Below are 72,089 nucleotides of genomic sequence, written 5' to 3'. Positions count from 1 at the left end.
CATCTTTTATCTCATGCAGCCCTTTACTGAACTTCTTGAGTGTTACTAGCGGACAAATGTTAAGACTGGAACCTCCATCGATCATGGTTCTGGTGATGAAATAATCTTCGCATTACACTGTGATGTGCAGTGCTTTGTTGTGCCCCAGCCCTTCAGGTGGCAGCTCGTCCTCATGAAAGGTGATCTTACGACTTTCCAGCACTTGTCCTACCATATTAGCCACTTCCCCACTAGTGATGTTACTTGGTACGTATGCTTTATTTAGCACCTTTAACAGAGCATTCTTGTGCATCTCAGAATTTTGCAGCAAAGACAGAATGGATATTTGTGCTGGCGTCTTGTTTAACTAGTCGATGACTGAATATTCCTTGCCTTATATTTTCCTCCAAAGGTCGTACGGACCTATCTCAATAAGGGACGGTCGGTTGGAGGCCTACTAGCTTGATTCAGCCAGATGTTCATGGGTATTGACTCTATCAGTTCTTGCCATACCCTATGCTGTGACAGCTTCTTCAATCCTGACCCTGCCCTTCCTTCTTACCTCGGCTGTATAGTCCCAGGGTACAACATTTGTATAGAATGGTGGCATGGTAGACATCACCACTGGGACCGGCGCGGCTATCCTTACTTTGAACAGAACATGTGCCTTGTGTGGCAAGACTGCAACCTCAAATGGTGCGGGTGCATTTGCCGGAGACTCGAATTCAACGTCAATTGGTACCGGTGTCTTTGCGGATGGCGCTGATTCAAACTCAAGAGGTACACACATATTCACCTCAACGTCCTTAGACGGTTGGATCTGGATTATGATTGGATTGAGAGTAATTGCCAGTTTCTTTGGGTCATCGCGTTCTGTGATCAACCTGATTGATCCCTCAGGATCCCAGTCATCTTCTACTTCAATCATGTGGATACCTCCACCCTTATGGTCTGGCAAAGGGTTGTTGCAGATGTTTGGAGCAGGTTCTTTTGCCACAATGATCTTGTTATCAATCAAGGATTGTATCTTGTCTTTCAAGGAGTGGCACTCATCGATGGTGTGCCCTTTCATGCTGGAGTGGTATGCACAGGACTTGTTCGAAACCCACTGAGAAGGATTCTTAGGGGTTGCAGCAGGGATGGGAGTGACATAACCAGCAGCTTTGAGTCTCTCATACAGCTGGTCGATGGGTTCAACGATGGCTGTATATTGTTTTGGAGGTCTGCAATCAAAAGTAGGTCGGGGTCTAGGGAAATTTTGGCGTGCAGGGGTGATTGATAATGGGATGGTTGAGCATTATAAGTTTGGTAGACATGAGCAGGTTGGGAGTATCTGGGTAAGGTAAGTTGATATGTAGGAGATGGAGATGACTGATAAGTTGGTGGCGGAGCTTGGTACGAGGGTGCTTGGTAATTTGGGGTCGGCTGGTATGTGAGAGGAGGTGTTGGGTAAGCTTGGTATTTAAGGGGAGACTTGGTCCTTTGTGAAACTATCATGGCCTCTACGTCCTTTTTCTTGGACACACCATCGGACTGTGGAGCCTTATTTGTAGCTTGCAAGGCTTCAAAATTTGTAACCATACCACTTTTAATACCTTCTTCAATTCTTTCACCTAATTTGATAATGTTGGAGAACTTGTGGTTCTCAATCATCATCAGTCATTCATAGTAGTGCGGGTCCTAAGCCCGGACAAAGAACTTGTTCATTTGCTCCTCTTTTAAGGCGGGTCTGACTTAGCAGCTATGGACCTCTAGCGAGTAGCATATTCGTGAAATGTCTCTGTGGTCTTCTTCTTCAAATTCTAGATATAGAACACGTCTGGCGCGTTCTTTGTATTAAACCTAAATCTATCCATGAAGTCAGACGACATGCCTACCCAGCTTGACCACTTCTTAGGATTTTGGCTGATGTACCAAGATAATGTGTCTCTTTTCAAACTCCTCATGAACAGCTTCATGTGGATTCTTTCATCCTTCCCTACTCTAACCAGCTTGTCACAATATGTCCTCAGATGGACCCTTGGATCACCCGTACCATCAAACATTTCAAACTTAGGAGGTTTGTACCCCTCAGGCAGTTCGACATCAGGCTGTATGCAAAGGTCTTCGTAGTTCAGCCCCTCGATTCCTTTGCTTCCCTCAATGCCTTGAATCCGGCTGGTCAATTTCTTAAGTTCCTCGGCCAAGTTCCTGATAAGAAGATCCTTTTCATCAAACTCAGGTGTGCATGAGATAGGTTGGGTGGAGTGTGGCATGGTCTCCACGTAGATAGGATTGTTATGGTGTCCTGGTGTATGGGTGTGGAAATGGTCGTTTGTGGAGTTCTGAGGTTCTGGGATGAGTAGTGCGGTGTTGTTTGGGGTATGGCAGGCATTACATTGGTTCTTTGGTGGAGTAGTGTGACGATGAGGTACGGGGTGATTCTGCTATTTTGGGATATTTTGAGGAGGGGTAGGGTTTTGAGCGTTGGGGAATTTGATATCTGGGGTGTTGAGGGAAAATGACAGGTTTGCTAGATTCCGAACCTGATTGAGCTCTTCCAAGAATTTCAACAGTTTCTGTTCAAGTTGTGACACATTCTCGTTAGGAACCCGAATACCTTGGTCATCAGTGGCCTCTACTCGTTCAGTTGTGTTCTCCTTCCTAATGTTGTTTAAATATTTAATTTTGCCTTTGTTCTTGCCTTTAATGAGACTAAGAGGGGGAGCGGGTGGAGGGCCCCTGGATCTTGTGAAATAAGATGATGATGCCAGAGTGCACGAACTAACCTTTGGGGAGGGCAATAATAAAAAAAATAAAACAAAAGGTAATCAAGTCAGTGAGGATTATAAAAAGTATTGCAATATTTAAACACATAGTGCGGGAATGTAAAGTGTGTCCTGATTTGGGAACCTCTTTGTGCCCGAGGTAGTCCTAGCGACAAATAGATTTGTAGAACTTCAAATGTTAAATGCCTCATTTTATTGATAAATATAGGCAAATCCCAAAACGGTACTAAATAAGCAATAAAAGTCACTAATGGCCATTGGCCTTATTACATTCATAAAGCGAAAAAGTAAATTCCTATCTATTTGGTCCCAGAAGGACCTACCCCAGATTCGACATCCTTGGCTCCGTCGAACAGCTTCCCCAATTCGCGAACTCCCAGCAACATGTATGCTCTGGCTAGATGTCCACCTTTGGTCCCTTCAGCCTTTTGACAGTCTTCAACCCTTTTGAGAAATTTTCCCTCTAGTTCTACTATGCCTTGCTCCAAGTATCCTTGCCTTTTGTTGGCACTGATAGCCATGTCTTTCCATTCCTAAATCAGCTTCTTGTTGGACTCTTGTATCTCGCGTTGTTCGCTCTCGCATTTACGGATCCTTTTGCGCAGCTGGTTGTACTTGACTTGCACCTCGGCCTTTTCATCTATAATTCAGTGACCTCAAATGAACCCTGGTTGGCCCATACCATCCCAATTGTCTTCCAACCAACCCAAATAGAAAGGGGTATAACCGATATGATATATGTCTCGCTCAATGGTGTCTTTCCCCATTATGATCTTGCAGTGCCACATGTGCTGGGCTTGGCACTTGTGGGGACTATCATCATTTCGGAAGTCAGCTCGAAGATGGCTCATCTTGTTGACCCTGGGTATGACTTGCTTCCTACCTGCTTGCCTCACAACTCGAAGAGGGATGTAAAGGTATGTTCCTTTTAGACCAATCAGTATCAGGAAAGGTGCATCTCTGGATCGGGCAATGAACTCTTCTGTCGGAAACCACTCGAAAATCCATTGAACCTATTCTTCAGTCAGATTATCAAAGAGCTCAACTCATTCTTTGGCATTCTCAAGCTGAGCGAACATGTCGGGGATGTAATTCATTCACTTTGGGTGATGGAAAGAGATATGATCATCCCAGGCCCTTCGCTGAATTTCTTGTCGGTATTTGCCCTTTTGGAGATGTTCCATGAGCCAAAGCTGAAGTAGTAGATTGCATCCTTCGAAGTGTCTCACTCCTCGTTGACACTTCCTTAAGGCTCGGTATATGTCTGTGATGATCATGGGTACAATGCTGAATGTATGCCCACCAATCCCCTCTATTAGTGTCTTGGTTACGACAGCCAGCCTGGTATGGATTCTCTCTTTCTTTGGAAACACGATCAAACCCAAGAAGAAAAACATAAAAACGAAAACTCTACGATGGATATGTCCCTAGGACGTGATGGAAAACTCGTCATGGTATGTATGGTATGATTTACTGTGACCGGACCTTTCATACAGGTAGTCAAAAGGGATGTATGTTTCCTTCAGGCATACCAATTATGCATTCTTCTTCAAACCCATCATTTTTAGGAAACCCTTGCATGTGCGGTTCTCAGGCATTAGCAAACTTGGAGTTTCCCACACTAGACCAGTCAGTCCTCCTATCTACTCTAGCAAAGGTGGCATTTCGATGTCCCCAAAGCGGAACACGGTCCTTTCACAATCCCAAAATAAGGTAGCAGCTTTTATTATCATGTTGTTTGGCTGGATCTCCAGGAGGAATGGTAGATTACCCAGATATTTTCTGACGAGGGTTTTGTCACTAGAATGTAAATCTTCCCACCAACTTAGCAATCTTTGGTGGATATTGGTGACCATGCCGAATCAAGGGGCTTCGTGCCTCATATTTCTGCAAGACAAACAAGGTTAGGCCCTTACCCCTACCAGACTCAACTATTTAATATCAACAATTACCATGAAGCATTTAGTCCTCCAAATAAATGCACAGAACGTGATGATATTCGTTTGGGTTTAGAGAAACCCAGTGGACTTTGGACAAGGCTATCTTAAAAGATCATTATGTGGAAAACATAACTGCTCCAACTAGGTTTGACCATGATGCATGCACAATTTAAACAGAGTAAGGTTTCTAGGGGGTTTTAGACTGGTACCCTTGAGCGGACAACTCAAGGGGGAAGTCACGGAACTGTCAACTGCACCACTGATAGACTATTTTTACCGCAAATAAGTCTTTCCGAATATAAGGGTAATGATATAGGAAGTGCAATACAAATAGAGACATACTATTTTGGGTGTTGTAAGTTAAACCGAAAATATACTAGTAAAAATGAGAGAATAAGTGCAAAGTGAGGAGTGAAAAATTAGTATAATGAAAGGAAGTAGAGCAGTAGTGTGTAGAGCAGTAGAGCGGTAGAACAATATAATCACTCAGTTTTGGCTTACAGCCGACTAAGTATCAAGTCAACAGCAAGAGAAATAAGAGAGTATGTATGTGTGTAAGAGAGAGTTCAAAACAGTGTAATTGTTCATGTCCTATGCTAAAGAGAGGGTAGAGCATTTATAGTATGAGAATAGGCAGGAAAATAAGGTAATAAGTACTGACTTACCACAATTATAGAAATAATACAAATCAGAATCAATTAAAGACCCGGACTCCCTTGAATTAGGGAGTCATAGTTCAAACGGGTACAAGTTGTATCAAATAGGGAAAAGAATTGCTTATAAGACTGATTTTACCAAAGTAGGAGTAGTAAAAGTTTGTAGCATGTAATAAGGACTAAGTACGGAATATTTTCAAGTAAGGAAAGTACACGTTAAATAACTAACAGCATATTTGTGCACATAAATAAGGTAGAGTACAATTTTAATTCTGAAAGTTAGTTCAAAGAATCACGCATGAGATTGAAAATCACAGGGAATCAGCACTAACTAAGGAAAGTATCACAAAAGTAAGGAAGCAATTCAAAAAATCAGAACAAAATTACAAGGAAAATATACAAAATCACAGATTCAGGGAAGATATCGCAGGTCTAAGGAGATTACACAAAATGAATATAAATTATGTGAACAATCAATAAAATAAATAGTCGGACCTATTAAACGATAAATAACACGTGTTGAACAAAAATCAGAGAAACCCTAAGAACAAATTAGAGCAGGAAGCACAAGAGCATATAGAACATACATGAAACCTAGAATGTTCATGAGAGACATGCAAACACATCGCAAACAGACTCAAACTTCAAATCGAACCCAGAAGTATTAAGGTTTCTTAACAAAAATGAATCTAGCAAAAGGAAAGACTCAAGTGATGTTTGAACATGCTAAAAATCACAAAGTAATTTCTAAAAATCATAAAGAGATTGTTTTTGCAAAAGGATTTTGAAACCCTAGTCTGGAAAATGAGGAATCGTTTGAAATCAGAGAAATCTTTTGAGGAAAAAAAGTGAGAACCTTAAAAGACACATAGATCCATCACAGATCTAAAAAGATCGGAGGATTTAAAGCTAGGGTTTCCAGAAAAGTAGTAGAGATGATAGAATAGGTCAAGAACCCATAGATCCGTAATAAAACAAGAAGAAGTTCTTACTCACAAACGGAAAATGGCCTAAGATAGGCTGATAAACAAAGTTTCAAACCAGAACCAGTTGGGGTTCCCTTGAGAAAATCTCAAGGAACCAAGAAATCGAAGAGCCCTGGCGTGTGGAAGACCAGGTCCGGTCGGAGAAGACATAGAAACAACGTAGGAGGGATTCATGCCGGTGACGATGTTTTAGGGTTAGGGTTATGTCTTAGAGAGAATTTGGAGAGGAAGAGATTCAAGGGCGGTGCAAATGAGAGAATGGGGTAGGGTTTTGGGGGGGTCGTTGGATTAAAAAAGGAAAGAAATAACGTGGCCCGTTGATCTGGGAGACCAAAGGTCGAGATTAAATGGGGTAGGTGGGTTCCAGGTTTGGGTATGGATTAATAGGGTATGGGTTGGGTGTTGTAATTGTAAAATTGGGCTAGGAATTGGGGTCCGATTTGGCTATAATTGAAAGCCAATTTGGCTATAATTTAAATAGCCAGTTTTTCCCTATTTAATTTAAAAAATATAGTAGATAATTTCTGAAAAAATAATTTGAAATGCTAAAATGATTTATAATACATAATTAGCAATTTAAAAATACAGTATCTAATTTTATTCATATAAAACATAATTAAATCTTAAAAGGGCTAATATTGCAATTATATGCAATTTAGCATTAAAAATACTAAATATAATTATAAAAATATGTAAAATTTATCTTAGCTATATTTTTGTATAAATATAGAAATCCAATAGATAAATTATCAAAACAATAATTTTTGAAATAATTATTGGGGATTTTATGGATAAAAAGGGAGAAAATAAATCAATTTAAAACCTTAAATTTATAAAAAAAAAATAATAAAAACCTTGGACTTGCTTATATATCCATATATATGCTATTTTGAAGGAATTTTTCATATTGAAAATATATAGGAAAAAATTGGGTATCAACACTAAGGTGAACAAGAATCATAAGTCTAATTCTGAAAATTCAAGGAAAAGAAAATGAGGTGACGATGTCTGTTGGTACTGTTAGAATGGTGTGAGAACTCACGAAAGATTGTACTGAAGGTAAAAAAAGGGTAATGCCTTAAATAGGAATGTAAAAAATTTATATCAAGGTATTGAAACATACATTTGCTATGACGATCACCATTTACAAAAAAATGTACAAAAAGGAAACATGATGGTTACAAGATAAATGGGAAGGTAATACCTCAATTTACCGTGATGTGGTGTCGAGGAATGACAATAATCGAATTAGTAAAAGAATGTGAATCAATCAAGTTTGTACCGAGCACCTTGTAATTCATAAGGATGAGGATCTATCTGGGATAACACCAACAGTGACCAAAAGTATCCTTTAGGAAAGAGGATGTAAGGAAACCTTCATGATTTTTAGAAAGGTGAACAAGGAAAAAAGTAAGAGATGACCCTTAGGCTCACAAGAGATTGGGAAACTCTCGACTTGGTAAGGTCTTCTCATAGCAGTGGCTTATGTGATGATGTAACTTATAAGAAATAAAGTGCCATGTGGGGGCACAAGTTGAGGGTATTTGAAGCATGTCATATGCAAAAAGAAAAAGGGGGTAGATGAACTCTGAATACCTCCCAGATGTCAAATGTGATACAAATGAAAGTCAGTCTTCAATGATGCACGTTGAGGTATGTCAACTTAGTAAGTTTAAAAAGAAATGTTGATGCATGATATGCACAAAAGATGTAATCTTAGAAGATTTCAAAAATCAAATAGGTTGCCAAAGAAGGTAAAGTGATGTGGAATGAGAACTTTGAGTTGTCTAATCGGGATAGATCTTATCTTGTCCTTTTGAATGGTGGGAATTAAGAATTTCCAAAGGTAAGCTCCAAAGCACATCTACATGTTCAAGGGGAGCTGTTAACTTGTTATTTTGATGGAACATCAATAGTTAAGAGGAATGAACATTTGAAATGATTTATTGGGATAAATTGGAACTTTGGGTGGAATATAAATATTACATATGTAGTTTAAAACTCAAGAGCTTGCAAGCGATAATGGTACACGAGTAAAGTTGATGAGTTACAAGTGATCCAAGGCTATATAGTGATGTCACACGAATCCTAGCATGTTATCTACTGTAACGGGATTAAAGACACCTCGAGATATGAAGGTGATTATCATATGAATGATTGAGTACCCACGAGTAGAATCCATTGAATAATGGAAAAACAATGAGATAATATTAATTGCATGAGTCATGATGACGTCTAGGTGTGATATTAATTGTAGTCACAAAAAATTATGTTATGATGAGGACGTGAAGATAGATTGCACGTTTCTTACATCTAGCATTGTGAAAACAATGTATGTTACATAAAGTTATATGAAAGTTATACGGGTATAGCCTGAGGCAGTTGTATTTACTATAAATGTATTTGAGCATGGACTGAAGGGCAAGATGCTAGAAAATGATTTCAAAAAATAAAATGGGCACGAAAAGGGATATGCTAACGTTATGGTTTTTGTTAGGACATGAAGAGATACTACTTGGCAACATGAGTTGCGATCAGAAATGCCATGATACTTGCGTACGATAAGGGGTAAATAAATCTTTGATGAGCATAACCATTTTTCTTTTATTGTGAGGATAGTAGGTGCTACTAAGTGTAATTGCAAAAATAGAAGTCAAGGCTTCATAGAAATTTGAAATGGTGAATTATGGTTTCAAGTTGGGGAATAAATAATTTGTAGTAGTATATGGGTGTATGTATAATCAGATGGAACGAGGTGCAAATTTATTAAAATCTTCGAGCATCAAGTTTGAGCTTTAGATTTGGAGTTTTACGCCTAAGTGGGGGAGCATAAGAGCAAGTAAAAGTCACCTTAAGGGTGATGGTTGGAAAAAATAAAAAGGAAAAAAATTTATTCATAAAAGAAAGATTAAGGAAACATTTTTAATGTTTTATACTTCAATACCACACAAGAGGGGGTGATTTGTGTGGTACCCAATTTTTGCTTAACTGTATTATAGAAGGACCTTGTTCTTCTATGTGTTCCAAGTACTACTGTTTGCGGAATAATAAGTAAAGAAAATAAACAACACGGAGATTTTTACGTAAAAACACCTGGCTGAAAAGGTGAAAAAATCACGACCTACTACTCAGTAAGATTTTCCCAAACTTCCACTGAAATCACTGAGCCAAAAACTGCATTTACAAAAACTCTTTGTAAACCTAGGATTAACTCTAATCCCGTTGTGGCACATAGCCTCAACTGTTGCATCAACTTCAAGTTAACTCTAACTTGAACATTCTAGGTACCTAATACAATTGCTTCTATAAAAGATGAAAGGTACAATGTAAAATCACCTACTACAATTGAACTAGAATAAAAGATAGACACTTGGAACTGGTTCTTCTATCTCGTTCAAGTAGCTTCAGGATTGCACACTTGAATCACACATAAATTGCTTGCAAAATCGCCTTGCTCTTTTGCTCTCAATTTAAGTTTAACTTCTGCTTATGTACATTACCTGTAAAAGAGAACACTGATATTTAATGGGTTAGTAATTAGAGATTGACTGGGATTTAGATATTACTCTTTTATCGTAGAAGAGTTCTAGTTGATCTCATACTTTAACACTATCTTCTTCCTAAATTGTGTTCTCTTCATGTAAGGAGTCTTTCTCTCCTTATGCAATATGCAACATGTTCGATCAAATCAAGAGATATTACTTCTGATAAGTTATATTTATCCCCTTCATGTGTACCTCACATGTTTGGGTTGAGCATGACTGTGCTTCACAAGATGGACCTGGTCCATGTCTGAGTTCTTTTGTCAGTCTTCAAAACTTCACCTGTTCTTGGGCCAACAAATTCCCTTTTTGATGATGACAAACTCTATGCTTTTTACTTACTTGGATCCTGTAAGAACTCATATTAACCATCAATACAAAGTTATGAAAATTCACTTATCATCAAGGACCAGGTTAATTAGGTTATAAATATCACTTATTCAGAATATGTAAAGCACAATATCTCTTCCCCCTTTTGGCATCATCAAAAAGTTTCATACAAAGTGTGAGTCCCAGATTTTAATAAGTACTCATGGCCACTGGGGCAACTGCAAATGCAACCATGGATTAATCATCAGTAATCAAGCAAACATATTTAAACTATCAAGGAAAGATTAACATTGAATAAGAGAAAAAATAGTAGATATCACTAATAGAAGATATGTTGCTACCACAATCCACGACCAAAAAGCAAAAACATTCAAAATATGAGCAAAAAGAAAGAAAAATCCCTAATCCGGATCACTGAAGGTACTAGATAGGTTCAGGAGATAAAGGCTAGAATTCCTAAGAATTGGGAGAGTTAGAGGGTTGGTTTTAGGCTTGGAGAAGATTCAGCATATTGTAAAGAATTCCATCATTCTTCACCTTTTCCTTGGTGAGCCCAGTTCTGAGAGCATCCCTCTCAGATTCCACCTCTACCACACGAGCCTTTAGCCTAGCTATCTCAGCATCCTTGGCTTCACTTTCCTAAACAAGATCCCTGACTTTACTGTTGATAGGAGTCTTCTTGGATGAACCAAGTTTATTTGGGATGGCCTCAACTAAGTAGTCACAAGCAAGCAAAGTATTAATGCCAAAGTAGTCCTTGCTAAGGCCATTTCCCATTTCTTTAGAGGCACATTGCACCTATCCAGAACCGTAGTCAGAATAAAGCCATAGGGGGTAGCATGAGCCTTGGAGCCATTGTTAACCCTGTCTAGTAGCTTGATGATGAATGCAGGCCAATTAATTTGCCTTCCACTTTCAAGGCACTCCATCAGAACTAAGTCCATATAATTTGTAATATGCCTTCTCTCCTGCCTGGGCAGTAGGCACTTGTTGACAAACTCAAAAGTGACTTTGTGTTGTGGCTTCATTTCACTCTTGTGCACAAACTTGGCCTCATTCACTTGTTCATCACAAAATCTGCTAGTGATTGTAAGTGCAGATGGAAGGGAATCCAGACTTGGCCATCTCTGTCTAGTGTAATCATCATATCCCTCAGCAGGGATGTCTAGTATCTCTCCTAGTTTCTCTGCATCATATGTCACTTGAACTCCTTTGACTTTGCTTGTAACCCTGCCATATTTGACTTCAGCATTTGCCATGAATTTAATGATTTCATTTCTGGCCAATCTCCCATCCATCTGAAGGACCATGTCCTTCCAGCCCTAAGCAGCCAGTGTGTCAACCAAATGAACCATCTCTGGTTCCATCAAATCTTTCAGCAATCTTCCCTTCAAAATTTTCTTTTGCCAAACATGGCAAGCTTGTCTTGTTCACCATCATACTCATCTTATTCTTCTCCACTCTATTCTTCATCTTCAGAAACTCTAACTTGTTTACTTTTCACTGCAGACTTTGTCCTCTTGGATAATGAAGTTTCAGCAGCCTCAAACACAGAGGAAGACTTCTTGTAAAGTCTTGGACTTTTTGGGCTTGGGGGTCTGAACCTCCACTGTTGTAACTTTCTCCTGATAGACCTATTCCATCTCCTCAACATCAACAGCTTCTGAGGACTCTGCAACCTTACCCTTTCCTTTAGCCACCCTTTTCTTCTTACTCTCAGCTAGAGCCTTTTGTAGATCACTCTCACTCTGTTTCACCCTGCTTCTTATGGATCTTCCCGTTGGCAAGGAAGTTTTAGTAGGTGTTGGGGAGGAAGCCTTTCATTTCCTAGAAGGTTTAGGAGCACTGAGGGCTTTTGGTGTGGATGTTCTCTTTTTCTTTGGATCATAACTTGCACCTACCTTTTTCAAAAGGTCTACCAGAGTCTCTTCAGTTGATAAACCAGGTTCATCTCCCTGTGCATTTAGATTGACTAACCTTTCAGCGGCTTCACCAGAACCACTTCCCCCTGACTTCTTGCCACTTTCTTCAACATTTTCTTGTGCCACCCCACAAATAGCAAGTACAGACAAATCAGCAGTGGGTGAATGATCAACCACTCCTTTCCCTTTTCCCCTCTCATCACCACAGTCACCCTCTCTCTCTTTTTCTTTTTCAGATTTCTTTTTACCTCTTCTCCTTCTTACCTCAGGTAATTCCACATCCTTGATAGGCCCAACCAAAACAAACCTATTTTCTAAATTCTCAATCAAAGAAGAACTTACCTTAGAAGGGGATTCTTGAGCCTTCTTAGAGTCAGAAGACCCAGGTCCTTCCCGCTCACTAGCAGATTTGTACGACTTAGAATCAGAGTTAGACTCAGAGTCTTGGACCTGGCTTGACTTTAATTTCTCATTCAATTTCTTTGAAAGATCCTCAGAAGCTACTGTTTTTCGAGCAAGAATTTTTACCCTTCTCAACCTGGGTTTGGGAGTCATGCTAAGTGGAGGAGGGGTAGATGAATCAGAGGGAGTGGGCTGTGGAGGAGTTCCAGGGTTGTCTTGTGGATTTGTCATTATCGCTGATTTCTTGAGAGAATTGGTGAGTTAGAACTTTGTAGAAGAAAGCAATTGAAAGTGAAGAAGGGTTTTTGATGGTTTAGAATTATGAAGATGACAGGAGGTAATGATGCATATTTAAAGAGAAATACACATTTAATGTATAACGGCAGCTTTAGCAGTAGTCAATTAGAGGTCTATTCAACTTGAAATTTCAGGTATGAATGAACGGTTAAGCTTCCCTAGATTTTAGGCAAATTTTGTGGTTTAGAGTTCTAAAGCTGACGGAACTGGTTCAAAAACAAACGGAAAGAATTTTCTAAGGAGTTGAACAATTGTAGGACTTCTGCTCATGATTTAAATATTTATATCTCTAATTGTGCAGAGTATAGAAAACATACCTTATCGTTCAGATGAACCAATACTGATGAACCAGGTTCTTCATTTAGAATTCTCTTGACCATGACTCAATTAACCATAATAGAGAAAATTTTGCAAAAGATCAATGAGTCATATTAACACATGTCACAGGAGTATACTAATTACAATATGAAGCTAGTGTTATAGCACTAGTGTTATCACAGAAGATAGGAATGCAACCAACTTCAATGCCAAAATCTATCAGCTGCTATTTGATCCACAGCAATTGAGCACAACAAGAGGTAGCAGCAACATATTCAGCCTCAGCAAGGGATAAGGCCACTGAATTCTGCTTTTTAATGGCCCATGATACAAGACATGAACCAAGAAAATGAGCTATGCCTGAGGTGCTCTTCCTATCCACAAGGAAACCTGCATAGTCAGCATCAGCATACCCTACTATATTGAAATTACTACCTTTAGGGTACCAAAGACACAGATCAGTAGTGCCTTTCAAATCTCAATATCCTCTTGACAGCAGTCAAGTGAGATTCCTATGGATTAGCCTGAAAACAAACACAAAGCCCTACACTAAAAACTATGTCAGGTCTGCTGGTAGTAAGATACAAAAGTGAACCAATCACACCCCTATACAATTTCTGATCAACAAATGAACCAGGTTCATCTATGCCTAATTTAGTAGTTGTTGCAATGGGAGTGTCTATTTCCTTTGATTCATCCAATTTAAACTTTTTGATCAACTCTTTTGCATATTTCTGCTGATGGGTCATGGTTCCATTTGGGTTTTGTTTGATCTGTAAGCCTAACAAAAAGTTAAGCTCACCCATCATGCTTATTTCAGCGCGAGCAAGCAGGGCAAAATACCTGCGCAGCAAGGTCGGCCTTTTCCTGGAGCACCGTCTCCAAAGCAGCTCGGAGCTCTCCTAGTTCTTTCCCTCCCCGGGCAGAGCGAGCCTCTGAATCCCGCAGCATCGAGGTAAGTTTGTTACACTCTTTTTCATGGTAAGAAAGATCCTCGCAGAGCCGAAGGAAGGCATGATCGTATATATTCTTGCACTGCGGCATAGCAGAAAAGTTAGAAAGACAAAGAACGATGTCGGAGACTAAAAGAAATGCACGAAAGATGGCTATCACCTGCCACATGAATTTCTCTGCCGCCTTGACGGCGCCGGGAACATCAAGACCGACATTATCACTAACACTGTCAAAGATGTTGGCAAGAGAGCCTCCCCCTTGTAGAGGAATCCATGCTTTGACGGCAACCACTTCTTGAGCGTCCCTCAGTTCCGCTAACAAGACCTGAAAGCACGAGATGAAGTCGCTCATGTTGTCAACTCCCCATAAAGGCAACCCCTGCTCGTAAAAAGTTCCAGGCTCTGACCCTTCAGGATCGATGGCAGCGGTCCCCCCAACGGAAACTGTGTCGACCCCGGTTGTGTGATTTGAGGCCGTATTAACACCCTCTTCAAGGGTCTTCGGTTTACGAGACGACCGGAGTCAGCATTCCATACTCAGTAGCCTCCGATCGAGGCACCTGTAAGGCTCTCGCATTCGACCTCGTCCTCCGCGCTAACCAGCATTCATTATCATTCTTTTCCTCGGTGTTGGGATTCGCCTCTGAAGTTGAAGCAGAGGTCCCAGCAGTGGCTCGATGCTCGAGTGACCTGGGTTTCTTTGCTGTAGAAAGGGCGACAGTTGCCTTGCCTTTTCTCTTCTTGCCCTTGCCGGGCTCCGAAGCCTCCACTTCGCCACCAGGGGGTGGCCTCATCTGCATATTCTCGCTAAGACCTACACAAGCACAATAACCACAAGATGTCATCACTAAGGGCGCAGGTAGAGACACAAATACGAGGCGTAGGCGGTAAGGAAACTCTACCATGATTCTTGGCCACCTATCGCTCATTGGCCAGGTCGGTCCAAGACCAAACAAGATATGGGAACACCTTGTCCAACCACTCGATCCATCCCGACAAATCTGGGACCGCCTCGGGGTACCAAGCAACGGTTGTAGGAAGCACAGAGAGGTCATTATTTCAAAAGAAAAGTATTAAAAAGTGGTTAAGGGAAAATTGTTTATGTTGCATGTTCCATTTCTCCTGAAAGGGCATCCTCCGGGCCGGGATGATATCCGAGGTCTTCACCCGGACAAATCTGCTCATCCACCCTCGATCATTTCCCTCGTTGATGCTCGAGAAAAATGATTTTTTGGACCGATGATGGAGCCTGATCAAACCTCGATAAAATCAAGGTCTATACATCCTGATCAAAAGATTGACGGTAAAAGTCTCACCCCCAACCCCTTCTGTAAAATGGCGGAGCATCAATACTATCCTCTAAAAAGAAGGATAGATCTGACCAAGCATCACTTGGTACTTGTCACATAAGTCAAGGATAATCGGGTCTATCTCCGGGGGAGAGGATTCGGAAGAGTTATCAGGACCCAAGGTGAACGGGTAGGTATACACGTAAAGAAAACCGGCCTTATAGTGCGCTATATTTTCATTAGGACCGAGAATCTCCACCCCCACTGCCTCGCTCCATCGGCAGTCTGTCCTCACTGTTTGTATGTTGGTCACGATGCTAATGTATCGGGACACATGCTCACACCGGCCCGGTGTAGATGAAGTGGTATCGATGTTAAAATCCTTTGACGTATTGAGATTAGGTGGAGTACACTGTTCCAAGGAAGGAATCGCTCTGGCTTTCTCTTTAGATGATCGAGATGATGATGCAACTTTGTTCCGCCGAGGAACCATTCTAGAAGTCCTAGCCATATCAATGGTAAAATTTTCTCTAAAAAATATGGAAGAGTGTAAAAGGCGAAGGGTTCTGACTCGTGAAGTTGAAGATGGGGTGAAAATAAGGAGTGTCAAACAGTCGATGCATTTTTAGGAACCGCTTGGGCAGCAGAAAGAATGAGCCAATGGTAGTTCCTCGATTATCGCATTTAACAGCGACCTTTGCACGGTTTTCTGGAACATGGCATTTAATGCACTTATCGGTTGACATCACGGCAATGATGTCCTTGGAACGACGGCTCAAGATCGTTTCATATTACTTCATTCTAGGAAACGCAGCGACTATCTGTATACGGTAAAATTGGAGGGTCCAATTTCTCGTCATTAAAGGGTTTCAGAAGTCATATTGAGACCTCGAGGATGTGGGATTGCGGTCGAGTTATCTCCCTCGATGTTCATTTACACTCGACCCAACGATAATGCCGAGGATGGGGAATTCCCAAGGCAAGCAGGTAATACCGGCAGAGTCTGGTATCATGTCTAACCGTCCCATCTCCGTATCTTTACAATTAATGCATTCTGTACTATGTTGTATATCCCCTCGTATATAAAGGGGATCCTCATCACTTTGTAAAGGGTTGTTGTTGCTCCAACTATTCTACAAAATATTAATAACAACTCTCTCTCTCCCTTTTCTCTCTAACTTAGTCGCTCGAGACTACCTCTTTCATTTATTGCTTTCATACTTGTTCTTCATTTATTGCTTGATATTGGCCGTAAAGAGCCTCCTTTAATTATACTCTAACTGTTAGTCCCTCCCCAGTTACCCCCGATAGCTCGAGTCCGAGCCCAGGCATCGACCTCGAGGTCTTTCACCGGTCAGCCCGAGGCCCGGACAGCTAACCCCTTGGTTTGATCACAGCTCTTTTCTAGCTCACGTTTTATCTTTTATCTTCACATATCTAGCATCAACTACTCTAACAATTAGCATAAAAATAGATCACATATTTTTAGAGTCCCATCAACAAATTTAATTATTATTATCATTTTCACGGTAAACAATAATCTTGTTAGTGGTAAGATTAATCACAAAGCATTTAGTAGAGGTAAATGCTACAAGGTTACCTCTATCACGCAATTGTCATACACTGATTAGGCTATATTTCAAGCTATCTATTAAGTAGACATTCTTAATGGAATGTGAGTCTGTCTTACCTACCTTTCCAACCCGAATAATCTCACCTTTCTTCCCATTTCCAAAGGAGACATTACCTCCTTTTAAGTCCTCAAGTGAAAGGAACTGGTTCTTGCTTCCAGTCATATGTTTTAAGCAGCCACTATCCATGTACCATATTTGGCTACTTCCCTTCACTTGGACCTGCAAAAAGAAATTAGGGGTTAGTCTTAGGAACCCAAACTAGTTTGGGTCCTTTCTATAGGCAAAGGGGTAAATTAAGTTCCTTTTAGCCCACCCAGGCAGCCTATTTTTCTGTTGAACAAAGGTTTTGTTCTTTTGACTGGCCTTTTCTTTTGCATTACATTCATTTTTGTAATGACCAGTCTTGCCACAGTATGTGCAGATTTTATTTTCAGGAAGAGTGATGTACTTGTTTTTGGGGTCCCACTTAGTTTTTTGGGTCCCATAGCCAAGTCCTCTCTTGTTGCTACTGTGATGTTTTTGTAGCCAGGATAGTTCATCAGAAGCCTTATTCCATTTGCAAGTTCTGTCTAGTTCATGCTTTACCTTTCCTAGGTCTTCTTTTAAGACTCTTATCTGCTCATCTTTCTTGTACAACTCATCCTTCATTTTTCCTTGGTTTTCTTCTAAGGTGAGATGTGTGTGATCATCTTTCTTCTTACCTGTTCCTAATTTCAGTTTTAAATTTCAAAACCTAAGTTCTAGGACACAGGTGTCGAGTTCAAGAACCTGGTTCTTCAACTCAGCATTTTTATTGTCAATCTTATTAGCCTTAGATTCTAGATTTTGCACCTGGCTTTTAAGATCACACACTCCCTAGACAGCTGTTCCTTCTCATTGTTAATTATCTCAGACTCATCGATGAAGTCTAGCAATAGTTCAGATAACCTTTCTTTAGACAGAAATTTAATCTTGTCTTTGAGATGAATCACACTTACCTTTTGTTCATCATCTGATTCTCCGATGGCCATAAGTGTTTGTTCATCTCTAGCTTCATCTTCTGAATCCTCATCTGATGTTTCTCCCCAAGCAGCAACCATAGCCTTTGTTGATCCTTTGTTCCTTTTGGGTTGAACCTGTTCCTTCTTCCTGTTCCTTCGTTCATCCCTTTCCTTCTTCCATTCAATTTCCCTTTGAGGACAGTTCTTGATCATGTTATCAATCTTGCCACATTTGTAGCAATCCTCGTTGGTCTGTTTCCCAGGAGCCATTGGTTTGTTGAAGGTTATACCTCTTGAAGAACCCTTTCCTCTCATTAGGTACTTTTTAAAGTCCCTTGTGATCATGGCCATTTCATCATCCTCCAGATCTGCACCTTCGGCTATTCTGAGAGCTAGACTCCTTTCCTTCTTGGGTGCATCCATTTTCATGGTTTGCCTTCTCAGTTCATAGCCAGTGAGATTTCCAATCATTTCATCCAACTTGAGAGTAGCAATGTTCTTTGATTCCTGAATAGCAGTGATTTTGCTTTCCCAAGTCACTAGTAAAACCCTTGTCAAGATTTTCTCAACCTTGTCTTCTTAAGGGATAATTCTCCCAAGAGATTTAAGTTCATTTGTTAATGTTGTGAACCTTGTGTACATCTCCTGGATAGTTTCTCCTTCCTTCATAATGAAATTCTCATATTGAGAATATAGCAGTGTTCCTCTTGATCTCTTTACTTGAAGAGTTCCTTCATGAGCCACTTGTAAAGTGTCCCACATCTCCTTAGCAGTGGTACAGCTTTGAATCCTGTTGTACTCGTCTGGACCCAGTACACGCACAAGCCATTTCTTGGCCTTGGTATTCTTTTCCCATTTCTTTAAGTCTTCAGTAGTGCAGTCAACTCTTGTCTTTGGCACGTCCACTCCTTCATCATTCTTCTTTGTAGTAGTCAGGGGACCATCAGCGACTATGTCCCAGAGTTCATAGTCTTCTCCTATGATGTGATCTCTCATCCTGTTCTTCCACCAAGAATAGTACTGACCATTAAAGAGTGGAGGCCTAGCAGTGGATTCCCTTCCCAGTTTCCAGGTGGTGCACTCACCTTGATCTTTTCCTAAGGTGTTAACCTCTTCAAGGATAACCCGCTCTGACCAATTGATGTTTTATACTTCAATACCATACAAGAGGGGAGTGATTTGTGTGGTACCCAATTTTCACTTAACTGTATTATAGAAGGACCTGGTTCTTCTATGTGTTCCAACTACTACTATTTGCAGAATAATAAGTAAAGAAAATAAAGAACACGGAGATTTTTACGTGGAAAACACCTGGCTCAAATGGTAAAAAAACCATGACCTACTACTCAGTAGGATTTTTTCAAACTTTCACTAAAATCACTGAACCAAAAACTGCATTTATAAAAACTCTTCGTAAACCTAGGATTAACTCTAATCCCGTTGTGGTACACAACCTCAACTGTTGCGACATCTTCAAGTTAACTCTAACTTGAATACTCTAGGTACCTAATACAATTGGTTCTATAAAAGTTGAAAGGTACAATGTAAAATCACATACTACAATTGAACTAGAATAAAAGATAGACACTTGGAATTGGTTCTTCTATCTCGTTCAAGTAGCTTCAGGATTGCACACTTGAATCACACATCAATTGCTTGCAAAATCGCCTTGCTCTTTTGCTCTCAAAATAAGTTTAACTTCTGCTTATGTGCATTACCTGTAAAGAGAACAACACTGATATTCAATGGGTTAGTAATTAGAGATTGACTGGGATTCAGATACAACTCTTCTATCGTAGAAGAGTTCTAGTTGATCTCATACTCTAACACTATCTTCTTCCTAATCTGTGTTCTCTTCATGTAAGGAGTCTTTCTCTCCTTATCCAATATGCAACCTTTTCGATCAGATCAGGACATATTACTTCTGATAAGTTAGATTTATCTCCTTCACGTGCATCTCACATGTTTGGGTTGATCATGATTGTGCTTCACAAGATGGACCTGGTCCATGTCTGAGTTCTTTTGTCAGTCTTCAAAACTTCACCTATTCTTGGGCCAACAATCTTCGATAATATTCCTGATGAAATAAGTAAAATTGTCATACAATGTTAGTATAGGGAACACATGCTTATCACGAGCAATAGTTATGTTGTTCAATATTAGGATTATTAAAAGGTACTATCAAGTGGACACCGACAAGCAGAATCTACGAACAAGACCATTCTCCAAAACTTGAAAAAGAGGTTGACCGATGCCAAAGGAAATGGAAGGAAATCCTGCACGAAGTCCTGTGGGCGTACCGTACGACTTCTAAATCTAGTAGCGAAGCCACTCCATTCTTATTGGTCTATGGTGCCGAAGCCTTAGTACCGGTCGAAGTGGGAGAATCGAGCCTCGGGTTCCAATATACGATCGAAGAGTTGAATGGCGAGGCCATGGTCACGAGCTTGAAACTATTCGATGAGAGACGTGAGGCTGCCCTGGTCTGGTTGGCTGCCCAGAAACAACGGATAGAGAGATACTACAATCGAAGAGCTAACCTTTAACATTTCAAGATCGGGGACTTGGTGTTGAGGAAAGTAACATTACACACCTGGGACTCGAACGAGGGGAAGTTGGGAGTTGGTCAATCTGGTCGATCTTCTACTGGACCTGTGAGGTTTTGTCGTTATCGCTATGACTAGCTCTTTGTTTTTAACTTCAAAGACCTTTACCTTTTCGACCAAGTCGGCATGCTCCTGCCTCAGGATCAAAGCTTCCCTCTGAGCTCTGTCCAGCTCGGCCTGAAGGTCCTTGATGGCCCTGTCTTGTTGTTCACTAAGGAGATTGTACATATCTTTCTTTCGATCCTTCTACTTGACTCAAACTCGAGCTGATTGATTTCAGAGTGTGACCTGAGGAAGCTCTCATGGTGAAGCACTGAGGCCTACAAAGCAACAAAATCTATAAGAGATATTGAAACCTAAGTGGATCCACAAAGGAGTATTGATGCCTTACCAGGTTCAGCACATGCTGAGCCTCGTTGAAGAGACTCGACGCACCCACCTCATTCATCTTGGCCTGGTCCTCTTCGGTCACCAGACATCGGAGGTAACTGGCTATACCACTGGAGTAGATAAAACCCGAGCATCCTTCGGGACCATAATAATGATTGTTCCTTGCGACCAGGGTCCATACTCAGAGTAGGAAACTACTTCACCAGTTTTAGGCTTGAGCTCGGCCCGTCAGGTTTTGAAGGCACGTCCTTCTTCGGGACCTCCAAGTCGCCCAGCACGATAAAGTCATCCAAATTGTACATGTCCACCCCATCAAAGAAGAAGTGGAGGGGGTCATCTGCACTTTGTGCTCCTTCACTTGATTTCTCTTTGCCCGCTTGAGCCTTGTCGAGCATAGAATCCGTGTAAGAGGGCGTCTCAACAATGTCAATCACACTGGTAGCCTCCTTTAAGGCAGGAGTACTTTCTTCAGAGGTTGCAGCCTCCATCTAAACTTCAGACTATTGGACTGGAAGGGGGTCGACCTCATGGATCTTCTCCTCGGTTGCTTCCTGCTCCTCGGGAGGGGTCAATCCGTGGGCAACAAAAATATCGTCTTCTTCCGACTCATCCCTGAGCTGGAGAAGCGAGTTAGAATCTGGCACCCGGGAGTTGATACTCTTCTTGGGCTTATGAGCCTCCCTCTTCTTTGGCTTTACCTCGGAACCCGGGGAGCCCGAAGACTTTCTTTTACTCTTTTTATTTTCCCCCACAGCAGCCCCGGGCTGTCCCGTAACGGAGGGATCAACGGACAAGGGCACATCCTCATTCCCTTCCAATGGCCTAATTTCGGTGGTCTTAGGCAAACCTACAAAAGAAAGAAGAAAGGTTACTATTATGTGAGTTAAGAGAACGGTAATAGATATCCAAAGGAGAACCTTGCCGTGCGAATGGGCCTCCCATTAGCCCTTTGAAATCTGCACCGTGAGTGCTCGAAGTATGACATCTGCTTGCAGATGCCTTCGATCCACTCTTGAGTCGAGGGATTGCATTTGAAACCCACGCAACAGCTGCACAACAAATACGAATAATGATAAAGGAAATGAAGAAAAATTGACACTTAAGGAAAGGCTGCACTTACGAGATGCATTTCACTTCTCGGGGAATGCATGAACTCGGAAGGGATCAGATCCTCGGTTTTTACCCAAACAAAATGCCCCTGCCAGTCTCGGTCCTGATCCTTGTCAATGCTCAAAAAAGGGGCTTTGCTGGCCCGGCGAGTGAGCTTGTAGCCCCCTCAAAATATCCGGGAACTATATAAATGTGGTATGTGTTCGATAGTGAACTGAGAGGATTCGGTGTGGTTCACAAAATAACGAAGGAGGATCACGATCCTTCAGAGAGACAAGTGGATTTGCCCGAGGCACACCTCATATCTTTTACAGAAAGCCAAAATCACCAAGTCTATCGGACCAGCGTGAAGGGGTAAGTGTAAACACTTAAGTACCCCTCTACATGGGTAGTAATATCATCCTTGGGCCCGGGGACTACTACGTCCTTTTTCTCCCATTTACAGTCCTCTCGGACTACATGAAGGACATCTTCGGTAATAGAGCATATATATCTACATGCTCCTTCTCCCCGGCCTTGTTTGGACGAGTATTTCTCGAGTTTGAAGTCGTTTTCCATTGAACAATCCCCGAATATGAAGCTTTTCATGTGAGGCTCGGGAGCAACCTCGGGAGCAGCGGCCTCTAGAATATCCACCTCGGAAGCAGCCACCTCGACATCCGTGGCTGGGTGGGAAGACAAAGAGGCAGCCTACTGAGGAGCTAACTTGGAAGTTTTAGCCATTACTATCTGAGAAAACTTGAAGATTTAAAGAAAAAGTATGAAGGTTTGAAGGAACAAGTTTGAAGGCCAAAGAAAAGAGTATGAAAACTTGAAGGTAAGATGAAGGGTAAGAACCTAAGAACAATTATGAAGATTTGAAGATCAAAGATGAAGATTTGAAGATCAAAGATGAAGATATAAAGGTTTGAAAGAGTTGGTAATAACTAGAAAATGCAAAGGTGGAAGCTTGATCGGAAAGTGGAAAAAGAACAAAGGGTAGAAGCATTTATAGGGGAAGTACGCGACGCTTCGCATTCGGAGGCGACCAGCCGGTTGTTGACACGTGTCCGAAGTCAGAACGACATGACTGATGGGACGTTTCGACTTCTTCGTCACCTCGGTTTTAACATACGAAGGAAGGAACCAGGGAACATCTATCGTTTCTCATTTTTTCGGCAAACCTACTCTCTGAGAAACGAGGGGACTATCTGTATATGGGTAAAATCGGGGTTACTCCGATTTACCGGTAAGGCAAACGAAGTAAAAACACGAGTATATGGAATCGGAATCGAAGCTGGGAACTTCTCGTACCAAGGTCCAAACGAAGTGCTCGCCACCGGGCCCGATAAGACAACATCCCCTAAACTCGGTACGAGCCCCATGACCTCGAAAAGCATTACAAAACGGTTGCACACGACTAACGAAGGACCGTGATATCTGCACCCAGCCGGATATCACAGCATGGATCTCGGCCCCGTAGGGCAGAACAATTGTTCAGCTCAGATCTGAGCCCAGATTTAACATAACAACTGGTTTGGTTATTTATTTTATCTTTAATTCGCTTAACGTTATTGATCACTTGTATTAAATTAATCCACATATCCTTAAAATCGCCTATAAATTCAATTGTTTTCCATTTTCAAGGGTAAACAAGTCATAATTAAACTTGCAAAAGATCAACATCAATAGCCATCATAACTGGCCACCAACATGAGGCAACATCAACAGCTTATCTTGTGTTCTTTGGTGGAGGATTGAAGCAACTTTTGACACGGGAAAAATTAGGTATTTGGCGAGGGAAGAAGTTTGGCTTTGGGTTGTGGTTAAAGTAAAGAAAACGAGAGAACACAAAAGAATGGCACATTGGTATGTGTATAGAAGAAGGCGCCATCATTGTTAATTACCATGAAACAATAGTGGATTTGTGTGCTGTTGCAAGTAGATAGAAAATGGAACTTGTGAAGAATACCCTAAATGGTGAGGATATAAATTACATGCAAACTTGGAGCAGCTATGAAATTGAGTCTTGCTTGCCAACTCAAAGAACATACATACATCCAAAGAGTATAAAGTCTTCTTCCTTCTCTTTCACTTTGAGAAACGGTGGATTTATGCGAGTTGTTTTACATCGATGTTAGTCTCATGAATAAATTGCATGTTTTTAAATGAGTGTGTCTTGATTGTTTGGGCTTGATATTTGTTTGTATTTGGGTGTGAATTGTCTTAAATAACATGTTGTGCAGGTCAAAAACCAAAAAAAAAAAAAGTGTATTATTTATCATTTTTGAAACATAGATTATGAGACAAGTACACATTCCTAAATTAAAGTGACAACAATATAATATTTTCCAATGAACAAAAACTTAGTTTGGACATGCAAAAGATACACATCAACGCTACCAATTTTAACTTTTACAAAATCAAAGTTAGTACACGTCAATTGGAAAGAAAAACTCAAAATGAAATTGAATATCTTACTTTACTACTCCCTCTGTTCCAGTTTATGTAAACCTATTTCATTTTTTGTCTGTTTAAAAAAGAATGACCTCTTTCTAAATTTGTAAACAATTTTACTTAAACATACAATTCTACCCTTAATGAGAAAGCTTTTATAACCACACAAATACTATGAGCTCTTATTGACTTGTTTAGGGCCACAAGTTCCAAAATTCTTCATTTTTTCTTAAACTTCGTGCCCAGTCAAACATATTCACATGAAGAATTTTGGAACTTGTGGCCCTAAACAAGTCAAAAAGGAGCCCAGAGTATTTGTGTGGTTATAAAAGTTTTCTCATTAAGGTTAGAATTGTATGTTTAAGCAAAATTGTTTCTAAATTTAAAAAGAGATCATTCTTTTTTAAACGGATTAAAAAGGAAATAGATTCAAATAAATTGAAACGGAGTAAAAGAAAAAGAGTTTCGACCTATCTGTTCCCTGTCAATAAATTCGAAAATAAGGATATATTAGACATTTCACCTACTAAAGTATATGCCTCTATCATCAATCTAGAGAAACACATTTTGAGTTCGCCATTTGGCCGGACCGCCGAACAGACACCGCTTTTCGCCTCCTCCTCCTCCAACTCGTGTTTGCTTGCTCTGGAGTACTGAACGGTAAGATTACTGCTTAGGGGACGATACTCCCTTCTCCGCTAACTCTATATGGTACAACATTTTCGGACGCTTGATTTCGATTACTGTCTCAACTTTATTTTTTCTTCTCTTTAGTAACTTGGCTGAGTTATGCTATTTGGATGCCAGGCGATTTTTCTTTTCATTGTTTTCCTTTGGTTCTATTTTAACGTGATTTTTCATCGATGGTATGGATTTTTCCATTCGGTGGATAGTCGAGCTTTTGATAGATTATTAACTTTGTATATCGATTCGAAAGTGGAAATTGTTTTCATACAACACTTATGTTATTTGATTTTGACATTGAATCTACAAAATTGCTTTCATCATTGCCTTGGGATTGAATAGCGAGGAATTAGTCGAAACTCCGAATCCGCCTTCTGCTATTGCGTCCCTTGCTTGTGGGATGCTTCGTCAATTTAGTTCAAGAACATCACTTTCTAAATATTTTTAGTGAAGCTGCTCCCTCGATTGAATGTCGCACTCTGACTTTGCAACTTAGTTTATACTCTTCGCATTTGATGAAAAATTCCACTTTTTCATGTGTTTGTGTTTTCTATGTAGTTGTTCTTTACCTAAAAGGAAGAAAAAGAAAAAGCAATGGTGATTTTTTTACGCCTTGACGGCTTTTTAACACCTAAGTTTTCAAGTTCAGTTCCTAAATTGTGTTGGTAGCTCTTTCCTTTTTGTCTTATTCTTTTATAATTTTCATTACCCAGCTAAATTGCGTGCAAGATAGAATCTAATATCAGTTGTTTTTGGAGTACTTATGTAGGACGGTAATTTCTCTGTACGCCATCCTATGCTCTCTACATAATTATATAAGAGTTATTTTGTGCTGAGCTAAAATCTGGGGAAAAATTATTGTAATGATTGCAGCTGGTTTGTCTTTGTATGTCTTCATGCTCTGCTATTGGAGTTTCAGAACCAGAAGAATCAGCATACAATGCTCCCATTTCTTGTAATGATATCACAAGAGTGGAATAATTATTTTTTCTGTACTGCGCTTGGTATCAAGTATCAACTTATTTAATTTCTAAACTAAGAATAGAAGGGCAAGGACTTTTTCTATGGCAACGATATCGTCACCCTTGTAATTTTCTGTAGCAAGGTATGCTTAATGTTCAATCAAACTGTAAGAAAGATTGGGTTTGCAGTAGTTATTGCCAATTGTTAGAAGAACTTCTCATTCTTTTAAACAAATAATACTTGTGCGTATCATTTTATGAGTAGTATTATTTAGATGAAATGTGCCAGCTAACCTATTAGAGTAGATATCATACACTATGATGATAGATGAAAAGATAAGTTAATATCCACAATAGGATTTTAAATGGACGTTAGAAATATATGACACTTTTCTGTCTTGCAAAATGGTGTCATTGTCTTTGTGTTTTTTATGGAGATATTTAGTGCCTTTCCCAACTACTCAACTCCTTAGCTAAGTTGATTATTAATAAGTAGAGGCTGCCTATCACTCATCATATCTCCCCTTACTTTCTCCTTGGCTATAATCTCTTTTGTACTGTAAAAAAAATAAAAGGAGGAGAGTAGAATATTCATTCCAAAGATGGAGGATTAAAGACAAAAAATGGCCGGAAGCACTCCTCTACAGAAAGGATCACGAGAGTTTGAAGATGAAAATGGAAGCAGCAGCATGCGAACGGCTGAGACTATGCTGTGTTTGCTACCCATGAGGCTTTGTGTTGTGGCTCTTGTTATTATGCTCAAGAATTCCCTTACTAATGACTTAGGTTCCCTTTCATACTCTGACCTTGGAACCTTCACGTAACTATTTTACTCTTCTCTTCATTAATCTATTTCTTACAAATTTGAGTTATATACACTAATTGTGTAAAATAAATTAATTGGTTACCACTTTTTATCGAGTTACCAATTAATGTTGGTCATAGAATAAGTTATAATTACTTTATAATTGACCTGAGTGTGTAAATTAGTGAATAGATTAAATTCCTTTGTTGCACACTGAAAAATTGTGGGAAGTTTTAGTTGTCAAAAGATAGATGTGACTTTTAGTGGAAAATGAAGCCAATGGTTAGTGCATTTTTAAGGAATTTGTAGTCATGTCTGATGAGGTTCAAATGTTGAATTTGCTGCAGGTACTTGGTCCATGCAAATGACGTGTGCAGGTTATTTGGGAAGAAAAATTACATATGATTTGCTGATTTTACAGGAAACTTGAAAGGAATGCTTGAAGATTAGCTTCAAAGCTTTAACGTTCATTTTCAATAGTAAGAAGAAGCACAGTCAGTCCTGATTGATTATTCTGAAGTGAAGGGCTTTTGCCAACTAACGACTAGCTTCGATCACATGCATACCTGAATTTGCCGCTACAACCACAAGAACAGCCAGAATTATTATATTTGAGAAGGATATAAAAGTGAACTTTACATAGACAAAGTTCAACTACATTACGACCATGATTTCTTTTGAGTAAATACTATAATGCTGTTAACATTGCCTTGGGCCTGTGCTGACACAGGCCATTCCCACCTAGTATTTCTAAAATGAGCAGAGATTACATTGGAAAATCTTCACATGAACTTAAAAGTGTGGGCCAACTGATGCCTCTGTTGGGTTTGTGCTTTTACAAACTTGTTTTTAGTTTTATGATTCTACCTTCTTTTTTTTTTACACATGGAATACGTAAGAGATTTATCTTTTACACATAAGAGATTTAAAAGGGTTATTTTCCTAAATTATAAATTGTAATGGAGCATGATGTACAAATAGCATCCTCTACGACATGGGGTTTTAAAATAATGATACAATTTTTTCTCTTTGCTATCTGATACCTCTTTGTGGTAGTGTCTTTGATCTATAAGTTTAAGGATGGAAGTCTTTGGGATGATATAAGATGATATGAGGAGTTATCGAGAGAAAAGAACTATTTTTGAGATTTCCCTAAAGAAATAAGATGAGAAAAATATGGAATTTGTCTTATTATCAGGTGGGAATTAATTGTTTATGGAATTCTTGCTGAGAAAGAGGAGTTAAGTATAAGAAGTTAAGAAGAAGATAAGGGGAAAAAATGGAAAAGTATATTGTCTTGATCCTAATTGTGAAGTTATACATTATCTCCTACCGCAATATTTTCCCTTTCTTTTCTTAGTAAGTTTGTTACCAGGAAAATTCAATACTATTTGTAAATAGTATTATCTGAAAACTAAAATTATATTTTAATCTTAAGGCCCTGCTTTGAAAATATTGCTGCATGTGGCCTAATTTATAAGTTTTATGTTTGTCTTTTAGGTTGCTTATTCGATTTGTAAAGATTAACTTTTTACTATAATATTGTTCAAATAAATATTTAGTTAGATTTTAATTTTCCTTTATGATCGCGCAAAGCGCAAACAAATTTACTTGTTACAGTATAACTATAGTTGCGTTTCTTTCTTTTATGCAAAAATAGAAGGGGCAGAGCTAAAAGTTTGCAGAAGTGCTCATCCAAATGTTAAGTCAATGGATCCAACAACTAATGACTATGAAAACCTAACATTTTGCCAGCTAGTATCATGTATACAATGATAGTTTTCCAAGTAAAATTATGCTGCTCTATAAATGAAACTTTGCTTCCTCTTATCAGGACAGTTTCAAAAGAAAAATCAGAGACAATAAATATCACCCCAAGTAAACACAATACAGCTTAGTCCTTGAGAATGAAGCAGAGTACCTGTATGCAGCAATCTAGCCAAACCCCGTTCTCAAATACATCAAGTACACAGTATATGCCTTAAATCCACTCCGATCTGCCTTGATGTTCCACACAATGCTGAATTCTACCAGCAGCTGAGAGTGCCTGGGTTGTTACTTTAGCAGGTTTTGTACTGTACTTCAGTTCGAACTTGGGATATCGCCTCTGACGCTCTTCTCCACTTGAAGGTGTATCCGTTAGGATTTCATCAAAGAACTCATCTGCAACATCTCCATCTTCATCTATCCTAAGACGCTTGGCATACCATCTCAATCCCTGAGCCCAGTGAAAAAAGAGATGATTAAAGATGCAAATTAGAAGCAACAAGTTATCCCAATTTCAGAACTACAAGAGCACAAAGAGGGGAAGTTTTCACCCAACAGGAAACTATTGTTCAGACTTGATAAACAAACAAATTTTTCTAGGTCATGGAAACAGTAAAAGAAAAAAAGTTGTGTTATTTATCTACACCGCTGAAGAACAGAACACCTTTACTGCAGATGATTGCAAACTATCAGTGAAGCTTGATGAGTTTTTCTCGAAAATTTAACAATTTATTACCACACAACCAACGAGTTGAAAGTTGTTTGCAGTACCAAAAACCCAATGAAACTCATGCTCAACCACCCAAAAGTGCAAGACCAACAAAAAAGAGCTTAACATAAGGTATTCTACCAGCAACAAAGGAAAAATAAAAACAAGAAATATAACTAGGAGTGGCAAACGGGCAGGTCGGGTCGGATATGGTTCGGGTCAAAACGGGTAATAAAAACGGATAAATTATCCGACCCAACCCATATTTAATACGGATAAAAAACGGTTAACCGGCGGATAATATGGGTAACCTATTATCCATGACTTCTTGCATATGATCACTTTTGGGAGAATTCTTAGTCTTCCTAACTTGAGAAACTCCCAATTTGAGGCTTTACAAATGTAAAAGTTAGACTCATTGGTTATCCATTTTCTAAATGGACAATATGGTTCTTATCCATATTTGACCCGTTTTTAAAATGTTCATTATCCAACCCATTTTTTAATGGATAATATGGTTCTTTTAACCATTTTGCACCCCTAAATATAACAAAAATCATCATCAAAGAAGAACCCACAGACAAAATAAACGGAGCTGCCATAAGCTTAATCTACAACATCTCAAGTGGAACTAACAATAAGGATGAAACCGCTTATAGATAATCTCCACATCATTCCTGAACTAGAAAATCAATGTTTCTTTCCAGGACAGCTGCCTTTTTTCTTTTCTTTTTTGGAGACTGGTAACAATATATTAGAAAAAGCACTAAGGCAGTGCAAAACCATATCTCCGGGTGGGATAGATCAAAACTGACCCATCAAAGTTACAAAAAGCCTAACGTCAACCAAGGATTCTGTGTTCTTTACATGACTTTCTTTACCCCAAAAATAAAATAAAAGAATACAATTCATCTTGATGTTCTAGAGAGGATTGTATCTGTCTTCAAAAACTCTTTAATTCCTTTCTTTCCATACTGTCCACCAAATGCAAGCATGTATCAACCTCCACCATGCCTTCTGTCTGAATAAACCTCCATTGTTATTACAACACTCCAAAAGCTCCTCAATAGTTGCAGGCATGGTCCATCTGGGGCCCACAATGTTAAGGAACAGTTGCCACAATTGCCTAGTGATAGGACAATGCAGGAACAGGTGGCTGTTTGTTTCCAGATTTCTGCCACATAACAGACATCTAGAACATAACTGAAATCCCCTTCTTTTCAGGTTTTCTTGAGTTATGCGTACTTCTCTCGCTACCAGCTATGAGAAACAGGCCACCTTAAAGGGAGCTTTGACTATCCATATATTCTTCCATGGCCGTCTCTCTATGTACTGGCCTGTATTTAAAAGTACAAGATAGGCAGATTTGACAGTGTAGCTCCCACTCTTGCATTTGTATCTTCATGATCAGTGAGACCATTGAAAACTTTCAAACCTTTAAAGAAGTCAGCAATTCTCCCCATTTCCCAATCATTCAACCCTCTTCTGAAAGTGATATTCCAACCATGTTGTTCACGGGCTTCTTCCATTTTAATTTCAGGTATGGTGGCAATACCATAGAATTCTGGAAACACCTCTTTAAGTGGACCATGTCCTAATCAGTAATCACTCCAAAATAAAGTGTTTCTTCCATTACCCACCTATGCTAGTGTTAACTAGAAGAGAATTCCAAAATTGCCAGATAGATTTCCAAACACCAACCCAATATGGAGTATTAACAGATCTTGTGCACCACTATTCAGTCTGGCCATACTTCACACTTATTACCTTTCTCCATAAAGCATTATCTCTTAGTTGTATCTCCACAGCCACTTCATAAGCTAACTTTGATTGAGTGCCTTGAGGATCCTGAGTCCCAAATCCCTTGCCTTTTACGGGTGATAAATGAGTTCCAATTCACCGAATGAATATCTCTCTTATCTCTATTACCGTATTAGATGAAATCCCTCCTTAATGCATCAATTCTTTTCCTCACCTTAACTGATGTAGGGAACAGAGACATGACATAAGTTGGAAGAGCATCCAGCACGGTGTTCACCAAGACCACTCTGCTTCCCAAAGATAGATATTGACTTTCCCAGGTTGCAAGCCTTTTCTTCGCATCTTTCCAGCACCCCACTCCATATTTCTTGAGACTTGTTCTTGGAATTCAATGATAACCCTAATGCCCCATCTGACAGCCAAGAATTGCAGCTAATACTTATATATTACCAACCATATTGACGGGAAACAAGTTACTCCTTCTCCAATTAACATGCAATCCAGACAGCTTCAAACTACTAAAATGAGCCTTAAGTATTTTATTTGCTCAGCATCACAAAATACCAACGAATCATCAGCATATAGTATTGTATGATCTCCAAGCTGCTATCTTCCCTATTTGATACAGAAAAACCTCTTAGCCAAGCATTCACCTGAGCAGTCTACAACATCCGACCCAAACCCTCCATAGCCATAAGGAACAGAAAACGTAACTGAGGGTCACCTTGTCTTACCTCTCTCTGATGCAAAAAAATCTTCTGGGGAACCATTCACAACGATGGAGAATCTAACAGTTCTTATGCAGAAGGAAACCACTACTTTATCTTTCTTATATTTTAAACAGTGACAAGTTGGATACTTAGGAATTGAGATTTAATAAGACATCCTCAGATATAAATACAATAAATCAATAAAAGCCATTCTGGTTTAAAGCCAAGCTTTCAACTGCATTGTAAAATGCCCACCAAGCAAAGATGTGATGTCACAAAAGGTAAATGGAAACAGAGATCTTACACAATCATCAAACTTCTGTTCAGTTAAAGACAGTGCCTAAACTGCCTCTAAAGAATACAAATTTTCCCGTCATAAATGGCTTATAGTTTTCTTTAAACTTCAAATTGCCTAGAAGCAACAAATTGTATAGGTTTAAGCAAACAGAGGGGTCTTTTAGGTGGTCATGTGCACGAGTTAATTAAGCGTGCTCAGAACCAAGAAAGTTGTATTTCACAATTTCAAAGCAGAAATTCGGAACCTGTTCTCCAATTTCAGGAGCTTCTGCATGAGTGCTCCTGCTAAAGATTTTATTCTCTTGCCTACTGTAGATTTTTGAATTATTAGCTATTATGAAAAGTAAACGAGATATTCAATGAGAGGAAGTGAAAGAGGTCGAAACAAATATAGTGGTACGAGTGACAAAGAAGTCTTACGAGTAAGTTAAAATGGCAATGACATAATTTTACCTTCTCACTTCTCAGATGCTCCTCTTTTTTGTTATTCTCAAGAATCCTCACAAATACAAAAAAGAGATTCATTATGGGCTGTAGAGACAAAACTCTTAGATACCTCCCCCTATGGCAATGACAAAACTCTTACCAGTTGCTTTTTTTTTTCAGACAGACGAACAGTTCACTCTATGCCAAACAGAAGTGTAATACCCTGGTATTTCAATTCTATTGGAAAGCTTAGATTCATGGTTAAGAAATGATATTTATGAAGGAAATTCGATTATTTTTTTCTTAACATTATGAGACGGCGTTAATGTCAAGATGAACGTTAAAAGACCATTTTGAACCTAGTTAAATGGATATGGTTTCCCTATGCGATAAACAGAATCCTCCGCTGAAATAGATTGCACTCCTTTGATATTAAGCTACCTTTAAAGAAGATTTTATGAGTAAGATGCTAGAGACTTCCGTCGAGACAAAAACAAATAAGAGTTAATTGGTTCGAATCATCCTACAAGAGGCGTGTGAAGTAGTAAAGTATGGAAAATCAAGGTTCGTGTAAAGGAAAAGTGTCTATACCTCTTTCTTTTCTATCTCCGAAGATGACGTGCCTAACGTTATTTTAAGTGAGGGAGAATGTCATAACCCAAAATGAATGAGGGCAATTACGTTATTTTAAGATAGAGAAAAACTGAAAGGGGTTATGGGACGTGGCCCCCAAGAGTTGAAAGAATAGGAAAATCTAAGGGATTGACAAGCTTCAATAAACTAGTAACGAAACATGGAGAAAAGAAATAACTGAAAGTGTTGCTTTACAATTTATACATAAAGTGCAGTAAAAGTGTGGCTTTAGTAAAAAAGGGCGCAAAGAAAAAACAAAACAAAAGTATATCTATAATGCAAGAAAAAAATCTCCAAATGGAACAAGGAAGTCTATGGAAAGCTAGAGACAAGAAGAAGCAGAATTCTAGAGGAGCTTTCAGCTTTAGAACAGGCAACAGAGAACAGAACTCCTACTTAGCCTGAAAAACAAAGTTTTCTTAATATGAAATGAGCTAATGGAAATTGCTAAAGCTGAAGAAACTTCATGGAGACAAAAATCAAGATGCCTATGGCTAAAAGAAGGGGACAGGAATACAAGATACTTCCAAACAATGGCCAACTCTCACAGAAGATACAACTCTCACAGAAAATTGATAATGAGATCACAGAAGACAAGGAAGTAATCAATGAGGAGATCTTGAATTACTACCAGAATCTCTACAAAGAAAGTGAAGAGTGGAGGCCTACTGCCAGCTTTGAGGAAGTAGCCAGACTCACGGGGAGTTGCTAGAAAAAGTGTTTGAAGAAGATAAAGTGCTTAGTGTCATTCAATCAGGTGCTCCTGATAAGGCCCCATGGCCAGATGGTTTTACCATGGCATTCTTCCAAAAATCTTGGGGTTTCATTAAGTCAAGGGTCATGGGGGCCCTCAACTACTTCCACCAGCATTGGTACATGGTGAGGTCTTGCAATGCATCTTTCATTGCTTTAGTACCTAAAAAGAAGGGTGCCATTGAACTCGGGGATTTCAGGCCAATTAGCCTTATTGGAAGTGTTTGCAAGATAGTTGCCAAGGTTTTAGCAGAGAGATTGAAGTTGGTTGTTGCGAAGCTAGTCTCTAGCTATCAAAATACCTTCATCAAACAAAGGCAGATAACTGATGCAACTCTCATAGCTAATGAGGTTTTGGATTGGAGGATTAAAACTGGAGAACCTGGAGTTATGTGCAAGCTGGATATAGAGAAGGCTTTTGATAAATTGAATTGATCATACCTAATATCTATCTTGAGGAAGATGGGCTTTGGTGAAAAGTGGATAAAATGTATAAGTTATTGCATCTCTACTGTTAAATATTCAATTTTAATTAACACATCCCCTGTGGGTATCTTCTCCCCTCAAAAAGGGATCAGACAAGATGATCTACTCTCCCCCTTTTTGTTCATATTAGCCATGGAAGGTCTAAGTAAGATGTTGGAAAAGGCTAGACAAATGCAGTGGATTCAGGGCTTCAGAGTTGGCACCAATGCTGGGAATACAATTACTATATCTCATTTATTGTATGTTGATGATACTTTGATTTTTTGTGAGGCAGAAAAAAGGTCAGCTCCTATACCTGAATCTCACCCTCCTACTCTTTGAACCCTTGTCAAGATTACATATCAACAAGCTGAAAAGCACTTTCTATCTAGTCAACAATGTGAACAACATAGTAGAGTTGGCAGGAACTATGGGTTGCAGCATTGGGGCACTTCCTTCCACCTACCTGGGCCTCCCATTGGGAGCCAAATTCAAGAATTATGGAATTTGGAATGGTGTTGTAGAAAAATTTGAAAAGAGGTTGGCCACTTGGCAAATGTAATATTTATCTATGGGAGGTAGATTAACTCTTATCGACAGTGTACTTGACAGCATACCTACCTATTATATGTCTTTGTTCCCTATCCCTAAAAAGGTGTTAAAGCAATTGGATAAAATCAGAAGAGATTTCCTTTGGGAAGGGAATGACAGCTCTCACAAATTCCATTTGATAAAATGGGATAAAGTCATACAGCCGAAAAGCAATGGAGGACTGGGGGTCAAAGATTTAGCAATCCACAACAAAAGTATGTTGATGAAGAGACTATGGAGGTAAGGTACAACTGAGCCAAGTCTCTGGAAGAAGGTGATTGATGCAAAACATGGGAAAAGAGACAACTAGAGCACTAAAATTGCAAATGCCCCTTATGGTGTTGGTCCCTGGAAGTTTATTAGCAAATTGAACAATGATTTTTTCCAGAAGATCCACTTCAAACCTGGCACATCAGATTTTGGAAGGACATTTAGCTGAAAAACACAGCCCTCATGGATGATTATCCTGACATTTTCCTAATTGCCATGGACAAGAACTCCTCAATTGCTCAGAACAGGAGCAACAACAACTGAGATGTGCATCTGAGAAGGTCTGTCCAAGATTGGGAAATGGAAAGTTTGATGGAAATGCTAGCAAGAGTGGAAAGCTACAGCATTGATGAAGATCTTTCAGACACTATGTGTTGGGGTAGCAAGGGTATTTTCACAGTCAAAGAGTGTTACAAGCAAAACTGCACTCAAAACCAGGTGCTTGATGCTGGCCATGGAAATTGATATGGAGGACCAAATTACCTATTAAGGTTATATGCTTCAATTGGATTGCATTATATGAAGCTTGTCTAACACAAGACAACTTTAACAGGAGAGGATTCCAGCTGGTCAACAGATGCTACCTTTGTAGGAGGAATCAGGAAACTCTCAGTCATTTGTTCCTGCACTGCCCAGTTGCCACTGATATATGGAATATGTTCTACAGTATTTTTGGTCTGAGCTGGGTTATGCCTCAAAATATGAGACATGCACACATTAGTTGGAGTTTGTGGAAAGTTGATAAGGCCATCAAGAAAATCTGGTTGATGATTCTTGCAGCTATTTTTTGGTGTTTATGGACAGAGAGATAGAAGATTTTTGATAGCATCTCAACTTCAAATCACTCTCTCAAGGCAAAATGCCTACTTGAACTTTTTTGCTGGACAAAATTGTCCGCTGTAATTAGTACCGGTCATTTTTTGGACTTTGTTAGTACTCTTGTCCTAGATTGACACTTTGTATAGGGCCTAGCTTCTCCTTTTTGTTTTTGCCTTTGTAACTAAGCCTCATGTAACTATGTAACTATGCATCTTCTTGATGCTTTTTTAATGGAACACCTTACTTCATTAAAAAAAAATTCAAAAAATTCTTAACAATTAATATCTCTTTGTTTATTATATCTATTGTCTAGTAACTATTCAAGATAGAACGTTGGTGACTAAGGCATGCACATTAGTGTCTTGTCTACACTGAAGTGCAGCTTAAGCGAGATGAAGTGCCTTCCTTAAGCTTTTTTGAGCTTCAGGGCATAACCGCGCCTTAAATGAGGCTTTGACAACACTAAGAAGTTCCTCAAATGAACTCATAAACTGGCATAAAAAGGGAATTGTGCATGACAAGTTTATTTAGTTAATTATATGTTTGCAATTGAGGATGTATTAAAATATGCCCTAGTACACTTTCTCTCTCCCCTCTCTCTCTCTTCCCCCCTCCCACCAATGACTTTTTGGTTTTGGCCCCATATGGGACAAGCTTTCTTTATACAAAAATGAGACTCTATTTTTTCCTTATTACAACAATTATTATGCCTCAATCTCAAACAAGTTGGTTCAGCTTTATGAATCCTCACAGACATGTTATTCCATTATTTCATTTAAACTCATCTCATGCCAAATATTATGCAAAGATAAATAAGAAGTATTAGAAGTTCTCTATATTTTCTAAAAATATAAAAGCTTGTTTGGCCAAGCTTATAAAATCAGCTTGTTTTAAAAAATGCTTTTCAAAATAATACTTTCGGCAAGAAGCAGTTTATGTTTGGTTAATCAATTTGAAAAGCACTTTTGAGCAGCAATTAGTGTTTGGCCAAGCTTTTTTTTTTCTTTGTGAACAAACTCAGTCCCTTAGATGTGCTTTTAAAAAGTGCTTCTAAGTGTATTTTCTCAAAAGTGCTTTTAAAAAATAAAAAAAAGAACTTTTGGTTAGAAGCTACTTTTGTTAGCTTCTCAAAAACAACTTTTGCTTCTACTCAAAAGTACTTTTTTCCTTCTAAAAGTTTGGCCAAACACCGTAACATTAGGGGGAAAAACACTTTAGGCCAAAATAAAAGCACTTTTGGCCCAAAAAAAAAGAATTTGGCTAAACAGGATATAAATCTTTGAAAGGCTAAACTACTTCGAGAACGCATAGAAGAACAACAAAAGAGTTAACATGTGTAAAAGATCTTAGATGTGAAGGCTAGGATGGATGTATTGTCATATAAGAAGAAGATTAGAAATGCTCACATATGCGAGAAGTTTCAAGTAGCACATCGAGCACAAACAATAAGAAGGTTGCTTGACATGATTTGGTCATGTTTTGCATCGATCTCCAGATGCACCGATCTATAAGTGTGAAACCATAGTGAGTGAAGGTGCTAAAATAGTATGGAGTAGACCTAAAATCATATGGAAGAATTCGAAGGACCTACAATCTCCCGGAATCCATATAGATTTAGCGAAGGAGTGGTCTCATGTTGAAGTGCTCTATACAATGACGACAACATTGACTGCCTTACTTTCCCCTTTCTTGGAGCTACCTTTAGATGCAATCTTTTAAAGTATATTTTAGAGGCAAAAGAAGGTAGTTTCCCTGGCAATATACTCTAAATGTTGAACTAGCCTACTTCCACAGTACTGCACTACTCTCATAAGTCATAACTTTCTACCAAGTGAAACCCCTTCCATCTTATTTCAACAATTTGGATAGAAAGCATATACGGAATCTTCCGATGACAATCCGATTTAGCTAGGTGAAGTTCAAGCTCCTTTATCTAACTTATAGAAACTTCTGTGAGGGATGGATACCAAACTAGATATGTATGGCTACACTTTCCAGAGGTGGACTCATCTTTGCCTATATGTCAACAGAAGTTACTTTCAACATTTAACTGCAAAATAAGGAACTCCACATTCCCTCTACCGAAGAGATTATACAACTGGGCCCTCCACGACACCTCTAGCAAGCATCAATGGTAGTGCTACTTTGAGAATCTTGCCAATGGTTAATTTACACAAACCGCTTCCCCTCTAACCCCATTATCTCTTTCCTAGCAGTCTAGCACCAACATTAGCACCTTCTCTTTACACAATTTTCGGCCACCTTGCACCTTCCGCCAAATGGCTTATCTTATCTACATTTATGAGTTTGGGTCTGATTGGAGTTTAACAAGAAACAACACAAACTTCTACCTGTTTATATACATTGCTTTCTTCAAGTTCAACTACCGCTTGCTACTTTTCATTTTGATAGGAGTAGGTGCTTGCAGCTTAATCTTTGTTTACTAAATGAGCCTTCCTTACCGCCCGTCCGCGATATTTAATCTTAAATAAAGTGAAGTCAGCACACACACACAACCCAAAATTATCAAGTATAGGATCAATGAACAGCCAAACACTAACTGCTCAAATGCAATCTTCTCTAATTGTGTACTTCAATGTGTGTAACAAACATAACAAACTCTTTAGGTGCACTGATAAATCGTGGTTAACGAGCACATCATTTCGAGATTTTAAATGGAGATAGCATTAACTCATTTACCACGTTTCAAAGGCATTCTTCCATTGGTTAGTAGAGTGAATTTTTTAAATAAGAATACTAACTCAGAACAATACAATTAGGATTTATGAGTCCGTTTAAAGCATATCAACAAAATCAATGTCAAAATTACAAATAAATGAATATAATCTCCGTTTAAATACCTGAACGGCACCGTCGCGTGAACTACAAGGAAAGAGGATTGGGCCGAATTGTGCTTTCTCAACCGGGACTTGAATTGGGACACTGAAACCCCTGCGTGGAACATTTTGAGCTTGAGCTGCCGCAACTACTGCTGCTATATTACCGTCGGTGTTATCTTCTACATCTCTCGCTTCTTGCCCTTCTTCTCTTGAAAACCCTAGAAATCCAGCTAGTCTTCGCAATAATCCCATCCCTCTCTATAAGAATAGCGACATGCATTAGCGAGAAATACGGCGAAAACTACTTAAATGCAAACACCGTCGGGATTGGCGAGTTTTGTGAGGCCAGAGATATTAACGCAACGACGATCTCGCCGGAAAAAATTGTAGTCTTGGGCCTCTTGGCGTTGGACTGATGACTTGTGAAATTCAAAAGTAGGGATGATGACGTTACAAGTGCCGACCGGCGGAAAAAATGAAGGGACAATTACAGTGTATATCACCCGACCAAGTTCTGTAACCATAAAGAGCCCATATTTTGGGATTTTACATCTTGGAATAAAAGTTTTAATGTTTAACCCAAACAATCTTTACTCATCTCTTCTATATTTTCTCCTCTTCTTCTCTCCACTCTAGTGGCCACCTCTCCTAAGTTTGTTGTGAAGTCAAGATTTTAATATCCAAACCAAAATTAGGTTGAGGGAGTTAGAAGCTTTTCAGATCTAAAAATTTATGAAAGAATCGTGCTCAAATTCGAGTGGGTGCTATTGAAATTAATTGATAATAGTCCAAAAAGCTTCAACCTAGAGATTTGGTTCAGTTGGACTACTTTGCAACTCTTTGAGAGCGAATTTGGTAAGGTAAAATTGGGAAAAGAACTGGGTTCTTGATTTTTATTGAAATTTCTTCAAGATTGAAATTCTGGATTGAAAAAACCGAACTGGGTTCTTATTTTTGTTGAAATTTCTTCAAGATTGAAGTTCTAGACAGAGATTTTAAGCATATTCCAATTTATGAGTTTTTTTAATAGACATGGGGAAGATGTATTTTGGTGAAAAAATCAAATGGGTGTTGATTAATATCGGTGAAATTATTTGGGTGAAGCTAAAAATATTAAAAAAGCTTTTAGTAACTAGAATCTAGAGTACTGGATTGATTGAGCATGATTAACATTGGTTTTGAGAATCATACCAGTTGAAAAAGGAAATTGAAGGTGAAATTCAGTTTTCATATACAACATTATACATCATTATACAATATTATACAACATTATACAAAATTATAATAAGTGTATAATATTGTATAATGTTGTATATTAGGTGTGTAAGTAGTGTTATACAACATTACTCTTTCTATTCGCGATTTCTGTTCGACTTTGGTGCAGTGGTCTTTCTCTTTTAAGTAAGTTCCTATTTCACATGTGCGTTAAAGCTAATTTTGCTTTTCTGTGTTGGTTAAATACTAGAATACATTATTATATATTCCATATATGAGTTCATACTAAGTTATACATTTTTATACATGTACAACATATGTGGACTTAAAACTGAAATTAAATTTTTTCTTACTTTTTCTCTAACAATCGATGTATAAAGTCAATTTTTTTGTTGATTTCTCTGCCAAATTGCGAATTTGTAGCCATTTTTTTCAATTTTATTTTTTATTTCTTTTGTTTCTGCTATTTAGAACTCAGGACAGAAGAAAATTTAAATTTTTTTCAAGTTGTATTATAGTTGGTTTGCATTGTTGTAATTGCAATAGGAATGTATATGATCGATTTAAGTTGGTTGTGTGCAAAGAATAAAAAAATCACATATAGATTTGTAAAATTATATCCGGACAATGATGTCATATTGTGAAACTTTTATGGGCTACACGGATGAAACTTAAAATGATGGCTATGCGGATGAAAAGCACCTACGCTGACGGTACTTTTATGCAATTATCCCAAAAATGAAATACTTTTTACCAAACATAGATGGCCCATTTTGACCACTTTTTGTATCATATTTTAACTTGTGCCCGCTTTGCAAAAAAAATTGCAAGCGTACCCGCTTTTTCGCATAACTTCAGCATACGGGACTGAAGTAGCAAAGGCAATCACGCAAAACTTCAGCATTCTAGTAGCGGGCCTGAAGTTTAGCTCTAGAACTGAAGTTTTTGTGTTGTAACTGGGAATCTTCAGCTCTAGAGCTGAAGTTTTTTTACCACCTATTAATATTACATACTAGAGTTGAAGTTTTTTTACCACATATTAATATTACATACTAGAGCTGAAGTTTTTGTGTTGTAACTGGGAAACTTCAACTCTAGAGCTGAATATTTTTTACCATTTATTAATATTACATACTAGAGCTGAAGTTTCCAGTTACAACACAAAAACTTCAGCTCTAGAGCTGATGTTTTTGTCTTTGTAACAGGGAAACTTCAGTTATAGAGTGTTCAATATAGCAACATGCATAGCATTTTGTCCATTGTTGTTAAGCATTTCTGAGCAATCTGGACAGTAAGAAGATGCTCGTTATCTATTTGCAACACACGGCATAGCATGAATTAGGATCAATATGAGGGAAACCTAACTGCTTCTTCGTTGCTCATCATTCTTTTTTCTAAAGAAACAGCCATTTAGGTAATACTATTAGTTTTTTAAACGACACATTTAATCACACAGAAAGAGCAAATGCAATTTTATCACCATTCACCAGCCATCATCTAACTAGTCAATTGAGGAATAACAGCGAACTTGGAAATTTCAATGATGCCAAAATCGTAGGTTTTTATATTGTTCTAAAATTGAATAAGAATGAGAGCCCCTAAAGAAGAAGAAGAAGAAGAAGAAGAAGAAGAAGAAGAAGAAGAAGAAGAAGGAGAAGGAGGAGGAGAAATGGAGCTGAAGTTATTTAAAAAGTGGGTACAAGTTAAAAGTTTTTTAAAAAATGGGTATAGGTTAAATGGGGGCGACCAAATAGGGCGCCCCGTGCAATTTTTACAACATAGATTGCCCATAAAAAATTCTTTTTTCGAAATATTTTATCAAAAGTGTGTTTGTCCATGAAATCTTACAAATTTTTAGAAATTTTCGAAAACAAATTTTTTAAAAATTTTCAAAAAAAAAACATTTCTGCTCATAAAACTGTAACATTTTTTTAAGTGAAATACGTGTCCAAATATAATTTAAAATTTCAAATATCATTTTTCAACTTAACTTCAAATACTACTGTAATAAGATGAGTTTTTGGCCAATATTGTCCCTTATCTTTGATAGTAGCTCTATTGTGGTCCCTCAAATATAACCCTAAGCATATTTAATCCATTGAGTATGCTAAAGTGGACCAACTTTAGTCTCAATGACAGAATCTGCCCAAGATTAATTACGGGGTTGGTTTCGGCACTCATTGTCTTTTAATTTACTTATCGAAAATATTTTATAAACCAACACCCACTAATAGTACAAAGCTGATAAATTTAAGATTTTAACGTTGAAACTTTTACTATTAAAAATTTCGGTTGATATTTCCAAAAAGAAAAGTTAAAATTTGAAAAAATAGAGCTGCCAAGATAACTTCTAGCCATATTATTGAAGCAAACGAATAATCAGGTTGTATTATCACTTTTAGACCGCGCCAGAAACTATTTACATCTGGTAGCCGAAAAAGTATATGAAATTTGTATAATTTTTGTATATTAATGATAAGTTATGCATCTTTTGTTTTGACGATTAGACAAACTTTATGAGAGAACCATATAAAGAACCTGTTACACATTTTCAAGATCTTAAGATCGAAAGGTTCCAGTTTGGGATATGTTTCAAATCTCCAGAGTTGAAGGAACAGCTGAAGGATCAGGTCCCTACCAGTTCCCGAGGTGAGTGTACAAGTCAACTCCCTCAGCTATAAAGTTGCTAAAAGGTTCCAGTTTGGGATATGTTTCAAATCTCCAAAGTTGAAGGAGCAGCTGAGGGATCAGGTCCCTACCAGTTCCCGAGGTGACTGTACAAGTCAATTCCCCCAGCTGTAAAGTTGTTGCATGCACACGCTACAGTGCAGAAACAGTGCATCAGTTTACTTTATGGAGAATGCCCTTCACCTAACATGCTTGCATCATCCAAGTGATGTCACAAATGAGATATTAACATCAAGCAAAGGTAAAATAAATCACTCGCACATTCAAGAACTTATCAAGCATGCTCTCAAGTGTGTGTTCATCTTGCAAGTGATTCTCAAGGGCATCAAGAACAAAGAACAACATAGCAACGGACCAGTTCCCCATATTGAGTTATTATATGTCCTTAGTTGTGTTATATATTTGTTGAAGTTCTTACTTGTAATTCCCACTTAGCTTACTTAGAAGCATTGTGTAGGAAACCTTTTCTAAATCATAAACCATTGTGTTTATGTCTTGGCAAGAGTCAGTCGAGTTGTGAAGTCTTTGTAATAGAGTTATTACAAAATGGCTTGTAATAGTGTTGTTACAAGTTAGTGAGTGATTAAGTCTTTGTAATAGAGTTGTTACAAAGTGGCTTGTAATAGTATAGTTACAAGTTAATGAGGGAATAAGAGGTTAATTCCTAGGTTACAATAGGTTATAATCTAAAGATTGCTCAGTAGTGAAGTTGAAATCCTACAAGGGTAGGTCGTGGCTTTTAATCCAGTTGAGCTGAGAGTTTTCCACGTAAAATTTCTCTATGTTCTTTATTTATTGCCGATTTACTGTGGGAACAGATAGAGAACCTAGTTCCCTATACAGTTTTGTTTTATAATCTATTGCTTACTGTGGGAACTGATAGAGAATCCGGTTCTCTATACAGTTTGGTAGATGCTTAGTTTCTATCAATTGATATCAGAGCAAGTCATATCGAAAAAGTTAACACCTAGAAAGGATCTACATGGATGCTCCACCAAACTTCAAGGAAAGATTTCAGAAAATGGTTCGTAGAAATGGATGGATTCCCAAGAATGGTAGCTTTAGTAGAAAAAATGAAGGATATGATTATTGTCACAAGTGCAAAAAGCCAGGACATTTCATAAAAGATTATCCTCTCCACAATCCGGACCATTACAAACACAATGCTTATAAGATGGTTAAGAGGAACCCGGTACCCGATAGAAAGTTCAAGAGAAGAGATGTCGCTAATAATATTGTAAAGCAAGCTCTGGATGCCTGGGGAGATTCCTCTAGTGAATCTGAGGGTGATGATGAACAGGCAGACACCTCCTTGATAAAGATGCCTTAACTGTGGAACTGGGAGAAGCAGAACAATCGAAAGGAGATTTAGTAGTTATGGTGGTAGACTTAGAGGAAACCATTGAGAGTCTGAAGAAAGAAAAAGATGCCTTAGCTGAAAAAATTGCAAACATAGGACATGAGAGAGATGATCTAGTTGTTGTTGTGGTCAATCTAAAAGAGACCATTGAGTGTGTTAGAAAGTAGAAAGAGGTTTTAACTGAGAAGGTTGCTAACATTAAGCATAAGAGAGATGACCTATTAGTGGTAGTTGTAGACATAAAGGACACTATTGAGGAACTAAAAAGGGAAAGTAGGCCTAGGAACACTCAAAAAGGAAAGGAAGTTACAAGTAAGGTACACCTTAAGCTTGAAAATGAGTTAAGATTAGTGAAATTAGTTTGTGTGTCGAGCTTGAGAAAAACAAACAACTTCAGGAAGAACTAGGAAGAGTAAAGAGTGATCTTGAAAAATCACTTATGTGGGCCTGGTCCTCTGATGCTATCACTGCCTTGTACACAAACAATGGGGGAAACATGCAGGGAGTCGGGTTCCAAAGGGAAAAGACTCCCTACAACCCTCATAGCAAGTACGTTACTGTACTTGACAATTGGCTTTGCACTCATTGTGGCAATACTAGGCACTTTAAGGAAACCTGCAAGGCCAGATTCTAATCTCAACAGAAAAATAAAGTTTTTGTTGAAAAAGTAACTACTGCTAGGGAACCCGGTCCTTCACATAAGAAACGTACAATGCCTGCTTAGGAAAAAAGAGCCCTAATTCACCCCTTTCCTCATAACAAGGGACCCAAACTTGTTTGGATTCCTAAATCTAACCCTTGATTTACTTGTGCAGGGAACAAGAGCAACCAACAATGGTACATAGATAGCGACTACTCAAAGCACATGACTGGAAGTACAAATGATTTTCTTTCACTGAAGACCCTGCAAGGAGGGAGTGTATCCTTTGGAAATGGCAAAAAGGGATACATTATAGGAGTTGGAAGGATCGGGAAGTCTCTTTCCCACTCTATTGAAAATGCGTACTATGTGAAGAGGTTGAAGTTTAGCTTGCTGAGTATTTCCCAAATCTGTGACAAGGGTAAAAAAAGTGGAATTTGTATCTAAAATATGCATAGTCTCAAATCTTGTGATTGGTGAAGTGATGTTAGTGGCCAAAAGATACAAAAATAGCTATGTTTCTATCTTCGAGTCCTTGTATGGATTAAAGCAGACTTCCCGTGCTTGATGTGAAAGGTTGTCAAAATTCCTTCTAGAAAGTGGCTTTACAAAAGGGAAAATTGACAACACTCTTTTTCTTAAGAAACTAGGAAGGAACCTGCTCATTGTGCATATCTATGTTGATGACATCATCTTTGGAGCAACAGTAGACTCTCTATGTGAAGAATTTGTAAAACTCATGGGAAGTGAGTTAAAAATGAGTATGATGGGGGAACTAAATTTCTTCTTAGATTTACAAGTGAAGCAAACTCCCAACGGAACAATAATAAGACAACAAAAATCCATCAAGAAGCTGCTGAAGAAATTTGACATGGAGACATCAAAAATCATTGACACTCTCATCGCCACAGCTACTCATCTAGACGTGGATAAAGCTGGTTCCCCGGTAAATTAGACCATGTATAGAGGTATCATAGGGTCACTTATGTAGCAGATCAGATATTGTTTTTTGTGTGGGTCTTTGTGCCGGGTTTCAATCCAATCCAAAGGAATCTCATTTGAAAGCTGCCAAGAAATTCCTAAGATTTCTCAAAGGGATGCAGGACCTGGTTCTCTACTATCCCCCATGAGATAACTTTGGCTTGGTTGGATATGATGATTATGTTGAATATCTGGTGGATAGAAAGAGCACATCTAGAATGTCACATTCTCTGGGGTCATGCTTGATCTCATGGGGCACAAAGAAACAAACTGTGTGGCTCTTTCTACTGCTGAAGATGAATACGTGGTTGTTGCTTCTTGTTGTGGTCAACTACTATAATTCAAGCAACATTTTGAATACTTTGGTGTATTTATAGCTTGAACCCGGTACAACACAAGAGGACAAAGCACATTGATGTGCAACATCAATTTTTGAGGGATACTATTGAAAAGGTTCTAGTTTGTATGAAGTTTTAGAAGACAGAGGACCAGGTAGCAGACATCTTCACCAAGGCGCTAAGTAGTTAACTCTTTGAAAGAAATCATCTGGAGTTGGGGTTAATCAAGCTTAACTAAGGACCTGGTCCCTCGATGATTGGCTATGTTAAGAAGGAAGGTACAACGCTAAAAAGTGTTTTTTGGCAACATCTGACTCAAATCTATACTGTTACTGGTATACATACATGGCAGTTTCAGGACAAAACAAGTAAGAGTGACATTGCCCTTCTGGGAGTCTTTGCTCAAATTTTCAAAAAACCGTCAAGGAACCTGGTTCCTGTGACTTAGGTTAGTAGTCCCTTCAATACTTATATGCATTTTTAAACATCTGAAGCATAATGTCATTAATGTATTCCCATCTCTCTCCGAAATTTTGAAGTCCAAAATGTTAAACCTTTTCCGAACTTACCTGTTGCCCCGAAAAACCATTTCCTTCTCTCATACCCAACCAAAACCGATTCTTTTCTTCAAAACCAAATCAACCTTATCTCAACAAAAAAAAATCCTTTTCTCCAAATATGCTAGAAGTGAATCTAAATTTGTTACCTTCCAAACTCCAAACTCCATTTGAATCGAAACTCAAGAAGTGTTTGGTAGATTTTGATGGGACTTTTACTGGAAAGGAATAAGGTAGATCTAATATTCTAAAAAATGAGGCTGAAATTGATGTTGCATTTGTAGAAGCCTTGAAAGATGAAGGAATTGATAAATGTTCCAGAAAAAGGGATGGTGTGACCTGCTGATGTGGTGATTGTGGAAGAGAGAATGAAGCGGAAAAATCTCCATTTATGAGAAAGAATTCAAAAAAAATGGAAAAAGAAAATTGGATGTGAAAGATGCAACAGATAAGGGTGAATAGATTGAGAAGAAGAAGAGTGAGACATGGCCTCTTAGGGAAAGAAAGGGTAGTGTGAGTAAGGAACCTGGTTCCTTACAAAAGCAAAAAGTTGAGTTATCGGGTTTGGAGAGGTAGAAGACTCTTATTTCTAAAAAAGTGATGTTAGGTAGATTGTTGACTATGATATTACTGAAAACTGGATGAATTTCTTGACACTATTAAGTTCCAAAAATAGAATTACCTCTTTGTTCCTCCAAGTCCCAACGTTTATGAAGAAGAAGTAAAAACTTCTATGTTGTATGTGATACTCTGATGCTATATGTGCATGGAACTGAGTTTGTTCTTGATGAGGAGAAGCTTGGGGAGATTCTTGGTAATCTGGTTGATGGTTCAGCCTACTCAGATAGGTAGAGAACCAGGTCCCCGTAGACCCTTGGAAGAATAGAATTCTAAGTTGAAGGGTGAGAATGATGAAAGATTGAGGAAATAGGTGGAGGACTTAAGAGAGCAGATGATCATTTATCAAAGGATTGTGAATGAACGAATGGACAAGCTCATCAAGGCTTTAGCCCCTTTCTTTTCCTCCTGCCCAGTGATCCATGCCTTTCACTCCTTCCAAATTCCCTTGAATTCCTATCTTCTTTTGATCCTTATGTTTTGGTACTTTAGTTGTTTAAATTGTCATATTTTGTATTGTTGAAACTACTGTGCTTTTATTATAATTACTATACTATAGGCAATCACTCTAATTGGTGCAATGACATTCACTTGTTGTTCTTGTTATTGTTTATGCTGTGTTGCCCAAGTGGCATGAATTAATGTTGCTGAACTTCTTTTTGGCTGTGCTTCATCTGTTATTCTTTTAAATGATGCCAAAAGGGGGAAGTTATATAGGTGTCAACATGGGGGAGGAACAGAATCAAATTAATATATTGTGTTGTGCATGAAAGATAGCTCTGATTCGCAAGAGGAATGTTGCTAATAACATGTTGATTATAGGTCTGATCCGCAGGGGAACTCGTGAGAAATATGGTTCTCAAGGGGAATATAGATTTTGGGTTTGTCATCATCATAAAGGGGAAATTGATAAGTTATGCGTCCTTTGTGTTGATGATTTAACATACAGTCTCGAGGAACCAATTGTGAAATATGGCTGATTCGTAGGGGGAACAATGTGGAGATCTGGTTCTCATATCACTTCTAAGTTTGTCATCATCAAAAAGGGGAAAATTGATAAGTTATGCATCTTTTGTTTTGATGATTTGACAAACTTCATGAGAGAACCAGATAAGGAACCTGTTACACATTCTCAAGATCTTAAGATTGAAAGGTTCTAGTTTGGTATATGTTTCAAATCTCCAGAGTTGAAGGAACAGCTGAGGGGCCAGTTCCCTACCAGTTCCCGAGGTGACTGTACAAGTCAATTCCCCAGCTATTCCTTCAACTCAGGAGATTTGAAACATATCCCAAACTGGAACCTTTCAACAACTTTACAGTTGGGGGAGTTGACTTGTACAGTCAGCTCAGGAACTGGTAGGGACATGGTCCCTCAGCTATTCCTTCAACTCTGGAGATTTGAAACATATCTCAAACTAGAACCTTTCGATCTTAAAGTCTTGATAATGTGTAACAAGTTCCTTATCTAGTTCTCTCATGAAGTTTGTCAAATCATCAAAACGAAAGACACATAACTTGTAATATATACACATATATATATATATATATATACACACACACACACACCCCAAAATATATATCCTATCTTTTGTGTGTGTGTATATATACACATACACAAAATAATATAGAAATTTTATATATTCGGCTATTATTTTTATATCTTTTTTATAGTGTCATTTTCTCATTGAAAACTGGCACAAAAGGGGATATTTTCAAGGTCAAAAATTTAGAAGACATTATCTAAAATAAAGGAATTAAATTGATGATTTGCGTTATCCAATAAATGGAGAGGAAACGTTTTACTTCATGAATCGGAGTTGGTTAACACCGTTAGTTTTTTAATACATTCTATCAGTGAGACTAAATGTGCTTCACTTTATCATACTTAAGGGACTAAATATGCTCAGTGTTATATTTGAGGGACAATAATAGACCTACCTTCAAAGATAAGGGACAATATTAGTCAAACAACCCAACAATAACCAACCAAGTGTCTGAAATTGATAATAGACTACAACCAAACAAGCATTCCCACAGATATGCCAACGTCCAAGACGAAGGTAAAGATAGATGACCACAATTTTAGGAAAAATTAGAATCAAATAGAAGTCACCAGGATAGACGGAAGGAGTCTCAAATGTTACTGGCCGGTGGCCAAAATTAGCACAATAGTGGCTGAAAAACTCGTGTGTCATCGGAAAATTTTCGGTTAGAATTCGGCCAATAGCAAACAAAACAAACAACCAAGAAACAGAACAATCCACCAAATATAGCGAGTCAGAACCGCCACTCGACGGCGGCGGACCGCTGGAGTAGTAGTCAACGAGTTAAAAGTCAATGAGTAACAAAGCATACAAGCTTCATCGAACCATTAAAGTCTGGTCAGATCTGGCAGAACCAAATCGGTCAACAAGCTATTTTCGTCCAGTTTCTAGTAATGGCACATAAACAAATAAAATAGAAAAGATAGAGGAGTATGGGTATGCCGGAGTTCATCTATTTGGAAAGTTCTGAATAGATCTGGTAATCCCAATGGTGGTTAGTTATGAAGAGATGAGAAATAGTAAGGGAGACGGGGATGTGAGGCGCGACTGTGAGAAGGAGAGAGATAGCCTGATAAGTGAGGATTTTGACTGCTTATTAGTGCCTTTTAGCTTTTGTTTTAGTCTAAAAACATTGAATTATGTTCTCGAAACTAATGGAATTGTGCAAAATTGCAGGAGTGATGGAACTGATCTCCCAAGATGAAATTCGACTAAAAAAGGAGTAGTCCGAGGCACAAGGCAATGAAAGGTACAGGAGCATAACTGTGCGGTCCGCAGAAGAAATTTTGCAGATGCAGAAAAGAAATTGCGGACCACAGATTTCTATCTTGGCTACAAACAAAAAAGGGAAACCTATCAGACATTTGCGCGAATTGTAGCCCACATGAATTGTGCGGCCGCAAAGATGAGCTAAGAGTCGAAGATCAGAGAGCGTGCAAAAAGACCAAGTCCTGAGCCTCTGTGAATTTTGGACCGCATAAGAATTGTGCCGCCATAAAAGAATGCCTTGCAACCTCATTCCAAATTCTGCGGACTAAAGAAGAGTTGCCTCGCAGTCGCAGTTCAGAAATATGTGGACGCAGACCTCCAATTCCTGACAGATGAAGAAATCTGCAGACCACATATGGAATTGTGCGGTCGCAGAACCTCCCGAGGGGAATTTTTGTCCGAGATTTCCAACTTTGTATAAAGAGATGAGTTTCACGAAATTAGGTCAAGTTTTGGAATATCTAAAGTATTGTAGCCATTTCTCTTTGCTGTTTTAGGAAACTTTAGTTTATTTGTTGATTTAACATTAGATTTCTCTATTGTAATCTTCCAATATGCGTTTTATTATCTTTTCTTCTTTGTTTTCTTCAACACCCACTATGAGTAGCTAGATTTTTTACTAGGATTGTGACCCAACCCTAGTGTGTAAACCTTATGGGTGATTAATTTTATGCTTGTTTATGATTTGGTGTTTATTAATTAGCATAGTTCATGCTTCAATTTTAGAATTGATGGTTGCAAACATTGATTCATGCCTATTTGACTCAGTCTATTCTTAAGAAAGAGGGACCTAGTCTAAGTTAACTTAGCTAACAAGGAACTGAGTCGATTGAGAGATTGATTAACCCAGTTAAAGGGTTCAACCTAGAGATAGTAAGAACCAAACTTGAGCTCTTATCAATTATTTTGGTTGATACCCATTTGCTTTTGAGAAAGCCAAATTGGGAAAAACCACTCTCTGACCGAGAGGTATTGAGTGAGTAATGTAGAGTTATGAGCTATAATACACCACAATCAACAAAACGAGCATAAAAGTCTTTATCCCATTAGGAAAACACCTAGGTCATGGTCACAACCCTAGGCCTTTTTATATATTTTGAAAACCCTCAAAACAATTATCTCTAGTCTTATATATTTAATTTGCATTCCTTAGATTAATACTAGATATAGAAACAAACACCTTATTGTGGAAGTGCAATCTAGAGCTCATTCCGAATATATACTCCAAACTCTCATCTTAGCTCCCTGCGGATTCGACCCCGACTCTTCGTTGGGTTTTATTGCAAATGGCTATGTCATACCTCTTTAGAGGGGTGCATTTGGACGTGATCAATTTTTGGCACAGCTGTCGGGGAGTTAAAAATGGTGTTAGCTATATATTTGGGTTTGTGTGTGGATTATCTTCTTTTTCTTATGTGTTCCTAATTTGTGTGAATCAATTGTAGGTACAAATATGGCGACAAACAACAATGAGCTCGGAAACATGCCTTTGGGGGATGTGGACGTTGAGGATGACCAAGTTGAAGAGGTTCCTCTTGAACCTCAAGCCAAAAGAAGAGGTCGGGCGTCTCATAACAATGGCCCATTTCCATCCCCACCTCCACCACGAGCGGCTGCACACCGGGTGTTGCCCAATGAAGGGTATGCAAGTGCAATAGTACCTCCCCGTATTAGGGCGGACAACTTTCAAATCACCAATATGATGCTCACTTTGCTAGAGCAACGAGGTTTCTTTACCGGGGCTCCAAGTAAAAATGCATATAAACACTTGAAAGGGTTTATGGACACTTGTTGGGGGAGTAAACAAACAAATGTCTCCAAGGATTCTTTGAGGCTAATACTTTTTCCCTTCTCTCTATGGGGGAAAGGCTTAGATTGGTTGGAACGATTGCCGAACCATTCCATTCGTACTTGGGATGAGTTGGCGGAGAAATTTATTGCTATGTTCTTCTCTCCCAGGCATATGGCTACACTTAGAGATAAGATTTTAGTATTCAAGCAAGATCCCAATGAACAACTACATGAGATATGTGAGCGATATAGAACAATGGTTGAAGAATTGCCCAACAACGATATGACAGAGAATATGGTTCAACAAACTTTCTATCATACTATTAACACAACCAACCAATGTTTGGTGAATCAACTTGCCGGTGGGAACTTCATGACTACGTTGTATGTGGAGGCTTGTAAGATTTTGGATGAAATGGCGGAAACATCATCGGCATGGCAATCCCGGGCTAATGTTCCACAATGTGACACAAACATGATTCACCTCCATAAAGAGTTGCATGACCATGGGCAAGCCATTGCCGATTTGACTACTACGATGAACCAACTCAACTTCAATAAGTACAAAATCCTAAGCAAGTCAATGCCATGAAAGGAGTGAACATGATGGTGAACAAAAGAAGAACAAAGGGTCCACAAGTGCAAAATCGAGTGGATAATTATGTGCAAGAGCATAGTGGGTTTGATCAAGATTACTCTTATAATGAACAAGTGGAGGAGTTGCAATATGTGAACAACTTTTAAGGGCAAAGAAACAACTTCAAAGTTCCGAATAAACAACAATGGTGACCTCAAAGCAATCAAGGTAATTGGAACTCTAACAACCAAGGTAATTGGAGTGGTGACAACAATCAAGGAAATTGGCATAACAACAACAATCAAGGAAATTGGAGTGGTGGCAATAATCAAGGAAATTGGGGAGGTAAAAATCAAGGGGGATGGAATAATAATCAAGGCAACTGGGGGTTGGGATTTCAAAGGCCCCCAATGTATCAACAACTGAGAAACCCGCCTCCTTATCCTTTCTATGGTCTAAGTTCTTCCAATAATGAAATGGGGTGTATTGAGAATATGTTCAAACAAATGATGGAAAAGAATGCCGATTCAGATGCCCAACTTGCCTAATACAACACATCAATCCACAATTTAGAAGCCCAAATGGGGCAAATATCTCAAGCTCTAAATACTCGTCCTAAAGGGCACTACCAAGTGATACAGTGGTGAGCAAAGACAACTTGTGGATGAATAGCAAGTGGTACAAGAATAGGAGATCCCGAACAATGTTGAGCAATATAATGATGATGTTCAGATTGATATTGATGATAGTGTAGAAGAGACTCAAGAGGAGGTGAACCCATCTAGGGATCACATTATTGACATACCGGAAACGGTAGTGCAAAAGGCTAAGGCACCATTGCCTAAGCCTCCATCTCCATACCCTTAAAGACTTGCCAAGCAAAATGGTGAGAACCAATTCAAGAAGTTTATTCAAATGATGAAGAGTCTCTCAATCAATGTTCCATTAGTTCAAGCCTTGGACCAAAAATGCCCGGTTATGCAAAGTTCATGAAGGATCTTGTGACAAACAAGCGGTCGATGAATTTTGAAACTATCAAAGTCACTTATCAAGTGAGTGCAATTGTGCATTTAATAGCTCCCAAGTTAGAGGATCCCGACGCTTGCATGATTCCTTGTACAATTAGAAGTGCCGAGTTTGATAAAGTTCTTTGTAATCTTGGGGCAAGTATCAATTTGATGTCCTATTCGGTTTTCAAGACATTGGAAATTGGGCAACCAAGGCCCACCTCTATGAGATTGCAAATGGCCAATCGTATCATGAAGAGATCTTTGGGAGTGATTGAGGATGTTTTGGTTCGTGTTGATAAATTCATTCTTTTGGCCGATTTTGTCATTCTAGATTGTGAGGTTGATTATGAGGCACCGATTAGTCTTGGAAGACCTTTCCTTGCTACGGGAAAGGATCTTTGTTATGTTGAAGACGTAGAAATTACTTTCCAGGTTGATGGCGAAAAAATGGTTTTCCATGTGTGTAAGTCCATGAGGCAACCCAATAACAATGAGGTGTGCTCTTTTGTGGACTTGGTGGCTGATCTTATTATGGATGAAACAAGTGCAGTGATCAATATTGGTGATATGTTGGAAGCTGTCTTGCTCAACTTTGATGATGACGAGATGGATGGCTTTGTGGAATGTGTTAACTCTTTGCAAGGAATGGGGTCATATACCTATGAACCTCAAAATTTGTCCTTGTATCTTGAAAATAGGACAACTCCTCCTACAAAGCCTTCAATCGAAGAGCCTCCTATATTGGAGTTGAAGCCATTGCCTCCACATCTTCGGTATGAATTTCTTGTCCCTTCTTCTACTTTACCGGTTATTCTTTCCTCTTGTTTGACTAACGTGCAGCAGACTCTACATCGGTGATGCTACAAAAGATGAAGAAGGCTATTGGGTGAACATTGGTAGATATTCGGGGGATAAGCCTCACATTTTGCATGCATAAAATTAACTTGGAGGAAGGTGACAAACCATCTATAGAACATCAAAGGAGACTCAATGAGGCTATGCAAGAGGTTGTCAAAAAGGAGATTATCAAGTGGTTGGATGTCGGGGTTTTCTATCCCATCTTTGATATTTCGTGGACTTCTCCAGTTCAATGTGTTCGGAATAAGGTTGGTATGACAGTGCTAACCAATAACAAGAATGAGTTGAGTTCTTGTGGAAACACCTAAATCTTTGTCGCGGTTGATTATGTGTCCAAATGGGTTGATGTCGTTGCTCTACCCAACAATGAGGAGAGATGTGTGGTGGCATCCTTGAAGAAGAATATTTTCATAAGGTTTGGTACTCCGCGGGCTATTATAAGCGATGGGGTGTCACAATTTTGCAACAAGGCTTTTGACGCCTTACTTAGCAAGTATGGTGTCACTCACAAAGTCACGACTCCCTATCATCCACATGCAAGCGGTCAAGTGGAAGTCTCCAACCAGGAGATAAAAAGTATTTTGTCCAAAACAGTGAATGCTAACCAGACGGATTGGTCCAAGAAGCTTGATGATGCATTATAGGCTTATTGAGCGGCTTACAAAACACCTATCGGAATGTCTCCATACCGGTTGGTATTCAGAAAAGCTTGGCATCTTCTGGTGGAACTTGAGCACAAAGCCATGTGGGCTCTAAAGAAGTTGAATCTTGATTGGGATATAACTGCTAATTTGAGGGTTGCACACTTGAATGAACTAGATGAGTTCCGGTACTATGATTGTGCAAGTTCGTCCTTGTAGAAAGAGAAGATGAAATATCTTTATGACAAATACATTTGGAACAAATATTTCAAGGAGGGTGATCTTGTGTTGTTATTTAACTCACGGTTGAGGATGTTTCCCGGGAAGTGATAGTTTAAATAGAGTGGCCCGTTTGAAGTTGTGGATCTTGAAGAACAAAAACAATGAGGTATTCCGAGTAAATGGTCACCAGGTGAAGCACTATTTGGGAAAACCTGGAGATGTCCACGTCGTGGCAGTTATTCATTTCACTTGATAGTATTCTGCATCGTGCTGCGACATTAAACCGGGCGCTTCTTGGGAGGCAACCCTATTTCTTTTTCTTTTCTTCATTTCTTTTGTAGTTAGGTGTGATTTTTGTGCTAACTTGAGTTGAAGTGTGTTGTAGGAAAGAGTGTGCCTTACAGAAATTATGGACAGAAAATCTGGTTAACTACTGAAAGAATTGCAGACCGCAAGTGCAATGTGCGGACCACACAATTTTGGATGCTACAACAAAAGTGCTCTGCGGCCGCACAAATGGAAGATGGAAAATGACAACTCTCTGAAGTTGGACTGTCAGTAAAATGGTTGATTTGCGACCGTAATAGAAAATCTACGGTCCACAATAGGGATCTACGATCGCACATAAATTTCTGCGAACCGCAGACAAAATGATGGGTTAAACTAAAAAAGGTAACAAAGTGCGACCCGCAACTGGAAATTTGCGGTTCACTAACTCATTCTTCCCTTGAAAAAAAATTGATAAGTATAATAAGAGGGATAGGGCTAATTGTTACCCTTTTCCCTCTTTGAGCATACACATCACTAAAAGATTGAAATTATCTGGTGAATCATCCGCCCACACTCCTATAATGGTCCTAATTGTTGTCACAAATGCAGAAAGTCGGGACATTTCATCAAAGATTATCCTCTCCACAATCAAGACCATGACAAACACAATGCCTCTAAGATGGTTAAGAGGAACCCGGTCCCCGATAGAAAGTTCAAGAGAAGAGATGTTGCTAATAATATTGTAAAGCAAGCTCTAGATGCCTAGGGAGATTCCTCTAGTGAATCTGAGGGTGATGATGAACATGAAGACAACTCCTTGATAAAGATGCCTTAACTATGGAACTGGGAGAAGCAGAACAATCGAGAGAAGATCTAGTAGTTGTGGTGGTAGACTTAGAGGAAACCATTGAGAGTCTAAAGAAAGAAAAAATATGCCTTAATTGAAAAAATTGCAAACATAGGACATGAGAGAGATGATCTTGTGGTTGTTGTGGTCAATCTAAAAGAGGCCATTGAGTGTGTTAGAAAGGAGAAAGAGGTTTTAACTGAGAAAGTTGCTAACATTAAGCATGAGAGAGATGACCTATTAGTGGTAGTTGTAGACCTAAAGGAAACAATTGAGGAACTAAAAAGGGAAAGTAGGCCTGGGAACACTCAAAAAGGAAAGGAAGTTACAAGTAAGGCACACCTTAAGCTTGAAAATGAGTTAAGATTAGTGAAATCTAGTTTGTGTGCCGAGCTTGAGAAAAATAAACAACTTCAAGAAGAACTAGGAAGAGTGAAGAGTGATCTTGAAAATTCACTTAAGTGGACCTGGTCCTCTGATGCTATCACTATCTTGTACACAAAAAATGGGGGAAACATGCAGGGAATCGGGCTCCAAAGGGAAAATACTCCCTACAACCCTCATAGCAAGTACGTTACTATACCTGAAAATTGGCTTTGCACTCACTGTGGCAATACTAGGCACTTTAAGGAAACGTGTAAGGCCAGATTCTAATCTCAACAGAAAAATAAAGTTTTTGCTGAAAAAGTAACTACTGCTAGGGAACCTGGTCCTTCACATAAAAAACATACAATGCCTGCTTGGACAAAAAGAGCCCTAATTCACCCCTTTCCTCATTACAAGGGACCTAAACTTGTTTGGATTCCTAAATCTAACCCTTGATTTACTTGTGCAGGGAACAAGAGAAGCCAACAATGGTACATGTATAGCAGCTGCTCGAAGCACATGACTGGAAGTACAAATTGATAGTTTGTATGGGTCCACCAAGTCTAAGAGTACCTAGTCCTCTACAAGTTAGAGCAGTAAGTAAATGAGGCAGAGGTTTTTTACATGGAAAAATCCCGCACAAGGGGATAAAAAAACCACGACCTACACTTGTAGGCTTTTAACTTTACTAACTTGTAATCTTATCTATTACAAGCCACTTTACAATACTTTCGATTGCAAATGATTTACTCAAATAACTTGTGGTATCTTTACCACAAGCCAATTTGTGACTATCCTAGTTATAAAGACTTTTTCTAACTTGTGGTGCTATCACCCCAAGCCACTTTGCAATTCTACAATTACAAAGACTTTTCTTTATGACTAAATCTAGTCACAACCTAAACTCAACGATTTTGAGGATTTACAAGAGGACGCCTAATCAGTATGCTTCTAAGTAAGCAATTTAGGTGATATAGTAAGTACAATAACAAGGTTACAACTCAACTAGGACAACAACAATCAATCTTTAGGAATTGGTCCATAGTGGCGTTCAACCTTGTTCTTCAAGCTTGAGAGGATGATGAGTTTTCTATTTTTGCAAAAGCTTGAATGAGAAACAGAAGCCTTTCAGTGATGTCTTTGTATGAAGCTTCATCGGGTACATCTTGATCACATCACTTCAGTTCCAGCTGTGTCCACATGACTTTGTATTGCTACATAGGAACCACAGGAGCACCAGGTCCTTGATTGGTTCCTAGCTCCTGAATCTGTAGCAGTTCATCCTTAGCTGGAATTCGTTTTAGTTTGCAGCAATCCAAGTAGGTCAGGTTCCCTATCTGTTTCTTATCAGTAAGTTTGTTAGATCATTAAAACACAAGGCAAGAGTATTTAAGATCTATCAATTTCCACCTTTTTGATGATGACAAACTTAAACAATTATAAGTTCAGAATTAAGGCATTAGAAAGCAGTGCCAAAGAGTCCCCCCGAGATGATTCCTTAATCTTTTTCAATTTATATATAAAGAACTAGTTCCCCAATGTGATTCCCCCCGAGTCCATATTAATCTTTTCCCCCCTTTTGGTATCATTAAAAAGAATAAAAGCAGAAAGAAGTCCAGCCAAGCTAACTCATGCCACATATGTGCACACTAGCATGAGAAAGAATAGAACGTAATGAGAAAGTAATAGACAAATAAAAGAGGATTTAGATTAATAATAGTTTCATATGCCCCTTCCTTTGAAAAAGGAAGAGGCAGCATTTGGACTTGATCACGGGAGCAGTAGTAGTAGTACATCCCAACTATAACGAAAAAAATAAACAACAAAAAACATCGACTAATCATCAACAGAAAAAAAGGAATACATCCAGATAACTGGTCACTGAGGGGAAACGTAGGGGGCACTAGGAGGAAAAGGCTTGGATGCAGCGACAAGTGTCTGGAGAACAAGGTCTATTCGGACATTTCCCGACTTTTACTCATTGAGCAGTTCGGCTTTCAGGTTCTCAACTTGCGCCCCGAGGTCAACATTTTCTTGAGTCAAACGGATCACCTCATCATTCGACATGGGAACCGCTCGAGCTTGCTGGCCTTCCAGGATGGCATTCCTGGCCTTCAGTCGACGTATCTCCTCAGCTGTACTGTTTTGGACATTAATGAGCTGAGACACAGTTGAAGTGCTTCCTACACCCCCATACTTCTCAATACACTCACACTCTTCCAAGTTTGTCTGTGAGAATGTATGCTTACGGGTCCCTACTTTACCTGTTCCTAGCGGAACCTCAAAGTATTTGACCACTTGCGTGAGCAAGAATCCATAGGGAAGCCCGTGATTGCCATCCTTGAAATCAGCCACTTTCTGCATGTGCTCAATCATTATGATTGGCAGACTTACAGGGTTGAAACCGTCCAATTGCTCCATGAAGAATAAATCAGATTTGGAAGTGATAGATCTCCTTTCTGCTCAACTCAATAAGACTTTGTTCACCAGTTCAAACAACAACTGGTAGACAGGAAGCAATGCTTTCTTATGAACCTGGTCCCCCTTCTGATTAGAGTTATCTTTCACGACTGCATTTCGGAAGTTGTATTGATAAATATCTCTCACACTAGATACCCCAACAGTAGGAACTTGCAGAATTTCCCCAAGTAATTTCATGTCAAAGACAATATCCACCCCATTTATTAAAGCATATACATGGTCAGTATCCACTAGAAAGAGACTGGCGAAGAAGCTCTAGACCTCCTCCTCATACACTTTAGGAGCGTCAATGTAGAACAAATGTGTCCATTGCTAAAACTCCACCATTTCCAGAAGCTGACGCATTCCTGCCATCTCAGAGATTGTTGGGTCAAACATGCGACCCATCAAAACCTTTTGATGCCTTAGTCTCTCAGATCCAAGGCAGACGTCACTTCTAGCTTTCTTCCCAGAACTGGGTTCTTCAACTGTTTCCCATTTGCGTTTCCTATGCTTTTCTCCACTAACTTTACCTTTCCCCTTAGACTTGACAAGAATATCTTCATCAGTCACTGCCTCCTTTGTCTTGGACTTGGAAGTAGATCCCTTTTCTATGGAGATAGACTCAACCTTTTTCGAGGACCTCCTCACAAGGGAACCAGGTTCCTCAGGAGTTCGTTCCTCCACCACAACGACAGGGATAGCTTCATTACTTACAGGGACACCATTCTTTACCAACTTTCTCCTTTTCTTTTTACTACTTTTCTTGCTCTTTTGAACTGTAGAATCGTAGGCTGCTTTGACTTGAAGCCTAGTAGTAGGCCGCTTACTTTCAAACTCAGGAGTGGTGACAACCCTGTGCTAACTTAAGAATGCATCTAGGGCCACATTGTCCAGGTCTTCTTTATCACTAGACCTCATTTCTGGTGCTTGAATTTCCAGGGGCACAGTATCGAAAGCAGGTATAGCACTATCCTAGGGATGAGAGTCCTGACCTAGGTCCTCCAGAGAGGGATCAGGTTCCTCATGAGATGCCCCAGTAGTGTATACTGCTGCATCCCCTTCAACAGCCAGAAGGGTCCCTTTTACCTACACGCTTTGTGACTCTTATCTCTGAGAAACAACTTCATGCAATATGCCATCCGCGGATACGACAAACACAGTCTTTTCTTCCTCAACAGGTGCTTCCATGACCATGGAGTTGACGGTAATGATGGCGGAGCCTTTTGTGAAGTCAGTATTTTCACCTTGTTTTCTAATTAGGGTTTTACTAGTGTGGGCATCCGATGACATTGAGGACGGAACAATGGTTTCAGGAGTTTTAGAGTAGGGAGAAGGTTGGGAAACTAGGGAATGTGTGATTTTAGAAGTGGAGGTGATAGAGGGTGACACAGACTCAGTGAAGGGGAGAGGTTCCATGGATGGGTTGGAGGTTTTCTCAGCCATTAGAAGAGGAGGTGTGATGATCCTTCCTTTTTGGTGAATCTAGAATAGGTCTTATGGTTAGGAAGAGCAGACAAGACGATTTTTAAACGGAGAGGAAAATTATAAAGGGAGAAGAATAGGTACCGGTTCTGTAACGGCAGTTGGGCGTAGAGAATCGTGACGTTTCAGAGGGAGATAGAATGTTTTGAATTGAAGAGACGTGACAACCAAATCTGAAAGTTTATGACATGGAAGTTGTATTTTGTGCCTTTTAAGACGTGTATTTAAAGGATGTACAGAACTACTAACCTTTAGTACAAGAACCTGGTTCTTGAGAAACATTTTCTTCAAGCCCTCCTTCCCCCTTTTTTTTGAAAAGAATTAATCCTCTTTTATCAGTCATGTACTGCATCTACTGCTTCTATGCTCATCATGCATGTTTACCTGCAACGGTATTGAAGTGAGTTAGGCGGGGCCATAAAACACTTTGAACCTATTATTTCTTAATAACTCTAGCCAACTCAAAAAGGGATCAGGTTCTTAGTTTAGCCTCAACAGTCCCAACTTTACTCTGTTTCTTTCGAACTATTCCCTACTTAGTGCCTTGGTAAAAATGTCTGCAATTTGATCTTCAGTGCTGCAGAACTTCATGCATATCAACCCTTTCTCCACATTATCTCTCAGAAAATGATGCCTCACATCAATATGTTTGGTCCTTTTATGTTGGACTGGATTCTTTGCCATGTTGAGTGCACTGGTGTTGTCAAATAGGAGAGGCACACTCTCAGTGAGAACTCCAAAATCCTCCAGTTGCTGCTTGATCCACAGAAGCTAAGCACAATAGGATGTTGCAGCCACATATTCAGCTTCAGCTGTTGAAAGAGCCACTGAATTTTGCTTCCTTGTACCTCAAGAGATGAGACATGATCCTAAGAAGTGAGCCATCCTAGAAGTACTTTTTCTGTCCACAAGATAACCTGCATAGTCTGCATCAGCATACCCAATTAGGTTAAAATTGTCACCTAATGGATAATATAGCACCAGGTCCTGCGTGCCTTTGAGATATCTCAGTATTCTTTTGGCAGCCTTCAAGTGAGATTCCTTGGGGTTTGATTGAAACCTCACACACAACCCCACGGTGAAAACAATATCAGGTCGACTGGCAGTGAGATAGAGAAGAGACCCAATGATGCCTCTATACATTGTTTGATTCACAAGTGATCATGTTTCATCCATGTCCAATCGAGTGGTAGTTGCAATGGGAGTGTCTATCACCTTTGATGCTTCCATATCAAACCTCTTCAAGAGTTCCCTGATGTATTTTTGCTGACAGATGGAAGTACCTTTTGGAGACTATTTTACTTGAAGACCCAAGAAGAAATTTAATTCCCCCATCATGCTCATTTTATATTCACTTCCCATAAGTTTTGAAAATTCTTCACATAGAGAGTCAGCTGTTGCTCCAAAGATGATATCATCAACATAGACCTGAACAATGAGCAGGTTCCTTCCTCGTTTCTTTAAGAAAAGAGTGTTGTCAATCTTCCCTCTTTTAAAGCCATTTTCTAAGAGAAATTTTGACAATCTTTCATACCACGCTCGAGGAGCCTGCTTTAGCCCATACAGGGCTTTGTCCAATTTGAACACATACTCAGGGTGCTCATGACTTTCAAACCTAGGTGGTTGCTTCACATAAACTTCTTCCTTAAGTAGTCCATTTAAGAATGCACTTTTGACATCCATTTGGAACAGCGTAAATTCCATATGAGAAGCAAAGGCGATCAGAATTCTGATAGCTTCCATACGAGCCACTGGAGCAAAAGTTTCATCATAATCAATCCCTTCCTCCTGATTGTAACCTTGAACCACTAGCCTGGATTTGTTCTTTGTGGTAATTCCATGCTCATCGAGCTTATTTCTGAATACCCACCTGGTTCCTATAATGGTTCTATCCGGGGGTCTGGGTACTAGGTGCTATGCACTGTTTCTCTCAAACTAATGCAGCCCGTCTTGCATGGCTATAATCTAATCTGCATCTTTTAGGGCTTCCTTGATATTTTTGGGTTCTATCTGGGAAAGAAAAGTTGATAAGACAAGTGAATTTCTAGCTCATGACCTGGTTTGGACTCCGGAATCTAGAGGAGTGATTATGTTGTCTATGGGGTGAGAACTTTGATGTCTCCAATTAGATGATTGGGGTTCATATTGAGAAGAAGAAGGTATGTTTGGCTGATTTTCCTCTATCCTTCTCTCAGATGCAAGTGGAGTTCCCTGAACTGCATCAACCACTCTTTCTTCAGCTTTAGTGGTTGTAATTGAAGTGCTTGGTTCTGTAGATGATAAGGCAACATTGTCTTCATTTGCCTCCTTCATTTGACTCATCATATCTGCCTTTCTGTTTGTCATGTTAATGACTTCACCAGGAACAAGTAAGGGTTCTCCATCTTGATCTTCCTCAGCGTTCTTCTCAAATGATGGGTGAGATTCATCAAAGATAACATGGACGCTTTCTTCAACACATTGAGTCCGCTTGTTATATATCTTGTAAGCCTTACTTTGAGAAGAGTAGCCAAGAAATATGCCTTCGTCACTTTTGGCATCGAACTTACCAAGCTGATCTTTTCCATTGTTGAGAACATAGCATTTGCATCCAAACGTTCTTAGGTAGGTCAGCTTGGGTTTTCTTCCATTCAACAGTTCATATGGTGTCTTGTTCATAATTGATCTGATCATGCACCTGTTAACTAAGTAGCAGGCAGTGTTGACAGCTTCAGCCCAAAAGTTCTTTGCAAGTCCACTGTCAATCAGCATTATTCTTGCCATTTCTTCCAGAGTTCTGTTCTTTCTTTCTACTACACCATTTTCCTGAGGAGTTCTAGGAGCTGAGAAGTTGTGAGAGATACCATTTTCATTGCAGAAATCATCAAATATGACATTGTCAAATTCTGTCCCATGATTTGATCTAATGCATACAACTCTAGACTCCATATTCACCTGAATTTTCTTCACAAAGGCCACAAATACTTCAGCCGCTTCATCTTTTGTTCTGAGAAATAGAGTCCATGTGAATCTGGAATAGTCATCCACGATCACGAAAATGTATCTCTTTCCTCCTCTGCTTTGCACACTCATAGGTCCACACAGATCCATATGCAAGAGCTCAAGTGGTTTTGAGGTGCTCACATCTCTTTTTGACTTAAAGCAGGACTTTACATGTTTTCCTCTAGCACAGGCATCGTAGTCTTTTTGAGTTTTGAATTTTGACATAGGCAAACCATGGACCAGGTCCTTCTGAATTAGTTTGTTCAGAAGGGAGATGCTTGCATGGCCTAGTCTTTTGTGCCATAGTTCAGCATCATCGTCAACCACCTTTAGACAACTCAGATCACCACTCTATAAAGATTCGAAATCAGCAACATAGATGTTCTTGTATCTTTTGGCCACCAACATTATTTCACCAGTCACAAGGTCAGTGACTGTACATATTTTGGACAAGAACTCCACCTTGTTTCCCTTATCGCAAATTTGAGAGACACTTAGGAGACTGTACTTAAATCCATTGACATTGTACACATTTTTAATAGAGTGAGTGAGTGACTTCCCAACTTTTCCAACTCCAAGAATGTACCCCTTTTGCCATTGTCAAAGGATACACTCCCTCCCTGCAGGACTTTTAGTAAAAGAAAGTTTGTGGTGTTCCCAGTCATGTGTTTCGAACATCCACTATCCACGAACCATTGTTGATCACTTCCCTTCGCTGTCCCCTGCACAAGAATTTTAGGAGTTATTTTTAGGAACCCAAACAAGTTTGGGTCCCTTGTAGTAACCAAGAGAATGAATAAGAGCACTTTTAGTCCATGCAGGCGTTTTCTATGAGTGGAACCTGGTCCCTCATTTGTGATCACAGTTTCAACAACCACTTTATCTTTTGATACTGGTTGATTTTTGGCCTGGACACCTTCCTTGGAGTGCCCAGTGTTCCCATATTGGGTCCAAGGCGAGTTATCGGATGCAGTGGCGCTCTTACTGTAAGGGTTGTAAGGATCCTTTTTCCTTGAAAATCCTGCTCCCCACCCTTTTTCACTATCATTAGGGAACAAGGCAGTGGTAGCCTCTATGGACTAGGTCCACTTTAGAGACTTTTCAAGGTCATTCATTACTTTTTCTAGATTGGCTTGGAGGACCTCATTTTCTCAATTTCAGTGCTCATCCTACATCTCAAGGCCTTTACCTCATCTTCAAGCCTACATATTCCTCACTAACTATCTCCTTTCCTCTTTCAGGGTTTTCAAGTTTTGACTTAGTCAAGGGCTCTACTATTTGTTCCCTTTGGTCAGTAGCTTCTGCCAAGAGATCACTCTTTTCTTTTATAAGAGTTTCAATGGCATTCTTTTGATTAGTAATTACAACCACTAAGTCTTTCCTAGTATGTTCAGATTCTTCTAGTTCTAAGAACAAGGAATCCCTATCCTCCGCAAGACTACAAAATGCAGTAATTAAAACATCAGCTAAACACATGAGTTTTTTTGGAGAGTAGGATTTCAGATTTTTCTGAACTTCCCTGAAGTTTACCTCTTTGTTTCCATTTTCTTCATCATTGTCTGATTGTGCCATCAAAGCAAGCGTTGAGTCATATCCAGTCTCCTCGCCTTCAACTGCCATCGTAGAACTATCGTCAGTATTAGATTTATCTTGTTTTACTTGTGTAGTTCCATCATAAGCTATTTGCAAAGCCTCCCATATTTCCTTGGCAGTGTTGCATGTAGAGATTCTGTTGTACTCCTTAGGTTCCAAACTATATACCAGAATTTTCTTAGCACGAGCATTCTTCTTCAATGCTTTCTTGTCTGCTTCAATGTATTCTCCGCTGGTCTTGATTGGAACAAACGGACCATTGCAGATAATATCCCAAGCTCGCAATCCTCAGCCATGATAAAATCATGCATTCTAGCTTTCCACCACCAATAGCATTTTCCATCAAACTTGGGTGGGTAATATATGGATTGACCTTCTTCAAGATTTAGTGGAGCCGTCATGAGGATCCTTCCTAGGTGTTAGCCTGATAGGAGGAACCTGCTCTGATACCAGTTGATAGTTTGTATGGGTCCACCAAGTCTTAGAGTACCTGGTCCTCTACAAGTTTCTGCTGAGAGCACTTAGTAAAGCAGTAAGTAAATGAGGCAGAGGATTTTTACGTGAAAAAATCCCGCACAAGGAGATAAAAAAACCAAGACCTATACCTGTAGGCTTTTAACTTTACTAACTTGTAATCTTACCTATTACCAACCACTTTACAATACTTCCGATTGCAAAAGATTTACTCAACTAACTTGTGGTACCTTTATCACAAGCCACTTTGTGACTATCCTAGTTACAAAGGCTTTTTCTAACTTGTGGTGCTATCACCCCAAGCCACTTTGCAATTCTACAATTACAAAGATTTTTCTTTATGACTAAATCTAGTCACAACCTAAACTCAGCGAGTTTGAGGATTTACAAGAGGACTCCTAATCAGTATGCTTCTAAGTAAGCAATTTAGGAGATATAGTAAGTACAATAACAAGGTTACAACTCAACTAGGATAACAACAATCAATCTTTTAGGAACTAGTCCATAGTGGTGTTCAACCTTGTTCTTCAAGCTTGAGAGGATGATGAGTTTTCTGTTTTTGCAAAAGCTTGAATGAGAAATAGAAACCTTCCAGTGATGTCTTTGTATGAAGCTTCATCGGGTACATCTTGATCACATCACTTGAGGTGATGTGAGTGCTTTGTTTGGTTAGAGAGTGAGTAGGTTGATAGTGTATTGCAGTGCGGTAGAAACAGTGCCATCAGTCACTTCAGTTCCAGCTGTGTCCACATGACTTTGTACTGCTACATAGGAACCACAGGAGCACTAGGTCCTTGATTATGTCCAAGCTTCTGAATTTGTAGCAGTTCATCCTTAGTTGGAATCCATTTAAGTTTGCAGCAATCCAAGTAGGTCAGGTTCCATATCTAGTTCTTATCAGTAAGTTTGTTAGATCATCAAAACACAAGGCAAGAGTATTTAAGATTATCACAAATGATTTCCTTTCACTGAAGGCCCTACAAGGAGGGAGTGTATCCTTTGGAAATGGCAAGAAGGGATATATTATGGAAGTTGGAAGGACCGGGAAGTCTTTTTCCCACTCAATTGAAAATGTGTACTATGTGAAGGGGTTGAAGTATAGCTTGCTGAGTATTTCCCAAATCTGTGACAAGGGTAATAAAAGTGGAATTTGTATCTAGAATATGCACAGTCTCAAATCTTATGACTAGTGAAGTGATGTTAGTGGCCAAAAGATACAAAAAAATCTATGTTGCTAACTTCGAGTCCTTGTATGGGTTAAAACAGGCTCCCCGTGCTTGATGTGAAAAGGTTATCAAAATTCCTTCTAAAAAATGGCTTTACAAGAGGAAAAATTGACAACACTCTTTTTCTGAAGAAACGAGGAAGGAACCTGCTCATTGTGCAGATCTATGTTGATGACATCATCTTTGAAGCAACAGTTGACTCTCAATGTGAAGAATTTGCAAAACTCGTGGGAAGTAAGTTAGAAATGAGTATGATGGGGAAACTGAATTTCTTCTTAGATTTACAAGTGAAGAAAACTCCCAAGGGGACAATAATAAGACAACAAAAGTCCATCAAGAAGCTGCTGAAGAGATTTGACATGGAGACATCAAAAATCATTGACACTCCCATCGCCACAGCTACTCGTCTAGACCTGGATGAACCTAGTTCCCCTGTAAATCAGAACATGTATAGAGGTATCATAGGGTCACTTCTGTAGCAGATCAGATATTGTTTTTAGTGTGGGCCTTTGTGCGGGGTTTCAATCCAATCCAAAGGAGAAGGTGTTAGATATTCTCGGGTTCTGTGGTTTTAGCACGATCGCTTAATTATTAATAATTGGCCTAATTATCTGATTAATTACATATTTTAAACCTTTGTGTATTTTTAACTTTCTAACCGCTTTTAACGTTTATAGAATTATTTTTCTCGAACAAGTCACGATTGTCGTACACTTGTCGTTTTTGTACACATTGGAAACCACGTCACATGAAATGTACCCCGAATTGAGATTTACGTATCATGACCATGCTACGGGAGCCGTACCCATAGTCACGATGATTTATTTACGTGCCTAAAAATTTTCCTACCCACGTGTGGTTAGCTTAAATATGCTCCCAGCGATTAAAATAATAACGCAAAAGGAAAGAGCAAAAATAATCCAAAGCTCACATAACAATAAAAACAAAACATTTCCAATATGCTATTTAATCAAATTCGTTTTGGTTTTAATAAAACAAATTCAAAACCTATACAACTACGTTCTCAATCCAGTAGCATCACTAAAAGAACAATACAATATCAAATTATGGAAATGCAGCAACCACGAGCAATTAAACCCAATTATGCTTTCTTTCAATTTCCAATCCCACATCTCTTTTGATTAACTTGATTAATGAATACAATCCAATGACTTACAACTAATATCAAATATTAGTTCATTTGCACAACAACTAACAGAAAAACCAATGGAAACTTCTACTGAGAAAAGCATACCTATATATTTACGTGGAAGGGGTCCTTTCTACTAAAGATTTAAGCAGCAACATAATAAACTTTGCAGAAACATTTGTGCAACATAACACCTTTCTTATGACTTCAATATAATCACAAACATATAATGCAGATTACTAAAAAAAAATCATTCAAACAACATATAAGAACGAAAACCAATAAATAAAGGGTAAGATAGTGACAGACCTCAAAAAATAATAATTTTGAATCTAAAAATGCTTAGCACTGGGAAATTTGGACAGCGATAACCTCGATAGATATACGAACCTCGAACAGAACCTTGCGCCGGCGAACTCGACTGACTTTGTTCAATGACGATTTTGTGGTGTTTACAACCTGATTTTTGAAGTGGAAATAAAGCTCTGTTCTGCTGGAGTTGAGGGGCCATTTTGAGTTGCTTGTTTAACTGAAATTTGGAATGTTTTGAGGAGTTTTATGTGGGGGTTCAATGGAGGAAATAGGTGGTGAGCTATGGCTAAGCTAAGGTGAAGAAGAAATTGGTTTTACGAGCTTCTGCTGGCAACGTTTTTCTTTGTAGAAAAGGGTTCTAACTTAGAGTTCTAAGGTCTAGCTCTCAATGTAAGAAGGAAAAGTTTGGTATTACTAGGATTTTATTTTCGGGGTCTCCCTCTTTGTGGTGGAAAAATCTGATCTCCCTAGAGGAAAGGGGTCAAATTAGGTCTTAGGGTTAGGTTCGTGGGTATTGGGCTAAGACTATTTGGGCTAAGGGTAATTGGGTTGGTCTAACTCAAAATATTAATTCTTTTTCTACAAATAATGTAAAATCTATACTATAAAATACATAACTAACTCTAATTAATTAAAATAAATAATATTACATTGTGAAACTATTTTTGGTATTTTTCAAGATTATATAAAAATAAAAAATAGATACAAATAGGTGAAAATAGTATTACTACATTAAGTACTAATTAACCTTAAATTAAATAGACTTGAAATTATTTTTGTGTTTTCGATTTTTTTAAATACTAAATAAAATAACAATAAAATTAGTGTATTCAAATCCTAGAAAAATTCAAATAACTCAAATACATATATAAAATATGTGAAACTATTAATATAGCTTGAAGACGTGGCAGATCAAAAATTACATGTTTACAGCTGCCCTCTTTGACTGGAAACACGAAGAGTTTTCAGACAAAGAATGGCGAGACAGGTTTTTTGACCCGACCCTTATTTAGAAAGACAAAAAAACTAAGAGAGGAGAATATGATCGAGCCTGGTATATGAGCTACCTATATATCCTTGACTATAAAAGAATCAAGCCATGTGTAGTTTAGAATTAGGAAGAGTGATGGAGTATACCGAGGTGGAGAGCCGAGTGAAGTGCCGTCGCGGTTCCGGTTCGTGGTCCTGTTATTACATCAAAAATCAACATTAAAAAGACTAACTAAGCCTATCAGCTACGATTTACAAGATTCCTATCTATGAGTCTTTTGAAGCTTGATCTTGAGTCTTGGTTGGTTCTTCATGCGTACTCTGATCTAAATCTTGATGCTAGTTAGCTGCAAGTATTAGTTCATTCTTCCCCGGCTTCTTCGGATCAAGACCAGACATGCAGTGTAACAACCCGGCCGGTCGTTTTAAGAATTAACGCTTCGATCCCCTATAAACTGCATTCCCCGTGTTTGTTTATGCTATTGTGAGTTCCTGGGAGGATTTATTTGGCGTTTCGGAGCGTTTTGGGACACTTAGTCCCTAAATGAGAGTGTTAACTTGTAGAATTTGGGCCGTAGTCGGAGAAGTATGAAGATGACCTCTGAATGGAATTCTGATGGTTCCGTTAGCTCCGTTGGGTGATTTTGGGCTTAGGGGCGTGTTCAGATTGTGTTTTGGAGGTCCGTAACTTATTTAGGCTTGAAATGCCGAAAGTTAAATTTTTAAAGTTTTCAGTTCGATAGTGAGATATTGATATCGGGGTCGGAATGGAATTCCGGAAGTGTTAATAGTTCCGTAGTGTTGAATGTGACGTGCTTGCAAAATTTCAGGTCATTTGGACGAGGTTTGATAGACTTTTTGATCGAAAGCGTAAATTGAGAGTTTTTGGAGTTCTTAGGCTTGAATTCATGGTTAATTTGATGTTTCAATGTTGTTTTAGGTGTTTTAAGAATTCGTATAAGCTTAGATAGTGGTATATGACTTGTTCGTACTTTTGGTTGAGGTCCCGGGGGCCTCGGGATGATTTCGGGTGGTTAATGGGAAGTTTGGAGTTCGGAATTTGCAGCTGAAGCTGCTGCTGTCATAACCGCACTTGCATGTGTGGGACCGTAGGTGCGGTGCCACAGAAGTGGCTAGGTGACCGTAGAAGAGAAAATGGGTCCAGGCTCCAGAAGCCGCAGGTGCGGTCCCAGAGCCGCAGATGCGGTTTCACTGGTTAGAAAAGGGGCAGAAATGAGGGTTTAATTTCAAAACTTGGAAAATTAATTTGGGAGCTCGGGATTGGCGATTTTGAGAGAGATTTTCACCTGGGTGTTTTGGGTAAGTAATTCTTACTCGATTTTGATTAAAATTCATGAATCTATGCTTAAATTCATCCTTTAAATTCAAATTCGGGGTGGAAAAATTGGAGAAAAGTTGGAAAAGTTCCTAGACCTAATTTTTGAGTTTAGATCAAGATTTTGATGCCGAATTGGAGTAATTTCTATATATATGAACTCATGAGAGTGTAAGGATTTCGAATTTTTAAATTTTACCCGATTCTGAGACGTGGGCCCGAGGGGCATTTTGGTTATTTTACCTAATTTCACATATTAGCTTAGAACTAATTAGTGGAATCAGTTACTTGAAGTAATATTTACATTATGTAGTTAATTTGAATAGATTTGGGCCATTGTAAGTCAAGTACTCGGGGAAAAAGCGTGGTTTCGAGTTGATTTTGAGCCGATTCGAGGTAAGTGGCTTGCCTAACCTTGTGTGGGGGAAACTCCCCTAATGATTTGGTATTATTGATATTTGAAATGCCTTGTACGTGAGGTGACGAGTGCGTACTTGTGCTAATTGTTGAAAATTCGGTTTTCATTAAGTAACTATAATTGTGTTTCCTTTCCTGTTTATACTACTTGCAATTTAAACCTGTTGTTAGCTTAGGGAAGAATATCTAATTGACTTAATTGCTTTACTTGCTCAAACTGCCTTATTTGGATTATGTGTAGCATGCTAGGCTTGAAATATCTATTTTACCTTGGTATGGAATTTGAATTGGATTGTGTATTCTTCGTGTTGTTGCTGTGTGTTTACTTTGAGACTACGATATGGTATCCCAGGAGATCCTCCTGCATGTTTACTTTGGGACTACAGATCGGTATTCCGGGAGATCCCCCTGCACTTTTATATTGGAACTACGGGACTGCACCCGGTAGATTTCCCCTGTACTGAGTATTTACATTTGGGACTACAGATTGGTATTCCGGGAGATCCCCGCGCATTATGGGTTGGACTACGGGACGGTATCCCGGGAGATCCACTATATATTTATATTTGGGGCTATAGGACGGTATCCTGGGAGATCCCCGGTTGTTATCTTTTTGTTGAGCTGTATTTCTTCTGTGATTATTTTACCTCTGTGGTAGCTGTTGTTGTTCTTTCTCTCCTGTGTTACTTCTTACTGTTGCACTTAATTATGCTGTCTTATTCTATACTGTTATACCTTGTATTTCATTTAACCTCAATAGGGACTTGACCTTCCTCGTCACTACCCGACCGAGGTTAGATTTGGCACTTACTGAATACCGTTGTGGTGTACTCATGCCCTTT

The 72,089-nt window shown here is 38.9% G+C and overlaps 2 protein-coding genes and 1 long non-coding RNA gene across 3 annotated transcripts; 2 read left to right on the top strand and 1 right to left on the bottom strand.

The window, feature by feature from the left end:
• The first annotated feature begins 24,499 nt into the window (after positions 1-24,499).
• On the top strand, positions 24,500-28,024 carry LOC104234020 (uncharacterized). Its single transcript, XR_712843.2, has 2 exons — positions 24,500-25,198; positions 27,337-28,024. It is a non-coding gene; the product is annotated as an uncharacterized lncRNA (long non-coding RNA).
• A 643-nt stretch (positions 28,025-28,667) lies between these two features.
• On the bottom strand, positions 28,668-39,890 carry LOC104234021 (uncharacterized). Its single transcript, XM_009787510.2, has 2 exons — positions 39,052-39,890; positions 28,668-29,207 (listed from the first exon to the last, which is right to left on the bottom strand). The coding sequence occupies exons 1-2, from the start codon at positions 39,280-39,282 to the stop codon at positions 28,971-28,973; spliced, it is 468 nt and encodes a 155-aa protein (XP_009785812.1). The 5' UTR covers positions 39,283-39,890; the 3' UTR covers positions 28,668-28,970.
• Positions 39,891-53,576: 13,686 nt separating this feature from the next.
• On the top strand, positions 53,577-54,476 carry LOC104234022 (uncharacterized). The gene has a single exon (XM_009787512.2). It carries the CDS (start codon positions 53,577-53,579, stop codon positions 54,474-54,476), a length of 900 nt encoding a protein of 299 aa, XP_009785814.2.
• The last annotated feature ends 17,613 nt before the right edge of the window (positions 54,477-72,089 follow it).

The sequence above is a fragment of the Nicotiana sylvestris genome, chromosome 8 (assembly GCF_000393655.2).
Source record: "Nicotiana sylvestris chromosome 8, ASM39365v2, whole genome shotgun sequence".
Taxonomy (NCBI): domain Eukaryota; kingdom Viridiplantae; phylum Streptophyta; class Magnoliopsida; order Solanales; family Solanaceae; genus Nicotiana; species Nicotiana sylvestris.
This window is presented reverse-complemented; position numbering and strand designations above follow the sequence as displayed.

Coding starts and splice junctions, on each gene's coding strand:
- LOC104234022 (XM_009787512.2), top strand. CDS start 53,577: ATGCCCGGTTATGCAAAGTTCATGAAGGATCTTGTGACAAACAAGCGG.
- LOC104234021 (XM_009787510.2), bottom strand. CDS start 39,282: ATGGGATTATTGCGAAGACTAGCTGGATTTCTAGGGTTTTCAAGAGAA. Junction 29,208..39,051: donor CACGCGACGGTGCCGTTCAG/GTATTTAAACGG, acceptor CACTGGGCTCAG/GGATTGAGATGGTATGCCAA.